The sequence below is a fragment of the Tauraco erythrolophus genome, chromosome 2, assembly GCF_009769465.1.
Source record: "Tauraco erythrolophus isolate bTauEry1 chromosome 2, bTauEry1.pri, whole genome shotgun sequence".
Classification (NCBI taxonomy): Eukaryota; Metazoa; Chordata; class Aves; order Musophagiformes; family Musophagidae; genus Tauraco; species Tauraco erythrolophus.
Window position 1 is genome coordinate 5518223 of NC_141466.1, and position 71702 is coordinate 5589924.

A 71702-nucleotide genomic window follows, 5' to 3' on the forward strand; every position below is an offset into this window, starting at 1 on the left:
GAACTGGTGGAGGCTGAGTTGACCTTGGGGTGAAAAGAAGCTGTAAGTCCTGACTTTCCACCTCACCTTGGCCTTGGGTCAAGCCATAGAGCCCAAGGGGAGCCCTCCAGCTCTTGCACCCCGGGACCACCCAGGGCATTGCTGGGCAGAGATGGATGCCCTGACCCACGTGACCACCGCCCTGGGAACTGTCTCAGTTTACAAACGGACAGATGTCAGGGTAAAGCAGCAGGGCCAGTGTTTGTCAGCATACAAAATACATGGAGAGGAGGAAAGAAACACAGATTCTGCTGAAGGCGGGATGGTGGGCACCTGCTGCGCAGCAGTGTGCTGCCGCTCTCCTGGCATGACAAAACCACCCAAGCAAGCTGGAGAGGGACTTTTTACAAGGGCGTGTAGCGAAAGGACAAGGGACAATGGATTAAAACTGAAAGAGGGCAGATTTAGATTAGACATAAGGAAGGAATTTTTTACAATGAGGATGGTGAGGCACTGGAACAGGTTGCCCAGAGGAACTGTGGATGCCCCATCCCTGGAAGTGTTCAAGGCCAGGTTGGATGAGGCTTTGAGCAACCTGATCTAGTGGACGGTGTCCCTGTCCATGGCAGGGGGTTTGGAACTAGATGATCTTTGAGGTCCCTCCCAACCCAAACCGTTCTATGATTCTATTATTCTATGACTGGTGTGAACCTCTGGCTGGTTCACCCAGGCTGTGCCCACCAGCCTCCACCTGAGAGTCACCTGATGCCCTTCGTCTTGGTAATTAACTCTTTTTAAAGAGGCAACACTGTAATCTCCTGTAGTCACAAATGGGAAACCCCATCTTTGCAAGTGACCTTGTAAAGGGCCATTTAGACTCTCCCCAGACAGAGCAGCCTCCAGAGAGAAAAATTCCTGTTTAGACCTATTAGAGCTATTTAATTCTCACTTGCCTGGCACTTGTTATTCTGATAGCCAATATACTTCTAAGTTCTCTTACTTGTGTCCCTATGTAAATCTTGGTACAAATATGTGAATTACAGTTTCTTAAATTAACACTTTCCTCTTGAAAGTTTTCAGTGACCTGATGGAGGAAAACAATATCATACGGTTTTCTCTTATTCAATATAGGAAATAAATAATCTCTTTTGATTGTGTTTGCTGTTTGTTTAGCCCTTGTACAACACAGCAATTGGGTAGAATCACAAATAAAGATCATCACATTTTCCAGACTGGGAGACTGAAGGTTCTTTTCCTCAGCTGAGCTGGAGCAGCTCAGTAGCCAGAGCGTGGCAGCGGAGCTGAGTGGATGGCGCAGACACGTAGGAGTAGAGAACCTTTTACGTTGCCACATAATGACAAAACTTGATGGTTGAACTCTAACCCAACACCCTGTGTGTCATCCATTTGTTCTTTTGACATCTGACTTGTTTACAGCATGAACGCTTCTCTCCCACATGCAGCGATCGATACTCTGCCAAGTCCAGCACCAGATGCCAGGAGATAGGGTGGTTTACATGTTTTGAACAGAGGGTAGGTAAAAAGTTTTACCTGATCTGAAACTTTTTCAAGGGTTTGACTTTGCTTATTTTTCCTGTGGATCGGATGGGTACACAGGGGCTACTGAAGGTTAATGACACTGGAGAGCTTTTATACTGTAGGTTACCTCCCTAGGTCAATTTTTGTCTCAAGTGAAAAGTTTCTGGCAGTTCAGAACTGACAGTCGATGGACTGTGTAAAATGATTAGATCTTTTCAAAGGAATTCCACTTTATCGAAACAGAAAATGAACATTCGTAGAAGGATGCATTTAGGAATATTTTGGACATCTTCCCAAGCCTGGGTTGCACTCACATTGAGGGAAAATCAGAGGTTGGCAAATTTAAAGGCAATAAAGAATTTTTTGTCACCAAATTAATCTCAGCTGTAGTAAATATCTCCTCTGGAGATAATAAAGTTCTAAACAAATAGGGAAAAAGTGTTCAGTAAACATCCTGCTTCTGTATGTAACATTTCCTTTAAATATTAATGTAATGGAAACTATTGTTCTTATGTGATACAAGTAAATAACATCACTTTTTCCTGAATGTAGCTTACACCCACAAATCCTACAACAGTTGCTTGAAGAAGAAGAAAAACAACTAGTGTCATTCTATGTTAATTAATCAAAAGCAAAGTTTCTTAAATAAACCTGATTCCATGCTTTGCTGATGCCAATTACTAGCCTGGTTGATAAAAGCAATTATGTAGACTTCTGTGAGGGATTTGTTTCAGTGTTGTACAATATTTGGGCAGAAAAATCTAGCAGCTCTTGCTGGCAAAAAATCCATGCCCATTAAACTGAGAACTGCTGCCCTGGCAGAATTACTAAGAGGTTGGCAATAAGAAATCTTCAGCACATGACTTCTCTAGTTGTTTTCTGCAGAGATCAGTGCCAGATTTGATCTCATTCTACATTTTCATCTGTGGCCAGGAAGAAAATATGAAGTCACGACTGATAAAAACCAAAGATGACAGAAAGACTGGGAAAACAGTGAAAACAGAGGAGGCAGAGGAGTCAGATGGTGTAAAATAGATGGATTAGCAAACTAGACCCACTGAAACAAATGCACTTTAATACAACCAAATACAAGGTGGGGTATGATATCCTGAAAACAACAAATAGGGTAGGGCAAAGAGCAGTGGGCAAACAGGTTGAGTTCACAGCTCCTTACAGGGGTAAAAGGGAATGATGCAACTCATGGATACACAAACAAACTGGGAGAAGAGGTGATTCTTGCCCCTGTATTTCTCATTGCTAAGATTGTTTTCCATCCTAATAATTCTAAGTCTTTTTACCAGGAGTTCCCAGTTCTCACTGAGATCATAATTTTATCTGTATTATGAATATTTTTCCACTGCAAAGAGGGCGTTTATCCCTTGATGATGGCAATAAGTCGTTGCAGAAATAGATAACAGCCAGCTAGACAAACTTCTCACTTAACTTCCTTGTTCATGCCACAGTGGTTTATTCTCATCTCCCTTGATAACCTTAAAAACCTCAGAGAAAACTAGCAGGTCACCTATTTCCCCCAGTTTATAACATTAATTATTGCATAAGCCAGATAAAAATTCCCTGGTACATAGAATCACAGAATGGTTTGGGTTGGAAGGGACCTCAAAGATCATCTAGTTCCAACCCCCCTGCCATGGGCAGGGAAGCCTTCCACTACACCAGGTTGCCCAAAGCCTCATCCAGCCTGGCCTTGAACACTTCCAGGGATGGGGCATCCACAGCTTCTCTGGGCAACCTTTTCCAGCGCCTCACCACCCTCAGAGTGAAGAATTTCTTCCTTATATCCAATCTAAATCTGCCCTCTTTCAGTTTAAAGCCATTGCCCCTTGTCCTGTCACTACACGCCCTTGTAAAAAGTCCCTCTCCAGCTTTCCTGTAGGCCCCCTTTAAGTACTGGAAGTACTTTAAGTACATCTCAACTGTGTTATGATTCAAAGAAGCTAAACATACAGATCTACAGCCAACTGCAAGCGGTGCACAGAGAATTGTGACCTAGCACTTTTCCTTGGCATTTGACAACTTTTCAGGTCTTTTGCTCTGTCAGAAGGAGAAATCAATGATGGAGACAGGTAGTTCTTTGATGCAATTCCATTGACTACAAAGGAAACCCTTGATTTCTCAAATGTATTATCAATGCAAGTGGAGGATACTTGGCCACAATGCCAAGTACCTTGCCATTAACACTTACTCTGAACAGCCCTGCCCTCATATAACTGCTCTTGCTCTAATTTTCTACACTGGGAACATATTGAGCCTGAACTGGAAATTATTTGGGAATTCAAGTACATCTCTGGAACACTGGTAAAATAATAAAGAAAATGGTAATGAAGTGGGCTTAGTATTTAGCTGGTTCCATGAGCTCCCTTTGGACAAGTTTCATTTTGACTCCTCTATATTCCATGGAGTACCTGAAAGAAAACAAGACAAAGTGACTTCAGGAAAATGAAAGAGGAGTCTCGAAAGGTGAGAGTCAGGTGATCCCAAAGTTATATTGTTAGTGGTGAGTGAATACATCCTCAGTGCAGACAGAAATATTAAGTATTGTTATTTACATATTGGCCTTTCACCACAGGACGTCAGTGCCTACTATAATCATCAGTGAATTTAGTCTCGTAACTACTGAGGAGAGTGAGGTGAGTGTTATTTCTCCAATTTCACGCAGAACGAATATATAAATGGAGGAAGTGAGAGGTTAATTCCCCCAGATATGTAAGGCATTTAAATGCCTGACACCCATTGATTTCAGGAGGCATTAGTCGCCATAAGTTTGCAGTGTCTGTTATTTGCCCAGCATCAGACTGGTTAGTCAGGAAGCTATGAAGCAAAAGGCAATCTGTGTATTGCCCTGATTTTCTAACTTTCTTCAAGAGGAAACATCATCTTAGAAACGGGTTGCGAGACACGTCAGACGTGTCACCTTTACAGTGTAAACATCTACATCTAGACTAATCATCTGGATGCTCCCTGTAGTCAAGGGAGGGAAAGACAATAGAGATGAATTCCACCTTGGATGTCTGCACTACAAAAGCGGAATACCAAAATGCAGCCTACACCAGCTGTGGTCATCCACTTAGCCTCGCCTCTCGTGTTTGCTATCCTGAGATTCACTGGAAAAAATTACAAAACATATCCAGGGGATTTCCACGCAGTCCTTGATGCTATCTTTAGAGTGTTCTAATGCAGTTTCAGAATAAAGAACTTGTTTGTACTTTTTCTTGCGTCTACTTGTATCTGCTTCACCCAGCTCAAAACAAGAGAGTTTATAGATCAAACACTTACTGGCTCCACATGCCTATAAAGTTTTCATCTCCTGGTTTTGCTGACCTCTGTGATGTCCTGTGATTATTTTCCATTCATTATAGGCTTTGCTGGGTTAATTTTGTCTGCTGCTGATGTTTTCATCATTGCAGTATTAAACCAGAGATTTATTCAATCTTTTATACATTAGCCTGTATTTTTAAAGAGCTTATTGCTTTTTAACTGGGCAAAAATGAGGGACGATCAAAATGATCTAACTATATATTCCTTAGAACTGAAAATATTTAGTTACACTCTGAAATATAACAGAAAGAGCATGTTAATAAAAAAAGGCAAGGCACCAACACAGCTGCAGCAGCTACACTGCAGACGTTGTTATTACAGGCTGAACCTTCATTGCAGAGAATTAAAAAAAAAAGATAAAACCTACCTGTGACTGCTGTATTTCCTGCTGGACTTCAATGAGAGCTTAATTCAAAGTTATTTCCAAAGAGAAAGCATTGTTGACTCAGAAGAGTAAATACTGTGAAATTTGGAAGGCCAGCCCCTTGCAGAGCATGGCCAGACTTCTGCATTTCTACAGACGAAGCCATCTGCAAGATGAAGAAGGCAAGCATAAAGGAGAAGCATTGGGCGCTGGAAATTTTCAGCAAGCTGCACTTGTGACCCTCACCTTCTCCAAAGCCTTGGGGAGCCCAGGAATGCACCTGCCCCAGGAGCTGGCTCACCAGTGGGAGCAAACCGAGGTGCACCCAGAGGGTGGGGAGACAGCAAGGCAGAAGCCTCATTGCGGCATAAAATGAAACCACATATTCCTTGGGGAGTTGGTTGAAGCTGACAGTGCTGTGCCATCTACAGCACATGTAGACACTTCTATAAGTGAACTTATAGATGCACAGTGGAAAGTATAACGAAGCTCTACTCATTAAAGACCAGCTTGTTCTTGGTCACAGCTGTTGGCAGGTTTCTCTTCTGGGAGGGGAGACTGAGCTTGGGTCAGAGAATGGACGCGTGACAGTGAGGTAAGTCAAGACTGTAGATGACGTTGTGGCTGCAGTCAACTTACAATGTGTAGATGCATGAAAAACCCAAATCCTCAGAAAAAATCTTGCCACTCTGAGGAGGACAGAGTGTATAGCAGAGCCCAAAGTGGAAATCTGGTGTAGCCCCAGTCCAGGGGAGATGAGCAAAGCTTAAAGGTCTGATGTAACAGCAAACTCTCTGAACTGAAAGTCGGTTAAATGATGAAACCCCAGCGATACGAAATTCTGCTTTAATAGGTCTTCCTTGCCCAAAAGAAAAAGTGAGGAAGAAAATTCTGGTGATGAATATGCTAAATTTGACATTCACGTAGACTCAGGTTTGGCTGGGCCTGATGGGGCCTGAGCTACACCTCTGGTCTGAGTAATGCATTTTGAACTTTAATGGTGCACGCTACTGGTATGACTCAAACGCACAGGAGTGCCGGCAGGCACCGGAGGCTTTCCTGTCTCCAAGCACCTGACCTGGCACCAGCCTTCAAAGAGAACAGCTCTGCCAGGGGTCATCATTCATCGCTCTATCACCACCACCCAAACTTCCCTTTTTTAAAAAAAGTCTCTGGAAATGATGACTTTTTTCTTTTAGGCAAATGTGGGCTGGTCTAGACGTGCACATGATTGTGAAAAAGCCGTACGACATCATCCTTTTCTGCTAGACTGTGCATCAATAATACATAAATCAAAAATAATGTGATCTCTTCCCTCTCTTAGAAATAACTCTTGTTCTCATTGCAGGTAATAAGTTCCAGGTTAAATAAGCTATAACCTATCACGCTGAAATATCAGTTTGGCTACTTTTCTTGCCTTTTAAGTGGTTATGCGTTAAGGACCACAGCAAAGGCTAAGACACCTAATTCCCGTTAAATTGTAACCAGCAAGCGGTGCAAGAAGTGCACATATTTAAATGAGATCTTAACAACGAAGTCTGCTTAGATAGTCATGCCTTTGTGGCAGGAGGATGGCAACAGAAGCAGTTTAAGGTGCATCTTTTCACTCCAGAACTTACAATCATAGAATCATAGAATCGTCTGGTTGGAAGAGACCTTCAAGATCATCGAGTCCAACCGTTCACCCTGCACTGTCAGGGTCCCTAAACCATGTTCCTCAACACCAAATCCACATGGTATTTAAATGCCTCCAGGGATGGGGACTCCACCACCTCCCTGGGCAGCCTGTTCCAATACTTCACAACTCTCTCTGTAAAGAAATTCTTCCTAATATCTAACCTAAATTTCCCCTGGTGCAATTTGAGGCCATTCCCTCTCGTCCTGCCATTCATAATGTGGGAGAAGAGACTGACCCTCATCTCCCTACAACTTCCTTTCAGGTAATTGTAGAGAGCAAGAAGGTCCCCCCTGAGCCTCCTCTTGTCCAGACTAAACAGTCCCAGCTCCCTCAGCTGCTCCTCATAGGACAAGTTCTCTAAACCCTTCACTAGTTTTGTTGCTCTTCTAAAAGGAAGTAAGAGACTGAGCTGGCCAAATCCCCGTTCTGCTTATCCTACAGCACACCTGGAGAAAAATTGCTGAAGTCAATTGAATTATTAAAGGTTTGTACCAATATAAATGTTACTGGACTTTGCAGCAAGACATTGACCAGGCGTCACTGCAGCGCTCACTCTTCTGCCACCGACGTCAGGCAACAGGAAACAAAATGAGTCTTGCAACAATGGATGTTTGCAAGTGGGGATTCTGACCGGGTGATCTCACGGTACGTCGTACTTCACGCCGTGACCAAACTCTACCCCGCAGTACGCAGTGGTGTCTCCGAGAGCGGTCGGTAAGAAAAGGATCGGTTTCAAAGCACGACCCGCCACACAGAGCTGAGTTCCTTGGAGTAGGTCCCCAGCTTTGCTTTACATTGTAAATGAGAAGGGGATTTTGACCCCTTCTTGTGATGTGCCACCAAACAGTCACTTTTTAAAAAAAAAAAAAACAAAACAGTGCTGGCTGGGAACTGGACTAACTCATGATGTGCATTCATATGAGCTCATATGAATCCCTTGACATGGAGCCATAACCAGAGAACAAGACCTAAGATTTTCCTCCCCAGTAATTCACCAGGGGAAATCTGACTTCCTGCCCAACACCACGGATGTGTACTAGAGCTTAACCCAAAAAAAAGGGGTGGGGAGGAGAGAAAAAAGCCGAATCAATAACAAAAAGAATCATTGCTGTCAGAGATTGGGGGTGGTGGGAGCGGGGAGAGGTTACGTACGTGATATTATTCACTTTAGTGAGGCTGGAGGAGGGGGCAGTCTGGATAGCATGCCGTAGGCTGTCTTTCAATATTAGACACAGGGAGTTTTTTGAAAATTAACATTAGTACAAAAAGAAGTCACCATAAAACTCCCAAGCAAAATTACCTGCTCTTATTTTAGGTTTCTGTTTGACAGACATTAAATACATTTTTTTTTAATGTATGTGTGTATATATATATATATGCATATATATATATATACAGGCTTTTTTTCAGTAGATGTTTATCCTGACAAATGGAAATGCAATCACAGCAGGCTGACTAGGTTTCTGACAGCAACTGTTTGGTGTAGAAGGGCTATGAGATCCCTTTGCAGGGGGGCAGCTGCCAGACCACGGCGGGACTGACCGAGTGGGCTCAGCCTCAGGTCGAGAAGTGATAATGCTCATAAAGGAGCAGGGCTGGACTGTGAAGTACATCCAAATGTGTCCTACTAAATGGAACAGCTAGAGGAATAACTTGTGTAAGGGCTAGTGGCAGTCTTCTCCAAAATAAACATGGATGATCAAGGATGTGACCAGCAGCTCAAGGGAGGTGATTCTGCCCCTCTATACTGCCCTCGTGAGATCCCACATGGAATACTGTGTTCAGCTCTGGAGTTCCCAACACAAGAAGGACATGGAGCTGCTGGAGAGGGTCCAGAGGAGGCCACGAAGATGATCCGAGGGCTGGAGCACCTCTCCCATGAAACCAGGCTGAGAGAGTTGGGGCTGTTCAGCCTGGAGAAGAGAAGGCTCCGGGGTGATCTTATTGCAGCCTTCCAGTACCTAAAGGGGGCTACAGGAAAGCTGAAGAGGAAATTTTTACAAGCTCATGTAGTGATAGGACATGGGGCAATGGCTTTAAACTGAAAGAGGGCAGATTTCCATTGGATATAAGGAAGAAATTTTTTACAATGATCTTTAAGGTGTCTTCCAACCCAAACCATTCCATTGTTCTATGATCCTATGAAAATCACCATTCTATGATTCTATGAAAGGGGAGTTAACAAAGTATCAGCTCAATTAAACCACTTCCAAGCATTCTGTTTTTCTTCCCGTGCAGCTAGGACAACCCTTCCGAACCAGGCAAGGGCTGATGCTATCAGTGTTTATCACCGATGTGGAGAAAGCACCAGCACAGAAATGACTGAACAAGTTCACGTCAGCACGTTGAATCTGCTCCCATCAGCGACGGGTTTGCTGCACTGCGTGTGAAATGTGAGCACCTGAGAAACACAGCACTCGATGTAAAAGCACCGGTACTTCTAACTCTGGATTTTAAAGGGCCTTGGCGGTTTATATATGAACTGAAATTGTAACTGTTCAGAGTTGTGGTTTTCTAGGTCAGTATGCAGGATAAAATCATGCAGTCGCTGCTCCCTCGTGGCTCTCACCTGAGCAAAACATGCGTCATGTCACCACGCTGAACCACTTATTCTGCAAAGATTTGAGTGCACAAGCTAATGTCATGCACATGACCCCGAGTGCACAAAGTTCTGGTGAGAGTGAATTTTTGGACATTTATATCCATAACACCTATATCCAACATCTAGACGCTACTGAAATCTTCACAGGCTCCCTCAAATACTGCCTGAAGTCCTTCAGCCCCATGGAATCCCTGGATTCCACTGGAAAATTAATGGATTTTACTCTGCCAGTAAAATCCCCAGGTCCTGAGGGTCCCTCTGGTGAGTCTGTGTCCCCATCCCCATGCTGCAGAGGCCTTCCTGGTGCCAAAGTCCAGCAGGACCCTCAAAGCATCATCCTGGGCATCTGAAACTGCCAGGTCTGACAAAGCAGCTTAGAAGTCCCTGCTGTGACTGTTTGGAAGAGGAGCTTAGAGTCAAGTATCCCAATCCTAGATAGGTGAGATGCCTTAGCATATCACAAGAGCTTTGGTCTTATGTTTTTTCTTTGTGTACCCTGATGACTAAACTGCCTTTTCTGCCATTTCTATCACCGTTGGTGTAAAGGCCATCACTGCCAGATATAAGTGATTCAACTGACTTTTGGTACAGAAAGGTGCCAATCTACAGCTCCAGGTTTTGTAGGCAAAAGTTTTTGGTTTTCTTTTTGAAGTAACTTTATCCACTACTGGGGAATGGGGTGTTATAGGTTAGGAGTGTCTGTAGCACGTGCAGGGACATAAGGGTGGCAGACAGCTGGCAAAATGGCTATCATCACTCTCGATTCAATCAATCATATAAAAAGCAGGTATGAAGCCAGTCCTACATCTACACTAACTCGAACAAAAGTCTGAGGACAGACTTTTTTAGTAGGGCTTGTTGTGGTAAGACGAGATAATGGTTTTAAACTAAAGGAGAGTAGATTCAGACTAGATTGAAGGAAGAAATTCTTACGATGAGAGTGGTGAAACACTAGAACAGGTTTCCCAAAGAGGTGGTAGATGCCCTATCCCTGGAAACATTCAAGGTCAGGCTGGACAAGGCTCTGAGCGACCTGATCTAGTTGAAGGTCTCATTGCAGGGGGGTTGGACTAGATGACCTTTAGGGGTCCCTTCTGACCCAAACTATTCTATGATTCTATGATTCTATGATTCTATGATTCTGTGATTCTATGATTCTATTAAATGTTTTTCATTTCCATTTATTGCATTCCTACTTGCTCCAGGCTGTTGGTGGGTCATCTGGAATCTGCACACCAAGTTGCATGGCAAGCAACTCATGAACAGGTGGTCAAGTAAGACATCCTTCCTTAAACAACCACTTCTCGATAACAGCCTCAGAGAGGCACAGTTCGTCCCCGAGGTCTGTCCTCAGCGAAGGAGTAGTAGCCCTGCAGGATGCAGGTCCCCTACATCTGCAAGTAGCTCTTCTGCTGCGCTGCTAGAGGAGGACTGTGCAAGATGGGGATGAGGCTGAACAAATGCAGGAAGAAAGGATGGGCAGACAGCTCACGAGCCATAAATATGGTGCCTTTCCCTTCTGTGCAAATGTAGAACATCACAGCCTGCAGGGCTGCAGACTGTAAGAGCAGGGACTCTCCATTCTTGCTTTCCCTGCAAACTGCTGACCACACTGAGTCCTGCTGGGGGCTCCTGGGACACACGCTTAGGTCAGTAGCTTGATTTAAGTGTTTTGATCAAACACATTACTTCCTGTTTGGTGCTTACAGACCTGCTTAAGTGGTCTAGTTCTTCAGACCACACTGAAAGCTTGCTCAGCAGAGAGCTGAAGTATCAAAAGACAAATCTACGTTCTCACTACACTGAAAATGTAATAAGCACTTTCTTCTTTTCTATATCATAAGTTATGTATTAATATAGCAGTTAGATCCCTTAGCAATCCAGAAACATAGATAATATTCAGATCATCATATAATCATCTGAACGTATCTCTTCCCCAAACAAAATGAATGTGTAAGCACAGCCTCCGCAGCAATCATTTCCTGCACTGTATTATCATAGAATCACAGAATGGTTTGGGTTGGAAGGGACCTCAAAGATCATCTAGCTCCAAACCACCATACCATGGGCAGGGACACTCTCCACTACACCAGGTTGCCCAAAGCCTCATCCAACCTGGCCTTGAACACTTCCAGGGATGGGGCAGACACAACTTCTCTGGGCAACCTGTTCCAGTGCCTCACCACCCTCAGAGTGAAAAATTTCTTCCTTATCTCTAATCTAAATCTCCCCGCTTTCAGTTTAAAGCCATTGCCCCTGGTCTTATTGCTACATGCCCTTGTAAAAAGTCCCTCTCCAGCTTTCCTGTAGGCCCCCTTTAAGTACCGGAAGGCTGCTATAAAATCATCCCGGAGCCTTCTCTTCTCCAAGCTGAACAACCCCTACTCTCTCAGCCTGTCTCCATAGCATAGCATAGCTGTCTCCAGCCCTCAGATCATCTTCGTGGCCTCCTTTGGACCTGCTCCAGTAGCTCCCATGTCCTTCTTGTGCTGGGGACTCCAGAGCTCAACACATTATTCCAGGTGGGGTCTCACAAGAGCAGAGCAGAGGGGCAGAATCACCTCCCTCGACCTGCTGGCCACGCTCCTTTTGATGCAGCCCATGATATGGTTGGCTTTCTGGGCTGCCAGCGCACATTGCCGACTCATGTTGAGCTTCTCATCCACCAGCACTCCCAAGTCCTTTTCCTCAGGACTGCTCTCAATTCATTCTCCACCCAGCCTGTACTTATGCTTGGGATTGCCCTGACCCACGTGCAGGACCTTGCACTTGGCCTTGTTGAACTTCATGAGGTTCTCACAGGCCCATCTCTCCAGCCTGTCAAGGTCCCTCTGGATGACATCCCTTCCCTCCAGTGTGTCCACACCACACAGCTTGGTGTCATCTGCAAACTTGCTGAGGGTGCACTCGATCCCACTGTCCATGTCACCAACAAAGATGTTAAATAGCACTGGCCCCAGTATTGACCCCTGAGGAACACCACTCTTCGCTGGCCTCCACTTGGACATTGAACCGTTGACCACAACTCTTTGAGTGCGACCATCCAGCCAATTCCTTATCCACTGAGTGGTCCATCCATCAAATCCATGTCTTTCCAGTTTAGAGACAAGGATGTGGTGTGGGACAGTATCAAATGCTTTGGATAAGTCCAGGTAGACGATGTCAGTTGCTCTTCCCCTATCCATCAATGCTGTATCCTCATCATAGAAGGCCAATTATAAGGAATTCCTGTGATGCAAGTAATCCTTAAGCCAATTGTTTCACATGAGTTTTGCCTTTCTGCTAAGGAAAGAATCTCTGGCTATGAAACATTTGTGACTTAGCAAAGACTTCCAGAATTGGTCGTAAAAAGGGAGAATCCAGATAAAAGTTCCCTCTTGCAGAACAGGAAGGAAAAAAATACATGAACTTGAAGAGGTGTCTGGGCAAAGAGCAGAAAGCATCAGAGGGTCAAAATCCCCTAAGGACATTAGGGAAATACCAGAGTATATAAAAAAAAAAAAGGTTCTGCTAGCTTTAATGTTCCCACACAAGTAAATCACAAGAGGCAGGCTGGGCACTCATTTACATAGGAGCTTCGGAATGAGACAAGCCTCATATGACTTCAGGGTTCTGAGTAATGGGGCCAGAAAGCAGCAGAGAAACATCAGTGGGATCTGGGGCACTTCATCTGAAATCCTTCCTTTCTGTAGAAGTCGCAGTTATACAGCAACTGGAATTAACCTCCTGACCCTGAAGGTGTCATGATGGAGGCTCTGCCTTTTCACCATGCAGAGGCTGACGGCTGCCTAGGCTGCATGTCGTGAGCTGCCTCCATCTCCTGGTGGAGACATCCCTCTGAGTCTTTGCCCACTCCTTCAGCACCGAGGCGTCTGCCCAGTGCAGAAGTTCGATGAATCTGGTGGGCATGTGAGTTGCATGAGTTGTAAAGAAAGGGGAAGGAGGGTACAAATAAACAGAGAGTCAGATTTAGAAAAAGAGCCGTACGCGGTATAGATGGGGTTGGTAGATCCAGCAGGCTCTGCTCTGGGGGGGAGCAGGCTGACTTCTAGGTGGTGTGCTCTGAAAGGAGGGGTGCATGGGTCCAGAGGGAGCTGGGCTAAACTGTGAGGAGAGCAGTGGGCATGAGGAAGGTGGGCAGGCATCCAGGAACACAGGCTGGAGAGCTGAGTGAATTACAAGGACTAGCTAACCTGTGGCAAAAGTACTCAGGAGCTTAACATGTAGATGGTCTCAACAGGGACAGCACTGAAGCATATACTGAGGTGTGCCCCTGAACAGCCAGAAGGGATTAAAGAGTTAATCAGGATAGACAGAGGAGATCTGGAGAGGTCAGCCTCTTAGGAAGGGGTCCTCTTTCGTGACTGTGCAGGGACATTTGCAGCCTGAACTCATTTTTTTCCTTCAGGTCATGGGCAACACCAAGAAGCCATAATAGTGTACAGTATCGCCTGTCTAGGCAGTGGTCTGAAACACCTGAGCACCAGCACAGGCATACTCATGCCCCACTGATGGAGCGTTGAAGTGCTGAAATCCCCTGGCTGTGGGGCTGGGTTAGCTTGAGCTTGGGGTGAAAAGAAACCACCACTTTCAAGCACTTTTTCAAGTAGCAGTTGGCAACTTGCTTTTCAGGAGCTATAGAGCCACCCAGATGCCAAGACCAAAAGGTGAGGGGCTTCCCTGCTGCCCTTGGGGAGGGGAGGTGGTAGGGCTGGCCTGTGCCTTCAGGGCTGCATGCACAGCTGGGCAGAGGTGGGGACGACATGCTGCCATCACCATCTCCCAAGGTGGCACTCAAGCAACATCAGCTGGGAATCCCTGGTGTAACTGATGGATGAATGAAGGAAGCAAAGTCAAGTCAGTCTAAGCTTAGCTTCTCTTGCAGCCTGGTCCTGACCATCCTTACCTTCCCACACCCATCGCTCTGGGGACTGAAGACACTCTGCACCCACAGAAGCCAACTCCTTACACTGACCACATGGGCATCCCATGGTACCAATTGCTCCTCCTGAGAGGATGATGACGTAAGGTGGGAGTATGCAGACACTTACAGCAAGTTACCACATCCTCAAAGCACTTGGCTACATCATCTGAACCAGGGAGCACTTGGTAACAGGTTGAATGGTGGTCTGGAAGAAATGCTTTCTTCAGTGCATGTCCCATGCTCAGCTGTGCGCTCTCTCATCAATATAAAATAGCAAATTCAATCCTTCAATAATTTATTTCTTTATATCAGAGAATGTTTTTCAATTATACATTTAAGTTTGTAACTTTCAACACAAGAGTAAATATACGTTAATAAAAAAAAAAATCCTAGCTGTGCAAATTTCAAGTTGCATTGTTTCAAATAATATAAATACTTTAATAAAACATATGTTCACATTAAGGTTCACAAAATATATAAAATTTAACAGAAATAAGTCATGAGTTATTTTTTTTTTTCCTTTTTTAAAACTGTTTTTTAATAACTAGAAAAAGATCCTAAACTTGAGAAGCAACTTAGAGGGGGTATCACCTCCAAAATCATAGCAGCAAAACAGATGCTGAAAACTTAAAGGGTGTGAAAGGAGGAGAGGGAAGCAGGTACCTGGCACACGGAAAAGGCAAGGTCATTAAAGGATGTATTGCTGATGGAGAAGTGGGTGCATGAACCCCAGGAGTAAAACCTCGACCCTAAGGCGCTCCGTTACCGAGGTCCAAGCTGTTTGCACAGTACCAGAATCACGTCAAGGGTAACAGAAAGAGCTGTGACCCAAATGAGGAGGAAGGGTATGAACTGCAGCACACACATTCCCGACAGTTACAATGCAAGAGAAGAGGGTTGCTCTGGTTTCAGAACCGAAGCCGAAAACAAAGGGCTTGGGTTTTTTTTTTGTCTGTTGGAGGCAATTCCTTCCAGATGAGTGGGGAACGGCAGGATGCAGTTTTCCCATCACACGTGTATCCTCGTGAAAGTTGCTTCTGTAATCATCTGTCTTTCTGGCTGTCTTGGGATTTGGGCCAGGATCTAAATGCTGGTCACGTTGAGCATGACAAAGGAGCAGACCACTGCTGGTCTTGTTTCCGGCTGCAGTTTGCCGAGGGCTCTGCAAACACAGGACCGCTCACCGTTGACACCCTCGACGCCCACAGCAGCTCCCACCTCGACGAGCTCTGTAAGAACACCAGCAAGGATGCCAGCAGCCCAAAGCGAGTTTCTTCAGACATCAACTGCAAGTGGCACCAGCTTGTCCTGGGGGATCCCTCTGAGGAAAGGCTCGCCTCTGGCTGATGTACGCAAACACAAAGGGCTCCCGCACCTCCGACAGCAGCCGCGGCTGCTCGCCCAGGAGCAGGGGAGGTATTGAGAAAGAGGCAGAACTGGGAAGTTCTTTGGACTCAAATGCTTCACACTTCCTCCTGGGAAGTCCGAGAATTAAATATGGCACGGTGGGAGCTTAGTCATGAACAACAGCTCTGTGCAGAAGGCAACCTGCTCTTCTCAGCCATCCTTGTATGCAGTGTTTAGAGGAAGCAGACGTTTGTTCCCATTCTTGGGAATAAACACGAACACGAGCAGACAGCTTATATTTCCCCCTGCCTTCCCGCTCCCAGGACTGTTAAGTGTTGTGGACATAGCACCGTTTCAGTGAAGGAAGTCGCCGGTATGGCTTTCTTGCTCCGTACCGACTCCTCCCCTCCGCTAGCCATAGATCTGCTTGAACTGGTAGCACTCATTGCAGTACCCGTTGCACTTGGCATTGCCATAGTGATCGCAGGCAGGGGCTCGGCAGCGCTGCTTCGGGGGCTCCTCCGCAGCCGGGTCCCTGGCGCTTCCCGACGGCGCCAGCTGACCGAGGCGCTGGCACTCCTGGCACAAGTCATCGCTTCCGCAGGCCAGGTTGTTCCTACACGAAGCCACGGGACACTGTCTCTTCTGGCTACTCAAGGCTGCTCGCTGCAAATCCCTGTGCTGTCCTGTTCTCTTGAAAAAACGTTAAAACACACAGTCAGTCGCCGTGCTGGCAGCACAAGTGGCTTTTCATTTACTTTCAACTCTGCTCATGGTTTGTACAGGTAATCACTGGGGCTTGCTGCAGACACATGCTTCTTTGGAAAAGTATGATACCGAGAGCCAAGTTGGGCTTTACCAAAGAAAATCACTAATTCTGTCCTTTCTTAGAAAAAAATGTTTTTTATCTTTGGTAACTCTCAATTTTAAAAGGGACAAACCAAACCAAATTTAAAAAAAAATCTGGAACAAAAAATATCTGTAATGGGCTCAGTGAAAAAGGCGACATGAAGCAGACTAAATCCCTTGGTGCAGTTGCATAGCTCTAAGGGTAAGAATGAAAATCTCTCCCTGACCAACAGGCAAATCAACTGTTGGTCCAACTGCTTCCACTGAAATTGCTGGTGAAATCCCTGCTGAGGTAAAGCCAAACACGACCATGATAATCCTAAACTGAGAACAACTTGGGCTTGGCAGTGTTAGATTCACAGTTGGACTCGATGATCTTAAGGGTCTTTCCAACCTAAATGATTCTATGACTTTTAGGAGTGTCAAGACACTCTACACTTCTCTTTCCATGATACTTAGGATGCAGGTATTTGAGGATCTTCTAGTACGCACCCAGAGTAGTTCTCACAAGAGAAAAACATGCGGCGCTAAACAAGAGGAAGATCTTTAGAAGTTCACACTTACTTCTGGCTGTCTCACCAGTTGTTCTTCTGTCCTCCTGGCTTCCTGAAATCGCTGGTTCTGGGCTTTAATGAAGCAGTTCTGGCAGTACCCCTCAAGCATGGTGGTGCCCAGGGTACCGCAGTCGCGCCGCTGGCAGGACACGCTGTTACGGAAGGCGGCAGCAGAGGTCCCTGTCTGACTTGCTGCTGGGGACTTCCTCTGAGATCTCCTCTGGTGGCGTAGCAAAGGGCTGTCTGTAATGCAAAGCAAGGACAAGAGGAGTTTGAATGTGCCCAATAGATCTGACGACCCAAAGCAACTACAAAGAGCTCCCCAGTTTAAAAAGAAAAAAATGAAAATAAAATAAAAAGAATCTGCTAGCCTCAAACATGGGCTTTGGACAATCCTGAGACCCCTCAGCTGATGCACTTTCCTCCATGTTACACAAGTAAGGGAGCTAATACAGCCTGATTTTCATACCAGAAGTTGTTGAAACAGCTGATTTGGGAAAAATTTGCCCTCGGTGGGAAAACTACATCCCACTGAAGTCAAGAGCAATTTCACCTTCGGGCTTCAGCATGTCATTCGTGATTTACCCCAACACTTCCCTCGGCCTCCCCCATTTCAGGTGCATCGAGTAATGGAAGTACAGTGGCACAGAGCTTAACGGGAAAAAGCGCCTTATGCTTTTTAGTCTCATGAAGCAATCTTATATATTCCACAATCAGAAGGAAAAAAATTTCACCGCAAACAACCCTGGAAAATAAGCTATTAGAAGTTCCCTAATTTGAAAGTGTGTGGAAAGCACAGCACTGGCAGACTTGCCAGCAATGAGACAGTCTTAAGAAATAAGCTCTGGAGTCCCCAACACAAGAAGGACATGGAGTTACTGGAGTGAGTCCAGAGGAGGCCACGAAGATGATCCGAGGGCTGGAGCACCTCTGCTATGAAGACAGGCTGAGAGAGTTGGGGCTGTTCAGCCTGGAGAAGAGAAGGCTCCGGGGTGATCTTATTGCAGCCTTCCAGTACTTAAAGGGGGCTACAGGAAAGCTGGAGAGGGACTTTTTGCAAAGGTATATGGTGATAGGACAAGGGGCAATGGATTTAAACTGAAAGAGAGGAGATTTAGATTGGATATAAGGAAGAAATTTTTCACTCTGAGGGTGGTGAGGCACTGGAACAGGTTGCCCAGAGAAGCTGTGGATGCGCCATCCTTGGAAGTGTTCAAGGCCAGGTTGGATGAAGCTTTGAGCAACCTGGAGTAGTGGAGGGTGTTCCTGCCCATGGCAGGGGGTTTGGAACTAGATGATCTTTGAGGTCCCTTCCAACCCAAACCATTCTGTGATTCTATGATTCTATGAATAAGCAATAATTCTCTCCTACATGTGCCTTTCACCCTCTACACCTAAGGGCTCTTTGCCTGCGTAACAGAGTGGTTGCATGAAAGATGAAGACTTCTTGCTGTGATTTATTCACAGACTATCACCTTTTTGAAGGCTGCCTTGAAACACACATGCACACAGGTGCGTGCATGCCCATGGTACCACCCAGAAAGATTTCAAGGTAGACCATAACAACACACTCCCAAGTTATTCCGAAATACAAGCTCATTATCTATGGTCAACTTCTACTTGCTCTGCTTATCCAGGTGACTTCAGTGGTTACTTCAGAGCGTTGTACCTGTTACATCCAGAATGGATATGGATCTTTGAACACATCCCAAGCTTTTTAAAAGCCTTACTAACATAACTAGTTTTCAGCAGCATCAATACAATAGCATTTCCCTCGCCGACCCCTACAACTTGTCTAGTCGTGCAGAAAATTCATACTGAACCATGACTGCACCGGATGGTGGGGAGGGATCAGAAACTACCCCCTCCTGAGCTAGTTTTGCTTCCATGAAAGCCGATGGGAAGTTTTACAAGAGATTTCACAGATTTCCCACTCTATTACCGCACACTCTTTTACAGGATAATGATGGCCAAAAGAAGCACCTTCTCACACCGCTGCTTCTGCTCTGTGCCCTTTCCGTCACCCCCTGCCCTTTTAGCACCCGGCACGTGTGGAGCTTCATAGCTCAAGGAGGCCTATCTGAAGCCAAAGCTGCCCCCACATCCACTCACCGTGGTTTTCCCTGTACTCGAAGAAACACAGCGTGCAAAAGCCCTCGTTCTGCGGTGTCCCAAAAAACTTGCATCCGGGTTTCCTGCAGAGGTGACCTCCCCTCTTCTCGTCGGGTGGCAGCACCGCCGGCGAGGGCTCCTCGCCATGGCTGTTGGGAGCCTGATGGCAGGAGTGCTGGAGGAGGCTCTGCGTGATCTGGGACGGGTCGGACGTTGATCTCTGGTGGCAGGTGGGCAGGAAAGCAGGGCTGCCGTTTGAGGAGCGCTCCGTAGTCCTTTTGAAGCAAGTGCTGCATATGCCGTTGAAGGTCCTGTTGGCCTTCTGACGGCACACCTTGCACGTGGCATAGTCTAAATGTCTCCGGTCATCCAAGTTGTTGCAAGCACCGAGCTGTCTGGAGTTGTAGCAGCGTTCGCAAAGCCCATTGTGTTGTACGTTCAAGGTAAAGGGGCAGTCTGGTGTCCTGCATTTCATGGCAGTGGTCTCGCTGTATAGGAAAAGGCTCGGAGCAGTCGGAGGTGCGGAGCGAGGCCCTGTTACAGGCTCTTCGGACGTCCACGCCCCAGGTTCACCGATGTCTCCACGGGAGGAGCCTGACCCAGCTGCCTTCAGTTTCTCAGGTGCTGCTTTGGAGGTCTGCTTTCTCCCTTTGCTTGCCTGGGACCTCCGCTCAAAGCACTCGTGGCAGTAGGGCTGGGTGTTCACAGACATGTAGAAAGGGCAGTTTGGCGTTTCACATTTCACCTGTAAGAGGGAGAGCTGGGAAAAAGACAGTTCCTGTCTGGTCCTGGAGCAGATCTCTCTCCTAGCAGGTTCAGCGTTCTCCTGCCACTTCTTGTACTCATGCTGTACCAGTTGAAAGTAATCTTCCACAAGGTTTATTTCTTTGGGTAGGTTGCCTTCATCTAACCTGACAGCCAAAAAAGGAAGATCACATCAGTGGTTGAAAAGGGCAGATGGTGGGGGTGGAGGCAAATACAAGCAACGGGGGGAGGAAATGTAGATTTAATGCACATCCATATTACTCAGCTAGAAGATCCAGGATGTTAAACTGTTGCTGTAAATGGAAATAACTTTAAAAGCAGGTGTTAAGTGATGTCAAATGGAGACTTTCACATCTAAAGAAACGTTCTCACACAACGCTAAACAGAAGTATTCTTAAAAGGATTTTCAAGGTGAGGGCTTTCTGCCTGAGAGCTTTTTGCAGGAAGAACATGGATAACCTCTCAGAAGTGAAAAGAAATATCCCTCCAATCTTGAATTCCTCTGAAGCCCAGTGCTCAGCTGAGCTGTTGTTAGAGTGGAAGACCTTTCTCTTCACCAGTCTATGCTAGGAACATGCCTTTCTTACAGTGAGCTCAGCTCTCCATGATACAGTTTATCATGAAATCTGCTCTTGGTTTCGTCCTGTTGGGTCTGTATCTACCAGCGGAACTCTTCAAACAAACTATGGGCTTCAATGCAGTGTGTGTAATGCTAGTATTCATCACACCATCCCTACCCTGTCCCTGACAGTAGGGCTTCACCATGCCACAGCTGGGAGGATGAGCTAGTATGACTGCTAATACTCAAGAACGCAGTCGTGCAGTGGGACTAGGGAAGCTGGATTGCTACTCTTTACGTATGCATATATCCTTTGGGTAGGAGGATTTCAGTTTTCAAGGCTCCCAAACCACCACTCCCTGTGTGGTAATGGAAGTAGAGACAGAGGACACAGGGAGTCACTCCCCTCCCACACTCGTGAAGGGGCTGGGCGGACACCACTGCCAGCGTCCCTTAAATGTGAGAAGCTGATGGGTGCCACCAGCTGCCCCCTGCACCTTACTGACGCCCAACTGTCCGTAGGACGAGCACAGACACCGGTTCCTCCACCGGCCACAGCTTCCTGCCTACTGCCACACTGCAACAACCCAGGGAGGCACAGCATCAGCGCTGAGAACGTACCGCCAAGTACTTTGCTTAGGGCAGCCAAAATTACACCAACTGCCCTTTATGCAATGTGCCCTTAGATAAAGTGCAAGAGTTTGGTCTAACTAGTTCCTGGGTTTAACTACTTTTCAGTCACCCTCTTACGAAATCTAAAAGTCAGTGAAACAAATCCCTTGGGCTTACTGTTCTAAAATATTAGTTTCAGTCTGCTAAGCCTGAAGATGTTTTTGCCTTCAAATTTGAGACCGACTCAGGCTCATACCACTTCAAAGCATGTCAGCAGTAATGCCATTATTTCACACTGTAGAGGGTAAACGCAGGTGCTGCCGTGGAAGGAAAGAAAGATCAAAGGAACACACTGGGATGCCCAGCTTCTCCCACCACCATACACAAGATAACTTTGAGGGAACAGGAATGACACTCACTTTGCAGCATTAATTAGATGAGTTGTACCATGATCCCAGCCTTGCACTGGAATTTCTATCACTATCAAGTAGTCCTTTAGCAGCTGCTCTTTCTCCCTCTCCTCCGTGTCTGTCAGAAAGTGCACGCTCAAGTCCTCAAATCTGCCTCTTTCACTGGTGACCAGAGGGACAGCCCGGATTTCTGTGGGGAAAAGACAGATGAGTGTATATATATAATTTTTATTTTTATTTTTTTACCAGGCAGGAGTAACCACAAAATGCCACGCACGGAGATGTCACCACTGCTGCTGAATTTTGAAGAAAGAGGAGAATGGCTGGCAAGAGCAACTGGTTTCTAAACAGTGTCACTGGGGGAGGATGCAGACACATCTGCACCACAAATCTAGCCCCATATCATGACAGTTTTATGTCCTCATAGCCACTTTCTGCTGAGTGTGGGCAGCATTGTAGATCTTAGTTTGTTTTACCTTTCCATGGGATGATGCCCTAACCTGAACCTAGAGAACTGCTATCCATTCAGAAGAGATGCATTAGAAACAGCAAAGCATGTATATCATCATCCCTGCCAGGCAGTGAGTTGTACTCTACTTTCAACTCTTTTGAAGACAACCTTTAGTTTCTGTTCAGATTTACAGTCTAAACTGTTTCTGCTCACATTTTAAGCACCTATTCCAAAGGAATCTTTTACATTTATTTTAACTTTTGAAATGCAAACCTAAACCGGATTACAGTTTAAATGCTTTATCAGCGTGATGATATTGAAGAAGCTACATCAATACCAAACAAGGCACTTGAAAAATACCTGGCCCGCTGTCCTTCAGAGTCACTAGTGGTGTAAAATGCATATTGTCGTAGCCGAGCACAATTGGGTATCTGTAGCATTCTTCAGCTGGCCAAAGGAGAGGCAAGTAAATACCACCAACATTCAGAGGAGCAAAACTGGAGCCCGACTCTAAACTTCTCACCACTTTATCTGCATAAGGAAGAAAAAGAAAACAGCAATAAGTATGTGCATAGGCAAGAGAAAACATTCTGGGTGTTTTAGAACAATGGCTGAAAACACCCTGTTCTCAAATGCATTTACCTGAAAATAACAATTATCAAATTAATACAGCAATTAACACAGCACACAGTAACACAGAGAGATGACTGTCTGGGCAACTCACCTGCAAGGACAATGACTGGCCTTCTGAGGATGTTAGCAAGGATGAAGATGTGGATTTCTTCCAGTGCATTATACGGAAGCCTGTTTCGAGCCCCAGATGTTTCTGGGGAGGTCATTTCAATGAGGTATTCCCACTCCTCCTCCCAGTTCTGAAGGAAAGAAACATCCATCAGCAACAGTTCAAAGACACGGAGGTCAGGAACCAACTGCAGCACATCAGCACTCAAAATAACCATATTTTCCCATTTCCTCCATAGGAAGACTATTTCTGCTCTCCACCAACGGTGGAATCCGTGAAGCCAAAAAGCAAACGAAATCAGCAAGGCAACGCTGCCACGCACTCAGAAAGCAGCACGATTCCCTCAGGCCACCTTACCCGGGTGTCATAGTGCAGTCCCGTTTCTACAAATTCCTGGGATTTAATAGCCTCCCGCTGCCAGCGGAGCTTGAAGTTCCGTGTGTCAATCTCCCTGAGAGCGCTAAACAATGTTCTTCTTAAGACGAGGTCGATGTCTTCAATACCCCACATGTACTGGGATGCAGCGTGCATGAGGCAATTTCCATCGCCTGCAGAGAAAAGAAAGAGAACATCATTTTTAAATGGCTACTTAAACAAAACCCCACAAGCGCGTGGGATGTAGAATCACGCTGTGCATATCCATATGCCCTGTGCACTTCTCTCTAAGCCTCAGATAGAAGAGTTTTAACAGGAAGGCCACAGCTATGGGCTCTCTGCTCAGAGACAGAAAGGGAGAAAGTCCCCTCTCTACTGGTTTTCTCCCTTCACCGGTTGGTGTTAAGCCATCATTCGGCCCTGGTGGGAAGCCTGCCCCTTATCTATTACTTAACTTTGACTGATATCATGAACTAAATTTGGGGGTCAACTGCAAACATTAAATACAGTTGAAATAGCTTTTAAACACAAAGTCAATTTAAAATTACGAAAGAACACGTAGAACTCCCTCACCAGTGTTTATACAAATATACACCTGATGGCACAGAGATAATGGAAACTACTAAGAAAACACCAAGCCTCACACCTCCTAATGAGCACTGCACTGAAAGGCTTGGCACTTGGCTGTGCTTGATGGAGGAATTGTAACAAAATAAAAAAAGAGGCAGAAAGGGAAGAGTAGGTGATTTGTGTGAAGCAATTGTAGGAACACCTTTTACCTCCCTTTCAGAACAGATAGCTGTTAAAAGTTTTATTTAGAGGGGTGTTTTTCTAAAATACAAAATTAAACCTAAATAAATGAAAAACATAATGATTTGATCTTCATTCAGACATGCTCCTTGCATTGAAAAACTCCTCTTCGCTCTACAGGTGGGAAGGAAAGCCATGTTCTGCAATTTCAGAGGGGAGGAAACTGAGAATCAGGGGAGTTAACTAACTTAATTAAAAGGTGCGACAAAGTATGCCTATGGCTGGGTTTCAAATTCTATCTCTAGCCATCTTCTTCAAAAGGGGATGTCTCCCGTCAAAGGGAGACATCAACAATCATTCCTGTCACACCCTTAGATTCAAAACTAGGTTCAGTGTTTACTACGATGGTAAACAGATTCACCAAATGCTAAGAAACCACAGCCATTTCCTTGGAAGAGAGAGCATCAACCGTAGTAAGGCTGCTAGATTTTTCTCATGTGAAAAAAAACCCTCATCCAAAGAGCACTCACAAAAGGCTTAAAGCTGGTTTGCCACATGTCTTATGAGCTCAAGTACACCTATTTGTGAACACTTTCACTACTTTTTCTAAGAAACTGCAGAGAAAAAGCTACAACAGACCCCAGAACCTGAAAAAAAAGATATCATTTGAAATCTACTTCACATTTCATAAATTGCTATGGACTCAGAGCATATCAGGTTCCTGCAACTGCCTTCTGCTCTCTGAATGCTGTCTTGCAAAGCTTACTTCAAGTCTACAGGCTGCTTACTTGAGCTCAAAAATCAGGGAACAACAGATAAGACAGAAAAACTGACTGGGTTTCCGTCTGACCAAGAAAGATGACATATTAATCCCGTTAAAATTTTCCCTTTGCAAAATCTAGAGCAAAGATAAGATTATTTTTTTGTTCTCTCTCTCTGAGAGCTCACTTTCAGTTCTTTATTGAGAAGCGCTGCCCAAAATTCCTTACACAGCACTTGGAATTCCCCCGCGCCGTTTGACTAGCAGTTGGGCAACAGTTGTACTTTTTGTTCTGCGGCGAGCAGCGAAGCCTCCCTTGGACTTTCCCAGGGGGTGTGGCTGGGTGAGCTGGAATGAATGCCGATTCATTATACAAGTGAAATCTCTACAGCCAATAGATGATGGAAATTTTAAATTATTCTTTTTAAAAAAGAAAAAAAAACAGTTTCGATTTTTATACCTCCTACTGCTTTCCTTCTATCCTCCACTCGCATGTCTGCAAAGAAACGTGTGGTGATTCAAAAGGGCTTTTTTTAATTTAAACAAAACCGCACCACTCCATAAACTCATGTACATATTAGGTAAAATATACATCAAAAGATCACATAGGAAATACTTTCTCTGTTTGCAACAATTACAACCTTCATCAGAAAAAAAACCAGAATTTTCTGAAGAAAGCTCACTGTTGGCTGAAAGAACTAATATGTTCTCCTACATCTATGGGTTAAGCAGCTAAATGCTTTAAAAAAATATTCTTCATGTCACATAGGAGAAAAAAAAAACCAACAATTTATTTTCTGGGATAATACAGGGTTTCTCCAGGCTTCTGTTCCTTCTTTCAGGGATTCTCTCCTTCAGAACAGTCTACCTTCTCTCTCCTGCAAAGGTCCCAGGCTGTGACTACTTTGCATAAACCACAGGTTGCCAAAGCCACTCCTTCTACACATGCACTTAATGACCTCAAAGCACTCAACTGAGGCTGAGTTCACCGGCTGCGCGTGGTATGGGGCACCACAAACCAAGCCCTTGTTTTGCCTTCCCTCAAGCTGCCCTAATATCTCAGCATCCTATACACTGGTACATCAGCTCACGGATGGGATCCAAGCCCCCAGTCCTCAAATCGTTGCCATTTGTAACACTGGTCGACAGTCACAAGGCAATGCAAGCAGCCACGGTTATTGAATACAGTGCTGCCAGCAACAAGGGCCTGTCCAGGCAATGTTAACCCCTGCAGGACTGGCATTAACAGGAGATGGGGGATTCCAAAACCGTTGCTCTTTGCCCTGGGCAAAAATTGCACATGTTGTCCATTTTCCTAGTAAATCTGTTAAGAGTGCACCACCTGGGGTGAAGTTTTGAAGATGTAACACTTGGAGTGATGTTATCTTCCCAATACCCACACAGCATCTCCTGCCCTAGCTGCAACTCCAGACCTTCTGGAAGTTCAAGATTACACAATCTCTATGAACAGCCTAATTACAGTCATGAGAATTTTACTCATGTGCAAAAGCCCACCAAAAGCAGTGCCTTTACGGCAGTTACAGAGACACACATTAGGATCAGGCTCTTCTAGGTCACCGCAGTGACATCTATGTGGTGGTTCTGTTTTTATGGTTTTTACATAGCACATCTGTGTGTAATCAGACTGAGAAGTACAGTAGAAGTTGGGAAGGGAAAAATGTGGACGAGGAAGATAAGGGCAATGTGTATATAAACAGATATGAAAAGAGGCATCCATAGAACATAACGGAAAGACTTCAATGAGGCTGCAGGTCCACCACACCCAGTGTTTCTATAACCAGTGTCATCTGCTCCTTGAGCAAAGAATATGCATTTTCCATGTTCTTGGAGTTCTCACTGTCCGAGTCTACCTTCCCAGTTTGGGGCAATCTGTGCTGTGGGGAATCCTGAGTCCAAGTTTGCAGCTGTGTGACCATAAGTCATAGCCATTACCAAATCTTTCCTCCACTGACTGTGAAATGCCCAGAGACTCTTACAGTCACGTGCAAAAAAGTTTCCTGCTCAAGACTCTGGACACACGTACCCTATTCAGGAAATCTCTGCACGGCTGCTGTACCTTTTAATTTGTAGCGTTTGATGCAATACACACAAAGTAACCCTAAAGCCAAGTCCTAAAACCAGCACCGACCCTTCAAAGAAAAGAGCACTGCCAACTTTATGTTGCATGAAGATGGGTATCGTTCACACACATGGGAGTTACCGGTGAGCTCTGAGGGAGGGCAAAAGCTGGCAAACCCCAGCAGACAGCTGAAGATGAAGGAGCTGGCCGGGGGCGGGGTCAGGTTCCCAGAGGCTCCACGTCCAGGATGCTCCCGCCGGCACCGGTGTTAAAGTTGGATCAGGGAGTGAACCTTGCCTGCCAGCTACAGCGCCAGGGCTTATGGCACAATATCAACTTCTGCTATATATACACGAGAATGCATCCCCATCACTCAAAGCATCTGAAGTCTCCTCTTGCCTGGCATTAAGGACCGTTTGGCACTTCCGATCAGGCAGCCGACACATAGCGGAGTCGGATTCATGGAAAGGCGACAGGTTGCACGTCAAGGTTCCCTCCTGGTATTTCACTCTGACGTGCCACAGGTTACTGACATTACAAAAACATCTGTGAAATTTTCAGGCTATTCGTAATGTCGTGATACAGGCTCAGGACAGTACATCATGTGGAAAGAATTTTAGTTTACAAAACTGGGATTAAAAGGCACCACTTTTTCAAAGCCGTGCGCTTCTGTTTCAGTAACGTGAACTCAGATGCTATTAATAAAGGCGCCACATTCGTATTACCCATTTTAATGTGAACTCAAATACCTGCTCATAACTTACCGTTAGTCTTCAAAGGGACAAGTCTCCGAACTTCCATGCACCAGTTGAGCTTCCTCTGGCGCTCCAGCGAAGTCTGGGTGGCCTGGTCAGTCAGGGCCTTCTGAAGAGTTTCCCGAAACTGAGGGCAAAACTGGCACATTCGGAACATTTCTATGGTGTATCTGTGCATAGTCCTGAAGTGGTGAATTATTCCACTGGGGGATTTGACCAGATCTTCAGGTGTCCTCTCTCTAATCTTCATGGCTTTCAGCATATTGCTCTGATACAAAGCTTGAGGAAGGATGTGTTGGCCAGCCATGTTTCTAGAGGACATCTGAAATGAAAAAAAACATCCTTTTATTGGCATGTTAGTGTCCTTGCATCACAGTGCTATCCCTTCTGCAGAGACTGAGAAGGCACTTTCAGGGGTGGAATTCTGGCTGCAGTTATGCCTAAAAGGGGCACAGAGTGGATGCAGTCCACTGAGCCTTACACAGATGGTGGATTTGAAAGCTCCTATCTATTAGCCTCTCCGCATTACTCAGATATAGGCATTGACTGGCTTATTCCAATCATTTCCTGCTATCATTTACTGAGTTATTAAAGAGAATTTATTCATAACTAAGGAAGGAAACTGCATCATCATTCCGAAAAAAAAAAAAAAGAAAAAAAAAGCATTTAAATCAAAGTAAGGATAAAAGAAGGCAAGATCAAGGAAAGGGAAAACTATCTTGGAAACTTGACTAATTGATAATTGCACAGTGTAATCCCATATGAACTTGCTGAACTTTCAGCACGTTTCAAGCTCTTGTTTTGATGACATGCCAAAAAAAAGCAGATAATGACCATTTCGGATTTCCGCAGCCTGTACATTCTGAGAAGTGATGCTTGGTACAGCAATAAAAGAGCCCCAAGAATTACATGTCATGCCAGTATCTGTCCCATACTTACGGTGGTTGAAGATGGCAAATGAGGAATTTGTAGCAGAGCAAGTACTCAAGGACAGACTTACGTTACTCTTCTTGAGGCTCCTTTTATTTTGTGAGCGGTAGAGCTACTGCACAGAGGTGCTTGTGCTGCATGTGGGGGTGCAGACTGCAGTGCTGCTATTACTCAGCGGTAAGTCGACATAGCTGAAAAAGCATTTCCACTTGGCTCAAAAACCCCAATATTTTTCCACAGCGGGACATGTAATATTTGCTGTCCTGCATCCCTTTCTTCACTATCTCTGGCCTTATGGGTTACAGCAGGAAGAACAAAAAAAAAAAAACCCAACCATAACCTCAAACTGCCTACACTCACTGAAATACTTATTCAGAGCACAGTAACTTTGTGGCTAGCTAGAGCCAAACGTGGGGACCACATCCCTCAAAACTCCCGTGCGCTACAGTAACACCACCACCAATCTATTTTCACATGGGGAGACACCCTGTGATGTCCAGGTGCATTATTGCTCAAAAACAAAGCAAAAATTCTATGAAGACAAATAAAGGTATATATGCTTAACATATTTAGACTACAGCTAGTCATATTAGGACACCCAGCCATTACGATTATGAATCTAGGGACAAACATCAAGCCCGAAGTATATATCAAGGTCTGCATATATACCTTGCCAAGTACAGGGAGATAAGAAGCAACTGAAAACTGGTTTATGCAACTATCAGGAAGTTTTCTCATGGAGATGGGAGTCTGGAGGGCCAGAGAGAGGAAGAAGGACTTCAACCTGACAGGCTGACTGGGAAGTGACTCCCAGATCTGTGGAGGCAGAAGACCCCTCTTGCACAGAGGGATCACACAGCCTTCCCAGCAGAGAACCAGCTGCTCTCTATGCTTCACCCAGACACTTCCACTGGCAACATCCACCTCCGGCTGCCCAGCCAGAGCACCCGAAAGGACCCTGCCAGGATAAAAGGGGACCTCAAACTCCTGCTACCATGAGCTGCCCTGTATAATCTCTCTGAGAACTCATTGATGGCAGTGATTCAGTGGACATCCTGTCAAGTCCTCAATAGAGGCAGGTGAAACACAAGATGATGCAAAGATTTCTGCTCAGTCAGGGCAAGGTCATTCACCCAGTGTTTCCTCCGCTCCTGTAAAAGCACTAGGGACCTCAGAGCTGTCACACCTTGCAACATACAGAAAAGCTTTCATTTAGCTAATAAAGATGGTATATTCTTATCATTCCTCCACCAACATATAGCCTTAAAATGGAAATAACACACTTTCTCATGCACTCCCCCCCCCCAGTATAGTTTTACATGTGCTACTTATGTAATCCTATATTTAAATGTATGGGTGATTTAAGAAATTGATACGAACAACCCCCTACTAACCTGTTTCATAAACACAGCCATACTTTGCTCCGAGATTACCAAAATACTGAATCTCTTACGTATGTAGGTAAAGCCATTGAGTCAAAGGGATTTTTTTACATAAAGACTAATCACATGATTAAGCACTACTGGCATAGACCCTTGAAATGGTTATTTCCAGCTTTAAGTAACAAAAAGTACTGAGTTTACAAAAGCATTCACTGAAACTATATTATTCAATGTTATATTCTACAGGCATATTTTCCCCTCCACGCATGGAAATTACTGTCTATGCTATTTACGGTCATTAAACAGCAATGAAGGCAAAAGCTGAGCAACCCTTATTTTCAAAAACAATGCAATGAAAGAAACAGAACTCAATAGCCACCTCAGCTAAGGATTTGAAGAACAGAAAACTCAGCTACAATTACACTAGTTTATACTGTACTGTGTTTTACTATATGCTATACTACTTTAACCTTTTGGCACGTAATGACTATGAATTCTCAGAAAAGAACAGCTGTAAACAAAGATTAAATAGCTCTGTTAGGCAGCATCCTTTCTGAACACATAATACTGAGGACGCTGGGCTCGGGAAAGCTCAATACTCTTTCGAGATCTGCCACTGGCTTCATAGTTTTTTTTTTTGTCCTCTAGCTGAAAAAGAGCAAAAATAAACTCTTTTCTGTAAAGTGCTAAGCCAATGCTAAACCAAACACGCTTACTACACCTTCAGCGCCTGTGGATTTCTGCCTCTGGGTCTTAGAGTCTGAGTGCTCGGTACAAAAATAAGCATATTATCGCTCTTCACCGAAGAAGAAGATGAGGACTGAGGGTGTTTTATGCACCACGGGACCGGTTTAGACGCGTTAGTTCCCTGACTTCCCGGTCTGCTGGAAGCATGTGAACGCAAGGTGGAACGGAGAGCCGCTACTACCACCTGCCCGATTTACTGGGGAAGGAGCTGGGAGCAGGCGACTTTTCCAGCAGCGGCGAACGCTCCCACCAAGCCCAGTAAACCCAGCGCCGCTCGGTTTCCCCGCCGTACGTGCTGCCCGAGAGCCCGCGGACCCCCGCGGGGGCCGGGGTCCCGCCGAGCCCGGGCCAGCGCCAGGCACCAGAGGGCACAATCACCCCGCCGGCCAAAGACGTCCGATGCCAACGGGGAACCACCACGCACGCAGCCCCCCTCGGAGCGGGAACTGCTCGGCCAGCCGGGCGGAAAACAACCGAACACCGCGGCCGAACCCGCCCGGTACCCCGAGGAGCCCTCCTGCAAGCGGGGCGGGGGGAGATGAAGTCGGTTTGGGGGGTCTGGCCCCGCCATGCCGTGCCCTTGCCCGCTTCCCCGCCCCGTGCCCGGAGCGGCGCTCACCTCTCCGCCGGCGGGCTCCTTCTCCGCTCGATCCTGCCGGTAACTCCTGCTCAGCAGCGGGGCTGGGGCGGTGGGACGCAGCCGAGCTCGGGAGCCATCAAGCCCCGCCGAGCCGGGGCTCCCTTCACTCCGCCGCCCCCTCCCCGCCGGAGCTGCTGCTGCTGCCGCCGCCGCCGTTGCGGAATGAAAGGCTGAGCCGAGCCGCTTGCTTGTTTTTTTTTTTTCCCCTTTCTGTTTCAGCGCCCGGGCGAAAAAAAAAAAAAAAAGAAAAAAAAAAAAGAAAAAACACACAACAACAACAAAAAACCCCACCGGGGATTTCCACCGGCAGCGCCGGGGACTTTCCGACATGTGACAACGGCGGCCGCCGCCGCCGCCCGCCTCAGCCGCCGCCGCTAGGGGGCGCCGCCGCGCCCCGCCGCCTCTCCGCCTGCCGTGACACAGCGGCGGGCTCGTCGGGACCGGGCTGTCATTTCCGCCTTCCTTATTCCGCTCCCCATCCCGCAGAGGGGGTGCCCATCCCGTCCCGCAGGCCCCGCGGGCCGGCTCGGTGCGGGGGAGGGCGGCCCGAGCCGCAGCCCGAGTCGCTGGGGCCGCAGCGGCTCTGTGCCCCGGTGCAGGGCATCGCCCTGGCGCCACCACGGCGGGTGTAAAAAGCCCCTCGGGCACCGGGGAGTTTTGCTGGGGAACCGGCAGCTGCAGCCGGTCCTGCCCTGCCCTGCCGTGCCCGGGGCTCGGGGCAGCACCGCTGCTCCCGGGCTGCACCCCGACACCCTCTGAGCGCCAGTGGCGGCGGCAGCAAGAGGCTCCCGCTTCCCCAGGAGGCTGTAGCTCGTCTTCGTCCACACGGAGAAGCGTGACGAGGGGCCCGCTGGACCCCTCGCCACGCAGAGAGGTCTCGGGGTGTAGGTGCTGCCCTGCTTGGGGCTGACATCCCAACGGGATGGAAAGGGAACCCGTCCTGTTTGACACTGTTCATCTTCTGGACTGTTTTCAAACCCAGGCAAGTTGGTGTTTTTATAGAATCATAGAACCATAGAATGGTTTGGGTTGGAAGGGACCTCAAAGATCATCTAGTTCCAACCCCCCTGCCATGGGCAGGGACACCCTCCACTACACCAGGTTGCCCAAAGCCTCATCCAACCTGTCCTTGAACACTTCCAGGGATGGGGCATCCACAACTTCTCTGGGCAACCTGTTCCAGTGCCCCACCACCCTCAGAGTAAAAAATTTCTTCCTTATATTCAGTCTAAATCTGCCCTCTTTCAGTTTAAAGCCGTTACCCCTTGTCCGATGACTACATGCTTTTGCAAAAAGTCCCTCTCCAGCTTTCCTGTTTAGGTACTGGAAGGCTGCTATAAGATCATCCAGGAACCTTCTCTTCTCCAGGCTGAACAGCCCCAACTCTCTCAGCCTGGCTTCTTAGACAAGGTGCTCCAGCCCTCGGATCATCTTCGTGGCCTCCTCTGGACCTGTTCCAACAGCTCCATGTCCTTCTTCTGTTGGCCACCCCAGAGCTGAATGCAGTATTCCAGGTGGGGTCTCACAAGAGCAGAGTGGAGGGGCAGGTTTTGGTTTTGTTTTGTTGTTGTTTTTTTTTCTTTCATTTAGGTTGCATCTGCTTCACAGTTTTGGCTTTGTATTTTAAGTGACCACAAGCGAATTCATTTCTTTAGTTACAGGTTAGACTGATAACGTCATCCCATAACTCCATGTGCTGGTATTTTAGGGAGGAGATGTTAATATGCTTTAATCCAGCCCTGCTAAAGGTAAAGTTGTCGTAGGCAAGAGGCAGAGCTTCAGGCTAAAGTTACCAAGTCAGGGAGATCCAAGTGCCTGAGCATGTTCGTAATCTCTTGGCCAGGCCTAGCAGTTTGTAGGAAACATTAAATCATAGAATCATAGAATCGTTAGGGCTGGAAGGGACCTTCAAAGGTCATCTAGTCCAACCCCCCTGCAAGGAACAGGGATATCTCCAACTAGATCAGGTTGCTCAGGGCCTCATCCAACCTGGCCTTGAAAATTTAACAACTATAATCAATCAATTCACATTTTTAAACAATATCCTAAAATCTGTGCAATGGAAAAACTCAGTGAATAAAATGCAATACTTAAGGCCTGTAAGTAAGACTTCTGGATGGGATTTATGCTGGAAAAAGGGCAGTTCATTAAGAAATGAAATACAGTGCAACAGAGTTTCTTGCAGTCTTCAAAGTCTTTATCTTCACATGCTGAGCTCCTGCCCGATCCCGAGCATCCTCTGCTCCCACTGACTCGATGAGGAGCTAGGATTGCTCCACACTTTGAAATCAGGTCTTAAATCTTGACCTCCTTCAGAGAACAGGTGGATTTTGGAAGAGTTCAGCCTTGAGCTCCCTCACCTTGCCTCCAGAAGCAGCAGTTGGCTCAGCACACGCTGTCCTGTTGCAGGCTGTGGTTCTGGGGCAGCACACGCTTTCCCGGGGTCCGGCTCTGCGCAGCCTGACGTCCTTTCTCTGCCTTTGTTAAAGAAGAAATTAGGGATGTACCTGGAAGAAGAATCCCTTCCAATGTTTGTTTTTGTTTTTGTTTTTTTTTTTTTTATCCTCTCCTCGCAGAGATTTCTTTAAAAAAAGATTTTTGTTTATTTCTTTAGTACAATTCTTTTCTTCTTTTTTTTTTTTCTTTTTTATTTTTCCTTTTTTCCCCTAGATTCTCTGCTACCTTGGAAAGCAGTAGATGGGTAGGAAGGCTCCTAACATAAAGACTGGTGGCCTGATGGATGGCTGAGATCCAGGGGACTGGATGCCTGAGGGAACTGGGCCTGAGCATGTACTTGCATAACTACCACAGCATCTGTGGTGTGATTTACCCAGTGTATGTTTCCTTCAGCATCTTGCCATTCCCTGCTCCTGGACATTCTTCTCTGTCCCGTTATGTGAGCTGAGGTATTGGATTACTGAAATGATCGAATTAGAAAATGGAGATAGCTATATGTGTATATATATATGTTTATTTTTACTGAAAGCATTTCTCTCATGTGATGTGAAGGCCAGCCACTCACTGAGTTTTACAGAGAGTGTTTGAAGTGGTGGAGAGTTTCACCATGGAGTGGGAATGAGGAGCTAAGGTAGGACGTAGGAAAAACCAGGCTGACTTACACTCTGCTTTGTATGTGAAACTGCAGCAAATAAATGAACAAGTGGTCCTAGCTCCTTCTGGTTTTCGCTTACAGGAGGAAGGAAAGGAAAATAAGTGTGAGTAAGGAGACTAATAGTTCTGCAGGTGTTACCTGTGAGCCTGTGAGGGAGATGCTGAGCCCCAGGAAAACCCAAAAAGGCAACAGCTTCTTCTTGTTTTTCTGAACAGTGAGCACATCTGAATATTTGTTAATTATTATATACATGTGGCTTGATTCTTGCTTGCAGATGGCTAAGGCTCATGTTAATCATACAACTCTGAGCAGGAATCAATTTGATCTGAGTTTGCACAGCACAAAATGAAGTTCTGTCTTGTCAACCAGGTCTCCTAGGCAATGTAGGAATACATTTAAAAACATCAACAACATCAATAATTGTAGAATGCATGAATATATATTCCTCTTTTCTGATTTACTCCGATTTCTTATAATTATAGCCCATAGTTTATCCCACCATTTATGATATAACATTTATATTTGACAGAATATAAACATATGTACATATATATATGGGCAAGGAAAATATTTTTTGAAGTGTGTGTGTGTAAACACACACATACAGACACACATATACCTATATGTATATTGATACACATATTTTTCTGTACATATATATATCTATAGCTTTTGAGGGAAGAGGGAAGTTCTCCTTGCTGTTGAGGACAGGATAAGAAATACTTTAAATTTTAACTTCCTAGACTCAGGCTAGGCGTAAGGCTAAAAAATCCCACCCTTGGAAGTGGTGAATTTTGTATAAGCCTGGAGCAGGCTGCCTAGGGAAGCTGCAGAATATTCATCTTCAGAGGGTATTTAAGTAATCAGTTTCATATACGTCAATCAATAACAATTCTTTACCGGGCTTGAGAAGCTCCAGATCTCTAAATTATTTTGATTATTTCACTTTTTTTTACTGTTTGAGAAGGAGGAGCTCATGCTCACTGAGTTAAACTGAGACCTCGGAGTGTTCAGAACACCATCACCAAGCGTTTCAGAGGTTGCCTGAGGTAAGACTCATTGTCAAGAGAGTAGTCATATAATATTTTATCATAGGATGATGACGATGATAATATATATGGATAGTAACAGTCAGACTTTAATAGCTCCATCATTTGCCAGGTCTTTTAATATTGGATGATTCTGTAAGAAATGTGATTCATCTAGAAGGGAGGAAAAGGATCATAACAGGGAAATCCCTTCTATTGCAATAGCAGTTCTTGAGGTCACACTTGAGTTCAGCACTTCTGTCTTCCAGGAGGCGTTTCATTGCTTCTTTTCCTGCTGGAGCAGTGATGAGAAGAGCTTGTCAGTGCAGAAGAGAAAGAGGGAGGAAAATCCCTTAAACCTCTATCAGACAGAAAACTGATGCTTACTACTGAATCAAGTAGTGATGGTAAAAAAAAGAAATTACCCAAACTCATCTCTGCCACTTAGATAGCAAGACCTGTACTGGTTTTGTGAATTTTCCATTATACTCATCTGAATACAGTAAGAGAAACCCCGGATTCCCAGGGAGACTTTAACCAGGGTATTGTGGCAAGGGACTGCACTGGGAGTAGGGGTTCTTATCTATGCCACTGGGCCAAGCCTCCCTCTGCTTTTCTTCTGCTTTTTCTCTCCTTTTTTTTTTTTTTATTTTATTTTTATTCTTCTTTTCTTCTTTTCAATGCCTGTGATACAAATGTCAGAAGTAAAGGGCTGGAACTGGAGTGGGTTCCAAAGAAGTTAAAAGTTCAAATCCTGCCTTAGCCCCTTTTGTTGAGCTATAGGTTAAACATTAAGACTAATATTCTCCCATTAAGGCTGGTGAAACATTAAGATAAATGACCTATGGAGGCAAACATTGGGCATTTTTAAGAACAGAGTGCCTTTCCAGCACTGTTTTTTTGACAGTCTGTGAAAAGTGTGAAAAGGTTACAGTGGTAATAACAGTATCTTTCCAACTTGATTTTTATCTGTCATCCATTCCTCTGATATCTGTACATACTGGAGCGAGCCTCAGGGCCCCCTGAGAACTGCAGATGTATAGCTATATATATGTGCCTTTGAGAGAGCAGTAAAGCCCACCGTTACGGACCCTCTGCAATGCACAGTGCAGAGAATTCCAGTAAGCCCCACCGAGAAGTAAGCAGAAGACCAACATTATTTTTGCATAAGAGAGTAAAGTGCTTTCAGTGGATTTCGAAGCAGGTTCAAACAGGGCTTGTGACTAAATTTAAGAAGATAAGAACAGCCAAATAAGAAGATAAGTAAGCCAAATCAAAGGCCCATGGAGCTCAGTGCCCTGTTTCTCACCGTGGTTAAGAAGATGCCTAGGAAAGACTGCAGAAACGGGTTGGGTTGTTCCTGATGATACTTTCCCAGCCTGCACTTTGCCAGTTTTCCTGTGGGATTTGGGGTTGTGGCTCAGTTTCTCAGTTGTACACTAAGTGTAAGGATGCTTCTTTTCTCACACTTTTCTGTATCTTGCTTGTTTAGTTTTGACTACGAACTCTCTAGGATAGAGCCTTTCTTGTTTTGTGTTTGCTGTGCCTTAACACCTAGACACGTTATTCACCATGCATATTTACAGCATGGGCTCTGCTTCAAGAAAGTTTCCATCCAAGTTTAGCAGACTTCACCTAACTGTGAACTGTGGCTGCCGTTTGTTTTGGGTTGGGGTTTGTAAGCATGAAGCACTGCGTACATAATGCTGTGGAGGGATGGGTTCTGCATAGGGGTGGTGGTCTTCTCTTTCCCAAACTGTAGTAGTCACCATGCCTTAATTCACAGAGCAAATGGCTGGGTTTAGGTAGTGCAAGCCCACTCATTTTAGTCTTTACCTTGATCTTTAGGCTGGGACAACTTCTGTGCTGCCTAAATGTACAGTGCACAGCAGCAGCGGGGGACCTTAAAGCAGAGTCTAGGTTTTGGAGCTGTTTGCTTCAGCCAGCACTTCGGCATCCGTGAGTCAGCAGCTGGTTAACAAATGGATAGCTAAAGACAATGCAATCTGAAGTCCAGTGGGGACTGCTATTGTTTTCCTTCTATATTCCTGTCTGATGAGATGACATAAGCAGCTATTCTAACTTTAGGTATGAGATAAGCATTTAGCACAGAGCTATACCCTCTGGGAGTGGATGGGAAGGGTCAGGGAATGGAGCTAGTGAATGCCTGCTCACGCAATTAGAGCCCTTACTCCTCTCTCCTCTATTCCCTGAACAATTTCAATGCATAATGCAGTCAGTCAAACTTTCTTAGATAGAACAGCCTGCAGTTCAGCAGACTTGCCAGTCTTTTAGTTGTTTAGCATCGTGTGCTAAAGAGCTAAGAGCTCCTTTCTCAGTGAACTCTAGTCTCACTGGAAGTTTTTATTTTCTTCAAAAATATATGCGGTTTTTATAGTCTGAATGGTAAAAAAATCAGCACAACCTGTTCTCATTTCTTTTAGATATTTCCAATAACGTATTTTCTTACTTATGTTTCCATTTATTAAGCCAACGTTACGCTCTTTAAAATCACTAAAGCTGTTTCAAACTGTGTTTAATTTCCATGTGCTTGGTGAATATGTGAATGAATGACTCTGTATCATTCCTTACTAATATGGGAGAACTGCTGACATTGTTTTCTCTCAAGATGGAAATATCTGTCCTCCTCAGCAGCTGTCAGCAACGTGAAGACTGCTCAGTGAACAAAAAGTCACCATGTGAAGGTAATCTTTAGTCATGAATCATAAAGCATGAAGCCTGTCAATCTTTTCCCTGTATAATTTTTGTAATTTCCCCCAATTCATCAAAATGTGGAGAAATAGCCAAGAAATACCCATTTCTACAATGCATGGTGAATGTTTCTGACCAGCTTTTTATGTTCATAATTGTCTTGTCTGACCTCCTCAATGACACGGGCTATTGAGCTTCATCTGTACTTTCTATATCAGCCCCATAACTTCTGCTAGATGCGCAGCATCTCTTTCGGGAAGAGACTATTTTGATTTTGTCAGAGAGAATAGAATTGTATAAGGGGTTTGGTACCCTCCGTGCTTACTGTAAATACTATTTTAGAATATCTAGTGTACGTGTGGGATTTAATCTCATTAGGCACACCCCCAGCCAAACAGTTTCACTGGGATTTTACCTCAAAAGCATTCAGTATTGAATAGGTTTCAGAATCTTGTATGTTAAGAGGTTAACTACATTTTGGATCTGTTCAAAGCTCGCAGCCAGTTTCAATGACAATGAGGAAGTCAATTCACTCCTGGACATTCAAAAGCAAAGGAAAAGCATTTCCTTTGCATAGAGCAAATTCTGTGCATGGGGAATAACATTTGTATGAGTGGCCAGAAATTCAAGCCAGCTTTCCAAGTGGAGAGAAAATCTATTTTCCCTGTATTAGCAGTGCCAGAATTTCCCCAAGAAAAATTCCTCCAAAGAAGGATGTTTGTTTACGTATGGGAATTTACCAGCAGTCGCTGAATTAAATAACAGAGTCCATAGATTGTTTCCTAAAAACTAACGATCATGTCCCACCAGGGAAATGGTGATTTCGCTTTGTAAACACGGGTTTAGTCAATGTCCGTGAGGTGACTCTAATCATGTGTTTTAGCTCAAAAAGTATATTGTTTTCTTCTGATTCATACTGATTTCAGGGAGAAGGGACTCCCCATTTTTGCAGTGACAGCACTAGTTGGTAACACTAACATAATAATTTATTCCTGTCTTCACAGAGAGCGTTTTGTAAGATTTCTGCCATGTACAAGCGGAGAATGTGTTTTCATGTCACATGCCCCCACTTCTGTAATTTTTGCAGCTGCAGAACACAGCTCACAAGCTGCTTACTATAAATTACCATTCACTCATTCAGGTGGGGAGAAGTAAAAGTAGTCCCAGATAGATTTGGGAATAGTAGGGAAAGAAGTCGTGTAGCATGTCTAGGAGATGCTGTAGAAATCTGTTCATCTCTGGTCTACGTGGAGCACCCTCAGTAACTGTGTTTGCATCCTCCTGGTCTTAGAGCATTAAAATCGAGCACTGTCTGATCTGAATCACCTGCAGCAGGCAAATGAATCTCTCTGTGCATTGCCCTTCTTCGTATGGAGTGGGAGTCCCTTTTCATGGCAGAGTGACATAACCCAGACTGTGTGGGACAGGCAACTTCTGAGGGACTGCAGATTTATGATTTTTGTTATGTTTCTGTAATAGTTTTTTGTCCAAAAGCGTATTGCATGCTTTCTAATTGGACTGATGAATTTGCCGTGCTCTTTAGAGGAAGCATTTCTTCATTTGGTAGAGAAGTTTCAGAGTTTTCCATTGCAAATCTTTTTCTTTTTCTTTTTTTTTTTTTCAGATGGATGAGCTGCTGAAGTGCTAGTCAGCTCCTCATCATTGTCATCAAAGTATGTTTACATTTCAAGTCCTCTCTGTACAGAAGAATAGATGTTGTGTGTAAGAAAACTAAGAAGATGCTTTCTCATGACAGCTGAAGATAGATTGAAGGAAATATCTCACTGTGAACAAGGTAAAGGCTGCAAGCCCAGCACCAGGTATTTAAGTACATTATGTACAGCTTTATCCTGTCTGGGTCATGTCTAGCTTGTGGAGCAGTAGTCAAATAACCTAAGTCCAGCGCACAGCTGGTCCTGATCTCCTCGGCCTCCTTGTTCTGCTGTTCTGCCATTTTTTCCCTTTTATGGTTATGCACATTTCCCAAACTCATTCATTTTAAAAAAAGACCAAAGGGAAGCACAAACTAAATGGCTAATTCTCAAATAGCTTGTCGTGACGTTTCGTGAGAACATGAGGCAGAAACAAGGAGCTCATAGTCAGTAACTATTCCATGGGATTTATTACTGCAGTAAAGGTCTGAGCTGGCCTGACATGTTTCAATGAGGGCATTGTATCTGCCTACATAGGTTTCTGCTTGCGATTTCAGCAGGTTTATGGCATCCTGTCATTTCCTGGCCTAAAAAAGTCATTTAGGTGTGCACTGAGGAACAGCTATGATATTCACCTGAAGAAATGGCTGCATTTCAGGTGTGGTTCCAGGGAGTATCAAAGAGATTGCCCTGTGTCACATCATCTGCTGGGAAACCCAGAACAGCATATGCTGGGTATGCTTGTGAATAATAGTTCTTCTATCAGGCAAGTAATCCGTGGGCTGTATGCTCTGGTAAGCATATACAGCTATGTACATGTGTATGCACAGGTGATACAGAAGTGAAACAGAGAAAACTAAATCTTAAGATGACAGAGGCAGCAACAACACGGATAAAGGCAGTGGTGTGATATCTACAGAATACAGAGTGGGTGGTCTTCACAGATTCCCCACGAATTTTTTCTCTTTGACACTCTCAGCAATAGCTTTTCAGCTCTTCTAAGTCCTCTGAATCTTTGAGCCTCTCTGTTCTTACAGGCACAATGCCAGGCTACTGTGCAGCTAGTCTGCAGGCTGCAGCTGTGAGAGCACTCATCCCCGCTGCTCAGATCTGCCTGCACTGCACTCCCTGGGCTCCTGCCTCTCCTCTGAGGGTAGCCAGGACAGCATAAGCTCAACTCTGTCTCCCCCAACGGTGCCCTTAACCAGTCATCCCCCTACCTGAGCAGGGAAGCGTCTCTTTTGGAGTATTCAGCAGGTCTAACAGCATCATGGTCAGTTATAATCATGATTCAGAATCCACGTCCTGAGAGGGGCTTTATCTGGTCCACTTCAGTGGGATGGAGAATAAACTGGAGTGATAAACTTCAGGCTTTTCTTGTGTCCTAGAGATAGGATCTCAGTGTCCGTGTGGCTCGCTGCGTACGCTCTGATATGGTCACTCTCATCTAGCCCCTACGAGTACACTCAGCCTACGTGTGTCTGTGTTCTAGAAGTCCTCCATCCGAAATAGCAGCCATTAGTTATTCCTGGTCATTCCAGGAACACCGTTCCAGGAGTCCCAATGCTCCCGTGACTATTTACTCTTCTGGCTGGAGATACTTTACATTGGCTGTGGGAGCAGATATCTATCTGATCTCTGTTCTCTTTCTACGGTACATTGAATCCCTAGAGATGCGGGGAGGAAGTAATCTCTGCGCTCTCTGCCTTGTGGTAGATTCGTGTGGAGATTGCAGAAGGAAGATGGTTCTACTCCCTTGGCTGCTTGGTTTGTGTGCCGTAATCGGGCATTGATTAAACCAGGATTATCTCCGACTAATCAGAGAGATTAGTTCCTCTATAGATAGGACAGGTGACACCAGAATGTGAAGAGTTTACACCAGACCGAAGCAGAGCAGCGTTTTTACTTCAAAGTGGGAGTCTGCAAACTCTGGAGAAGCTTCCTGGCAGCAGAGCTATCCCAAGCAGAGAGGGCCACTTCTTCTAATGAAGTCCTGCACGATTCTAACGAAGCTCTGCAGTAGTTCACCTACTTCCACTGAACTATGCTTAAAAAACCCACAACGCTGTTGTAGTCTGTAGCTGATTTAACGTCTGAATTGCTCATCGAAGGTAAATCCCCTAATTGAAGATTCACCGTTGCAGGAGCGTTTTCACAGGTTAGAGGCACCTACGCACGCTGACCCGTTTCTTGCCTTAGTTCAATACTCAGCGTATCTGCTCGATGTTAAGCCATCAGTGTTATTATTTAGAGAAAGCTGATATCACATCTCTCAAGAATGAAATTAGAACATGTGTTTCAATCTTATGTCTTAATTATAAGCAGAACCAGGCAAAACCAGTTTACTAATAAAGTGCTCAGCATCGCTGACGTTAAAACTCAGTTTCTTGGTTTCTCCATGTTTGTCAAACCACATATTTTTTGGATGAAGTGTCTGATATTGATCTCCACAGGGAATTTGGTGACAGGGGTGAGAAAGAAGGACAGCCTGACTTAACATATCTCATCCTTTTCTAGGAAAAAGACTAGGGGAAAAAAATACACCGTTTTGTCTGTGTAAAATAGTCCACCAACTTTTTCTTTAAAATGCCTGATGACCCATTCTTAGGAGCAGAAACCTGACTTACGGCAACAGAAAGACTTATGCATCAGGGATGTGCTATTTGCAACTCGAAGAAGTGCCAAGTGTCAGTTTAAACCTATTGGTAGTCAACTGCTCTTTGCATTTGTGGGTAGAGACTTTTTCAAGTCAAACCACAGGAAAGTATTTCAGGGTGAACACAAGTGGAAGTGCCAATTCCCCCTGTTACCCAGTGGCCCAGGGGAGGTCTCACATACAGAAGGTGATTGGCACAGTTTAAATTCTGCCTCTGCTGCAGAAAGCTTGATGAGGACAGAGGCAAACCTGGATTTCCTTTACCCTCCTTGGTGAAGTAAGGATATCTCCAAGCTATGCTGAAGCACAGAGTATGCAGGAGTAGTCTTTCAGTCCCTCTTGCTCAGACTGTGGCACTTTAATAGCAATTTATTTTCTGGGTAGGAGAGAGAGCACCGAGAAGTTAGGTTTCATCATAATCTAACGATGAGTAATCTTATCGAGGTTATTTCAATTAATAGTTGAGTATTTCTAAATAGAATAGAGGAGTCTCAACATGCAAAGTCGGGAACACCTTACCCTGGCCCGTACCATCTGGTGATATTAGCTGTGGAAGAAGAGCCTAGGTCTCCTCACATACCAAAACATTAACCAAAAGCTCCTTAGTTAAAAGGCAGGAAGCTGTAGCACTGCCTCCCTGTTCTTCATTTCATGCCCTTTGTTTTTTTATGTTTCCAATGCTGTAAATGGAAATGAAAGGTTTTCTAATGAGTAAAAATGCAGGCGGATATAATTTTTTAAGTTCATAAAAGGAACAGAAAAATCTCCATTTTCCTCCAGATCAAACCACTTCTTTTATTGATTTTTCAGTTCTTCTGCTAAACCAAACTGGCTTTATCCAGAGCTGCAGCAAGTTGCAAGTGTGTGTTCCTCACAGCGTGATAGAGCATATGCCATCCCCTCACAGATCCAGTGTTGCCCACAGGGTCCAACCGTGCAGTGTGATCCTGAGAACGTTTGCTGAAGCTCAGACCTGTAGGGCAAGGCTGGGCCTCCTACAATTCCTGCCCCACACTAGTCCAAATCAAGATGGGAGGCAATGTGAATGGAACAAGGGACCTTCTCCATATCTCGTGCTTTTAGTGGCCTTTGTCTTGCCAGCAAGCATCGTAGAAGAAGGGAATATCTGCATCTTGGGAAGCGCCTGCTGTTACTTGAGTGACAGCTGAGACTTGGTGGTGATTGCTGGTAACTAGAGTTGAAGAAGACTGAATTTCAGAGCTGGGGAGACAGAACAGTTTCTGTGGGAGACAGGAAAACAGATACTGAGAAGCTATGTAAGGAACAGATTCAATCCATCAATTCGTTCATCAATGGTACTGGAATAGAAACCAACTGGGACTGGGGAAAACGGTGATGGAAGAAACGCCAACTCTTCGTAGGAGCTAAAACATGGAATGAGAAAAGGAAACAACTGGAGGAAAAAAGATCAAGTAAAGGAAGGAACTGGGAAGGATAGGGATAGGAGGAGCCCAGGAAGAAGGCTATGACAAGCAGTGGGAAAACAGAGAACGGAAGGTGAAGGCTATCAGCAAAATGTCCGATATTATGAATTTTGAGGAAATGAAGACTTAGCCAGGTGGGCTAGAAAAAAGGACTGGAACTTGGTAAAGCAAAGGGACGGAAACTAGGTGGCGAAGCTTGAGGAATGGAGACCGAAAGTCGAAGAGAATAAAATTAAAGGAAAGAAATAGGTGGCAGCTGAGCAGGGAGGAGCGAGGAATGAAGAGGAGAAAATGAGAGGCAGTGGGCAGAGACACGTGTGCCCTGCTGCACAATCTGTGCTTGAGCATGGACTGGTGTTCAGACTCCTGGAGTTTTGCCATTTCTACACCAGGGATTATCCATTACCTTTGTCCCGCAATTCCTGTTGCTTCCCCTGACGTTAAAGAACTCCCAAGTGCTATACATGAGAACACCCCTCTCCTTCACAGTATGTCAGACATTTATCCTGAAGGAGTCAGGGGTGTGAGGCAGAGCGAAGAGGACATCCTCGGTGTGTCCAGGACCCCTGCCTTGCCCTCCCATTCTGAAGCTGCTGGCTGAAGGAAGGGATCGCTCCGAGAGCGAGCGCAGCCGAGTGCCGAAGGCGGTCGCCTGGGAAACAGTGCTTCATCCTCTTCTTTGCCACAAAATTTCTGTGCGGTGCCGGGCAAATTTTTGAAACCTACCTCGTCAGGGGTGATGACCGACTGGGCGCTCCTCGTATTACGCACGTGTGGGTGGAGATTTCGGGTCTGACGCGAAGGAGTGCTGAGTTCTCACAGCTGTAGCTGAGGTAATGCCTGCTGTGCTTTGGAGACGGAAAGCGGAGTATTGAACAAACTGAGAAATCAGGTCCCAGGGAGTACACAGAAGTGATGGAAACTTTTGACCTTAATCACTTGGTGCTTCAGTTCCCTGTGTGTAAAATGTGGATTGTACCACCCCCTCACGTTGCAGGGCTTACGAACGAAGATTAGCTAACACTCAAAGATACTCAGATGCTTTAGCGATGAGGCAAGAGCCTCTGAGTAATTTTATGTTCAGAGTGTTTTTGAGCAGTAGGTAAAGCGTGAGGCGAGGCGCTGAGCAAAGGGGAGGACGCGAAAGCCCAAAGAGCGGCTCACCAAATGACTGGCTTTGCAGCCTGCGCGGGCAAAGAGCTGGCAGCCGGGTGGAAAAAGTTGTTGTGAGAGCACGAAAGGACTCTCTCCTAAAGCACAGAGGTAGATAAAACTAAAATAGAGCTGCAAAGGTAACTTCAATTCCGGGATTTCCTGCCCTGAGTGTTTGGTTTGTAAATGTCTGATGAACGTTTTTGTGCGCCAAGTAAATGTGTTAGCAAGCTGTTGGGTGAAAAAAACGTTTCTCTCTGTATCACAGAACAAGCGAAGTTTGCCTGGTCATGGTGTAGTGTGCTGTGTTGGTGAATAAGAGTCATTGATGCAGTAATCTTAATTGATACATTGGCATTCATAGCAGGAGGATTTTAGAAAAGCGGGCGAGTGTTGCAGCCGTTTTACAGATCTATCCTATCAAGATCTGAAATGAGCATTGCAGAGTTGGGAATAAACCCTAGACCTCTGCATCTTGCTCTTTTCCCTAAAGATCAAACAAGGCATGCATTTTGTTCTAGCTCAATTTTGCATACTGGGTTAGAAACACTGCATGAATAAACACAGGTCTGCAGTTTACCTTGGAGTCCAATGGTTGTCTTGCCATTTAACATAACTAGGGAAAAATCTGGGACAAATAATTATTTGGAAACACTGAGCATGTTAGAGGAGAAATCCAGGCCTGACATTTAAGGGTGTCTTAATGAACCTTGATTTTACAAAAACCTCTGGGATCTGGACAGGTCTGACTTGATGGAATCGAAAGAGCTTCTAGTATCAACAGCTCAAAGCCAGGGACACGGATGAGGAGTCTGGCTTTGGAATTAAAGTCAGTTTCCTAGAACTGACATTCACCTATACCTTAATGAGCAAAGGGGTGCTCCTTTCCATTGCACTGAGAGTATGTGGAATCCCCTCTCATAACTGATAATGAAACTGTAACTGATACTTCTAAAGTCACACATTTGGTGGTTTGTTTTTTAAAAATTTCTGTGAGTCACAGGAATCTGTGAGCCCAGTTGGGAGCAAGGGGAGAAAAAGAAACCCTCTACAATGTAGGTCGCTAATTATCAAAAAGTCAGTGGAGAAAATAAAAAGCCCCAAACCAAGTATAGGTCCTTACTCTAGTCACTATTTTGGGTGCAGAGACATTTGATTTCTGAGCAAAAGAGAACCCACAACTTTGTTTTCTTCCCCACCATGAAAATAAAATCGGAGTGAAATTCATTCCAAATGTCATTACAGTCTGTAGATTCAGAGCAATGAGTCTGATACCATGTGGGACATTTATCAGTAACATTTCAAAACTCAGTATACAGAATTTTCCTGGTGACTGTCTTTGATAGTGGCTTCTCTTGGTCTCAGATACAAGTTGTCTCTTTTACATACTCTGTATTCGTAGCAGGAAGGGCAATGTCTTATCTCCTGTGTGTTTTTTAACTTTTTTGTTAAATATTACTTTTTTGTAATATTTAACAAAGTGGCTTTAAACTAAGACTGGAGCTTTCTTTAATTACACTGTGGAAGTAATAAGTAAAAGGACAATATAAAAGTATCTCCAGCCTTTCCAAGGCAATCCCAAGAAAGCTGTCGTTAAACAAAGAAATTGTGCTGATTCTTACCTTCTCTTCTGCTGCAGCTCTAACTACAGCTGAAATTGTGGGCCTGACATCAACTACTGCAGAATGTTTAATACTAGCTGTGAGCAGAAAATGCTGCAGGCCTTGACCTGTCATTTTTCTTCACCACAGTCACAGCATGTAGCTCATTTATCTGCTGTATTTGCTGTTGTGGGTATTAGAATTTGCTCGCAACAAGCACTGTCAATCAAGATTGAGACTCATGGCATGAAGGAGGCAACGGGTACGAGCAGCTCCTGAGAGGTACGTTGAGATCTGGAAGAGAACACAGAAACAGTAACACAATTTAAGGAGGTCTTAAGTTCTAAGATTCATCTCAAGCTATTAAGGACCTTATTAATGAGTTTTTATGACTGACATGCTTTTAAGGAGCCTCTAGCTTATCAGGTTGAACTTCTGGAAGACGATCTTTCCGGCATACCTCTTCTCCTGCAATAAGATTTTTTTTTGAGAAGGATTCAGCAGCAAGACTTTTGATTTTAATTCTTTATGGTGTTGTCTCCAATCCATTTGAACATCTGAGTTATTATCTGGAAGAACATGTCTGGTTTTGATTGTGGCCTGATGCATGCAAACACAAGAACTTATGCGCTTAAGTTTCTACTTTATTTTTTAAAGAACAGTGAAAAAATGGAGAGGCGTTTCAGTGTAGTTCATATTTTATCTGAGAAGCTGTCGGAAAAAACAGACCAAAAATAGGGTGCACAAGCCTTTCTTCCAGTTTGAAATAGAAAATTCAGTTTTCAGAAATGAAGAGGCATATTTGTAGGTTGGAGAAAACATCTTTCACTGGGAGATTTAAAGGGCACAAAACTTTGGACTGAAAGAAGTTCGGCTTGGTTTTTGATAGGCATTTTCTAAAGGAGACAGGACTAGGTGCTAATGGTAGAAAAAGGCAAAACAACCCCAGTGGCTGGAAGTAAAAGCTAGACAAGTTCAAATGAGAAGTTAGATGTTCATAGCTAAGGTTGTTGGAACAAATACCAGATGAAGCCAAGATCTCTTGAATGTCAAATCAAACCAGGACACCTCTCTGGATGATAAGCACCAGCCAAGCACCACTAAGTGCAACTAACTATGTTCAGTGGAGAGGTGACTAGGAGACATGTAACTGGGATCAGCAAACGATCTGATTGCCCCTCTCGACCTATGACTCTGAGGCTGTAGGTTATCACTTTGTTGAAGAACACATAAACCTCCCACTGCTTAGGTAAACGGGTCACAAACCCAACCACACACCACCTTCTTTGGGGAAATAGGGCTGGAAGATATTTTCAGAAATAGCTAAATGTTTTAGAAGTCCAGGTCCCACCTAAAGAAGTGGCCTTTGTCTCATCTGCCCTGAAAAGTCTGGATTATTGCTAATATGAGCTGACAGTGTGTCCTTGTGGCAAAGCCAGCCACCAGCATCCTGGGCCGCATCAGGAGCGTCAGCAGCAGGTGGAGGGAGGTCATCCTTCCCTTCTGCTCACCACTGGAGAGACACATCTGGAGTGTAGGGTCCAGTTCTGGGCTCCCCAGTACAAGTGAGACATGGACTTGCTAGGGCAAGAACAGTGAAAGGCCACAAAGTTGATGAAGGAACTGGAGCATCTGTCATATGAGGATAGACTGGGAGAGCTGGGACTGCTCGGCCTGGAGAAGAGAAGGCTGAGGGGGATCTCATCAATGTGTACAAATACTCGGATATAAGGAAGTGAAGAAGAGGGAGCCAGGCTCTGCTCAGTGGTGCCCAGTGACAGGAAGAGAAGCAACGGGCACAGACTGAAACACAGGAAACTCCACTTAAACGTAAGAAAATATTTTACTGTGAGGGTGATCAAACACTGGAAGATGTTGCCCAGAGAGGCTGTTGAGTCTCAACCCTTGGAGATACCCAAAACCTGACTGGACATAGTGCTGAGCACCCTGCTCAAGTTGACCTACCTCTGAACTGGGTGACTTCCACCAGATGATATCCAGAGGTGCCTTCCTACCTCAGCAACTCTGTGAACATGGTAAGGAGGCAAATTCAGCCAATATATTACAACCTGACAGGTTTATTTGTCTGGATGAACCTTGGCTTATGATAATCACACACAAATATCACTCTCCATACTGGTCTTGCTGGATGCAGATGCTGGCAAATAAGTACATTGTCTCATACTAAAATATTATTGGTATTCATTGGGCATTGTATTTGTACTAATACATAAATAAACACAAAGGTATTTATAAATATATATAAAATATTGTTTCATACTAACACAACTTGCTCCAATTCAACAGTTGGTAATTAATAAAAAGTATTTACTACAGCTATGTGTCAGAACTGTTACCAGCACAACGATGTTGGCAGAAAACAACCTGGAGAAGAGAAGGCTCCAGGGTGATCTTATTGCAGCCTTCCAGTACCTGAAGGGGTCCTACAAGAAAGCTGGAAAGGGACTTTTTACAAGGGTGTGTAGTGATAGGACAAGGGGCAATGGCTTTAAACTGAAAGAGGGGAGATTTAGATTAGACATAAGGAAGAAATTTTTCACTCAGAGGGTGGTGAGGCAGTGGAACAGGTTGCCCAGAGGAATTGTGGCTGCCCCATCCCTGGCAGTGTTCAAGGCCAGGGTGGTGAAGCTTTGAGCAACCTGGTCTAGTGGAAGGTGTCCTTGCCCATAGCAGGGATGTTGGAACTAGATGATCTTTAAGGTCCCTTCCAACCAAAACCATTCTATGATTCTATGAAAATCACCTCTTTTATCAGTATGATTAAAAAAAAAAAAAAGTACCAAAGTCCCAAGTATTTATGTAAAAAATCCGGTGTAAAGTCCAAAATGATATAGATATTTTTGAACCATTTCATCTTCATATGCAGGTAGTAGTACAGCTAGGGGCAAGCAGCCATCTACTTCCAGAGGAGACACATCTACACAGCTGTGAAGGTGCTCTGTGCTTCTATGCTGCAGGAAATGACAAAAATTGTATCGATGGAAGTTAACTCTTTCTTGATTAACTGTGCCTGAAGCAAGAATTGTGCAACTCCAGTAAAAAATCACACCCCTCATGTACAAAGTTACTTGCCAAAAAATCTGGGATTGTCTGAGGAGTGAAGTGACTCTTTTTGCCTCTTTTTTTTTTTTTTTTTTTAAGTTCAGATGCCAACTTTAGTAACTGAGAGGTCTTTGGAGTGTGGGTATTTCAAACATATCCTGAAATTGGATTAGCTGAGGTCAAATAGACCTCTGTGTGTGTAGACATGGGATAGAAAGTCTCTTTACCAATATACGCAGTCTCTGAAACACATCCAGAGTGAAATACTGTCCTGTTAATCCACTCAAAAAGGAGGAGGTGTAGCTCTTCCATATAGGGACTGTATCCACAAAGCAGTTAACGGGTCATAAAGCTGAGCTCGTTTTCAAGAAAACCAAAAATTGCCTAATCAGGTAATAATCACTTTTGTACAACTATGTCTTAACTGAATGAAGCATACACAAAAATAGCAATACCTTCCTAAGGAAGCATATTTTTTAATATAATGTAACTAGTAATTGTTTTTTAAATGGCTGCCTTTGCCACTCAGATCTTCAAAATTACTGTTTAATCTGAGATGTTTTATTTTTTGTGTGCAGGGCACCCAAAAGAACTTCAAGGAAGCGCACTCATGCAGCACTGCAGAAGAACCTGGTCTGTTTAAGTACCTTTCAAAAAGACATGACCAAACAAAGGCAAGTGAAGCAACCAGTCAGTATCAAAAGAAGCATGGCCAGCAGGTCAGGGGAGGTGATTCTGCCCCTCTACTCTGCTCTTGTGAGACCCCACCTGGAATACTGCGTTCAGCTCTGGAGTCCCCAGCACAAGGAGGACATGGAGCTGCTGGAGCAAGTCCAGAGGAGGCCACGAAGATGATCCAAGGGCTAGAGCACCTCTGCTATGAAGCCAGGCTGAGAGAGTTGGGGCTGTTCAGCCTGGAGAAGAGAAGGCTCCAGGGTGATCTTATTGCAGCCTTCCAGTACTTAAAGGGGGCCTACAGGAAAGCTGGAGAGGGACTTTTTACAAGGGTGTGTAGTGACAGGACAAGGAACAATGGCTTTAAACTGAAAGAGAGGAGATTTAGATTAGATATAAGGAAGAAATTTTTCACTCAGAGGGTGGTGAGGCAGTGGAACAGGTTGCCCAGAGAAGTTGTGGATGCCCCATCCCTGGAAGTGTTCAAGGCCAGGTTGGATGAGGCTTTGAGCAACCTGGTGTAGTGGAGGGTGTCCCTGCCCATGGCAGGGGGGTTGGAACTAGATGATCTTTGAGGTCCCTTCCAACCCAAACCATTCTATGATTCTGTGATTCTATGATTCTATGATTCTATGAATGGTTTGCCCCACCAAGACAGGAGCATACTTCTGGGTGCACGTTTTGGCAAGCATTACTCCTGGGTTGTTGAAGCTTTGAGCTCTATGGTTTTCAAACACAACTGTTTAATGCTGCTGCAGGCTGTTGGCATTTCCCCATCTAGGAGCTAAGACAGAGGGTAGTTTCACCTTGTGAGGGTTGCCTCTGGCCAAGAGCACAAACAAGGCTGCCACGGCTGGAGGGAGAACATGAGTGATCCTCCTGCCGTTATTTTATCAGTGGGAAAGAGTCTGATGCTGTCACATGCTGCTGAAGGGGCTTGCAAGGTTGCACGGTAACGCGGGTTGGTGATGCTGCCTGCATCATGGTAGTACCGTGCTCGATTGCAAAGTTGCTGTCATTGTGGCTTTAAGCAACAGTGCTTTCCTCCTAGCACGTTGCATGTGTACAGAATTAAAAGAGTTAAGCACGAGATGCTGATCTAAGAAAGAAGGTCAAACCGCTTTCATCCTTTGCCATTGCCTCCCTTCATTTCCACAGCATATTGGCATGAAAAAGCGTTTATGACTTTCTCTGGAAATAACAGATCTGCCGCTATAGACCTTAAATCTCTCTTAATCTCGTCGATTCTTTTCATACCTGTCAGTGGCCACAACAGACCAGTTGTTGCTTAGGGACGACTGTTGACATCCAACTCGTTTTCTTCACCTTAGTTACGTGACCAATATCACCCCAAAAGGGATTTATCTGTTCCTGTCGCTGGCGTGGCCACTTCAAGAGATGGCAGATTGAAGTCATTGGTACGTTGTGTTTCTGTCTTCTGCTACGTGTTCAGTGGAAAGGCCCGTCCTTGCTGCTCTGGTCTGCAGTAAAACCGTGTGCTAAAGATACCTGCATGTGGAATGAAAAGCCCCTGTGGAAATCAAAAGCCACGATATTCTTAGAAATCGATGGCCTCTGGAAGTGGTGAGTGTAGTGGTCAGTCATCTCAGCCCACTTTGTGTCCCAGATGTGGGTGGATGGGCCCACGCTCGTTAACATTTATATAGGTGTAGGCTAATTTAGCATGCTTGACTGCTTGCTTTTGAGCAATATCTTCTTTTCTTTCTTTTTTTTTTTTTTTTTTTGTCGGAGGGGAATGCCAGACTTGACTAACAAAGACAAGAGCAGACTAAGTGTTTCCTTAACAGGAAGCCACTAGCTCTCTGCTTAGCAAGTTGGGAGGGAAAGCCTTTAAAACTGTGCAAACCTTCTTATGCGAATTTCAGTTACACACAAGTTAAACTTTTGAAAGAATGTCTTAGGGAAAACCTATTCAATTGGAAATTGAGCCCCTCAGTCCCTTCCAAAAGGTGGCCTCTCAGGGATTATAAATGCACAGTACACAAAACTGCATGTGGCACCACACAGAAATCTAAAGGTGAGGGAGCTTTCAGGTCTCCCAGGATGTAGTTCCACAGTTTCCATCCCATCTGGTTTTAGCTGAGGATAACATCTTTTCTAAGAAAAGCATTAGGAGAGCTTTGAAGCAAAAATAGAGCACTGGAAGGCAAAGTAATGCAGTCCCTCTGGAGGAACATGACAGTTTCTCATATGAAGGCATCTACTACAGTTGTAGTCAGAAAATTAGTGTTTGAGTGGCTATTTGAAACACCTATGTATACAATTGCCATTATTAGAAAATATCCCAGAGTCCTGTCAGAGATCAAGGATGCTTTCTAACTGCTTTTCTCACATACATCAAGGAGACCATTTTTATCTCCAGACTGTTCTGCCTTGGACTTGGGACCTGTACGCGTAATTTCTTTGTGACCTCAGTGTCATGTAAAGATAAGCACACATGCAGGGACTGAGGCCTTCCTCAGTGGCAAGATACCATCAGAGGGTAAAGCAGAAAGAGTGATAAGTGAGAGATGGGCCATTGTTCACAGGTTGTCTTCTCCAACCCTCATGGTAAAAAGGACTCTCATGAACATGAGGCAGTTCAGGTGAATTAAGAGCCACTGCAGCTGCCTTAATGGTCTTCCTAGAACAACAAGTGTCGGTACCAAGCTCTCTTCCCTGGACCTCTGCCTCTCTCTTGCCAAGAGGCACAAAAAGTGGTTACAATCGTTTCTGTTGGACTGTGTGGGACAGTCTGCAGAGGGACAAGTGTCTTAATTGGGTTGTTATGTGAGGTTGCCTTGAAACTTCACTGTCTGGCACTAGTCCCTTCCAACCCAAACCATTCTATGACTATGATTCTATACATCCCAGAACTGAAGAATATCATGTGCCTGGCCTGACGGCTGTCAGAGAGACAAGCCTGAGATTCTGCTTTTATATAGGCCAGCATCTAATTGTCCTAAAAGGAGGGGATACGACAGTTGAGTATCAGGAAAGCAGAGAGTTATTCAGGCATGTTCCCTCCCTTCACCTCCCACCCGGCTACTGTCAGGGAAGCGGGTAGTAGCTTATACTACCAGAGGATGCCTTTGCATTTGAGTGAGCTACCTGCAGCTGAGCATGTCTCAGAGCAGGCACAAAGCCCTAGGGAGGTGTTGCTGCTTAAGCGAATGCTTCAGGGCAAGAAGTGCACCCTGTCCCTTAAGCTCTGGGCCCAGTTTCCTCAGCTCAACACCCTCACAGACAGAAGGGACAGTGTTTTATCATAGATTCATAGATTCATAGATTTCTAGGTTGGAAAAGACCTTAGAGATCATCGAGTCCAACCATCCCTAATCCCCATTAAACCATATCCTCATGGTGACATGGCCATGCATCTTCATGAGGACTGCCTGCCCACTAGCCGGCTCTTGGTGTACAAGACCTGACTTATACTCTTGCTTCTGCTCTGGTATCTCTCTGATTCAGTTTCCTCATCCGTTGAATGTGAATACAGATGCTGCTCTCCTTTGTGAAGTCTGTTGAGCGATGGTACGTAGTGACAGCTGTAACCCTTGTTAGATAAGGAGAGAGAAGGTCTGAGTTGCTTTAGCTGCCTTCGCTTTGCTCATCTTCTTGAGCAAGCAACCACTTTTATCCGTGTGGCTGACGTCTGAGAGAAGTGACCATTCTCTAGGGAACTGAAAGTCCTTCTTGGCATGCCCAAGCATTTTATTCCCTAACAGATAAGCACAGTGCTTGTTACGGAGAAATACCCTGGCCAAATCAACTGTCTCTAGTTGTCCATAGCCTTAGGTTGTCCCATGGCCACACATCAGCAGATGAAGTGCTCTGGACCCTGCTGGAGGGTGGGAGATGGTGAAGGAAACTCCCAGATGCTGCAGAGGGTAAGGTGGCAGCAGCGGAAGCAATGATTCAGGAGGCGGCACTGTTTTCTCTGAGTCATTGCTGGTCCTTTACCTCTGCCTGATGTTAGAGAAACTTATTGCTGCAGAGTTACTATCTTTCTCATGATATTTAAAACTGGGAGTTTGACACTTTTTAGCATTAGCGGAGGCTGCAGCACTTTTTGCAGTAGCAGGTTGAGATGAGTCTTTACTGGGTCATGAGAGACAAGATAAGGAGCCTGGCACTCAGAGGAGACGTGTCCTACCCCTGCCCTGAGGCAGGACCCCACACACCTCAGCTGATCCTGACAGATGGCCCTATTACCTGTTCTTAAGCACCTGCAATGATAAGGGTTTCACACTCTCTCTTGGCAATCTGGTCCAGTGTCTCCTTAGCTTTACTGACTGGAGGTGTCTCCTCGTGTTTATCTTTCAGCTCCCCAACTTGTGCACTCTGCATTTGGAGCCAAGTAGTGTGAGTATAAGCATCATTTGGCACCAAACACTCCCACTTTGTAGGAAGGAAGTGAAGGATTCTTTTTCCCTTTAAAGAAATGTGGGGGAAATAGCTATTTATGATGCAAATGCCTAGTTTCAGACTTTGCTTTCCATCTTCACAAGGAAAACCCAACCTAGAAAACCCACCACTGCAGACTGGATGTTGCAAGTACCCCTGATCTGCAGGTAGCACCATAGGCAGCACCATGCCATAAGCCCCACATCACCGGCGCATGCTGTCGCTGCTGCCAGTCCAAGGCCTACGAGCCCAGGTTCCGTTTTGCTTTGGCATTTCGTGTGCCTACAGTGAAGCTGTGGGCCCCCATGATGGAGGTGGGTTAGAGCGCACGTAGGTGTGGGTGACTGAGTCACTCTGCAGGTGGTGTGAGGGCAACAGTCCCCTCTGGTTATCTTGTCGTCACCCACCCATCCCCGAGCATTCTCTCACCATGCCCTGGGTGACATACACCATGGAAATCTGGCATGTTTCTTGATTTGGTTGTGTGCCAAACGAGTAATTCCTAGTGGATGTCACTGGTTTCACTCGGGCTGGGTGGTGGGGTTCGGCACACCCCATGGTATGTTGGCTGGGTGATTGCGGTGGGAGCTGACACCAGGCAGGGTTTGAGGCACGGCTGAGGGAGCACAGCAAGGCAGGGAGAGGCATGAAGCAACCCGGAAAGTCACATTCCTGCCATGACGGTGCCAGCCAAACTTTTTAGGACTCGTCTTTCCACCGGAACAAACATAAATGAGATTAATGTCTCTTTTGAAAGTCTTCAGAGAACTCCAAATCAGGTCCTATAATCCTTCTTGTCACAGAGACTTATATTTTTTTCACTTTTATCAACCAGATAATTAAGCTGTATCCCCAATAAATTGGAACAGCTCAATTGAAGTCAATAGAACAGCTATGTTATTTTATGTCTGAACCAGTGTGTGGGTTCAGACCCCAAATTGAAAATTAATTTATTATCTGCATGGATATAAATTCATGGCACAGGTCCTCACCTTCCCACACCCTCCCATCCTGCTAAAGATGCCACCAGGCTGCTTTGGCTTGTTTCGGTGTGGATGTGCCAGTGGTTTTGGGTGGTGTGAATTGTACTCAGCAGCCACTGCCCGCATGGCAATTCCCTTATTAATTTTCTCTTTCAAAGGTGGCAACCTTACCTCCTCCTTACCCAGCAAAATTCAGTGCTCAAGTACCAACTTCGAATATATGCATATATCATATATTCGCTTGTATATTAATTCATTCTTGTGTCTCTGCTTAACTTGTCAAGAATTTTGCATTAGCCAGACTCTTTGTAATTATGTAATGGAGGAAAAACCAAAGGAAAACCACTTGAAACATTCATGCTGCACATTTACCAATACTCCTTAGTGCATCTAGTTCTTGTGTATCAAGTATGTGGCAATTTCACAAGAATCCACTGCTGCTTTACTGAAAGTGATTTTTAGCTATATGACCAGGGAAAGCCGCTATTACTTTTCATTTCCCAACAACAACCGATTTAGTTCGAAATTCATGTTTTGTAATAGCTGAAACGAAGACATTTGCTACCAGACAATCCTGGTGACTTTTTACCATAAGACTAGCAGCACCAGGCAGATGGAAGTGGATCATTTCCACTAAGAGAGGTCGTCAGCTCTGTTGCAAAAGTGGCTACTGATTCTGGCTGGACACATAATGACGAATTTTTCGTGAACAGTTTTTGCGAGTCTGTCGGTTTGCTTATTTTTACTTTACACTGACTTTCTACCTTTTCTACTGTCTGGGCGAAAGCTCCATAGTTTTCCAAGTGCAACAGTTTTCTGCCCAGCTCTGCTTCTAGCAGTCACCTAGAAGTGTTTTACTTTTAAGGGTGGGTAGTCCTGCCCATAGAGACGTCAGCTCTAAAAAGGAAAGCGATTTTTCCCTTTTTTTTGGTTATGCCATTTCTGACCTAGCAAGCCTAGGTGTTCCTGAGGACATTGCCAAGCTACACCAGAAGGCTGGTTGGGCTGGCGGCGGCGGAGGCCAGCGGCTGATCTCACAGGCGTTGTTTTTAGAGGCGTGCGGCTCCGCTGACGTCCTTCGGCTTCCTGTCGGGCGGCGAGGCTGCGCTCGGCGTTCTCGGCGCCCTCTCAGACTTTGCCCTCCGCCTCTCCTTCTGTTTCATCAGCCCTTCCCCTGCCTGCCGATAACGTTTGGTCACCATGATGGCGGGGAGGTCCCCTCTGCCGCAGCCCTTTGGGTGGCAGCAGCGTGGGCGAGGTAGGTGTGCGAGGGAGGGAGAAGGAGCAAGTTTCGGGCAGCCGCTGGTAGCGTGTGAGACACGCAGTGGGTGTTTCTTCCCCCCCCTCCCACCAACACCACTGAACCTTCAGGTTACAAGTGGGTTGAATCCTTTCAGGTTGTAGGCGCATTGTAAAAATAAACACGGAGCCCTGAGGTGGGTGGGTTGCCAGTGAGGGGGCAGCAGCATGGCTAAATCAGATCGTTCCTCTTTCTGGTAAACACCGAGAGTAAAATCAACTGTTCCTACTGCCAGGCGGCAAGGCTTTGCCTCCTCTTGGCGTCTGTTGGTGTTGGTGCTGTGTGGCATGTCTGGGACGACCACACCAAGGAAAGGTCCTGCCCAGGCTGAAGTTTCTGAGTGCGTTTGAAGGTCCTGAGCGCTGTTTTCTGGTGCCAGACCAGAATAATAACAGTGGGCTAGGGAGGAACTTCTCTGAGAATTACTGAGACCAGAATCAAGGGGCATGCCTGTCCACCCTTTTATTTTTGAGGTGTTAGCTAGGGCGGGTGTTTCAGATGTTATTCAGAGGAAACCAGGACAGGCAATGCTTCTCCCTGTGTTCCAGGTCTGTCCTTTTCTGAACCATGTTTCAGTAATAAACTCATGTAGCATTCCCCAGAATGGACATTTCATAATATAAGGTGAGGAGCATGCTGACTGAAGCATTCTGCTGTCTATAATTCAGAAGCAATGCTGTGTTTTGTCAGTGGAAGCAAGAGAATCAAATATATCTTTCACCCTTCTGCAAGAACTCTTATTTCTTACTGCCAACTGAAGTCATAAAATTATAAAATGGTTAGGGTTGGAAGGGACCTCAAAGATCATCTAGTTCCAACCCCTCTGCCATGGGCAGGGACACCCTCCCCTGCGCCAGGTTGCCCAAAGCCTCATCCAACCTGGCCTTGAACACTTCCAGGGATGGGGCATCCACAACTTCTCTAGGCAACCTGTTCCAGTGTCTCACCAGTCAATATATTGCTGCAAGTACTTCGATTTTGCTAAACTTCGCTGCAAAGATAGCAGTCGTGTTGAGACTGCTTGCAGGGATAGTTTAAAGAGAACATTTGCTTTTTCCAGTGGTTTCTAGACTTGAAGAACTGAAGAAAGTAGGAAACCTCCAATTCAGTGCAAATGTAAGAATGTTTTTAAAAGACAGGGCTACTGGGCCCTGGACAGGCTGGCAGCATGGACTGACAACAACCTAATGAAATTCAACAAAAGCAGATGTGAAGTTGTGTGCCTGGGAAGGAAAAGCCCCTTGCAGTGACATGGAAAGGGGACTGACTGGCTGGGGAGCAGCCCTGCCGAAGAGGAGTGAGGACAGGCAGCAAGGTGAACGTGAGCCAGCAACGTGCCCTCACAGCGAAGGAGGCCAACAGCACCCTGGGCTGTGCTAACAGGAGAAGAGGCAGCAGATGGAGGGGAGGGATTATCCTTCTCCATTCAGTGCTCATCAGACAACATCTAGAATATCATATCCAGTTTCGTACACCCCTCTCTCCTGCCCAAGTTCAGGAAAGTTGGAGCATGTTCAGCAGAGGGCCACAAAGATGGCCAGGGCTGGAGCGCTTGCCCTGTGAGGGGAGGCTGAGGGATCAGGTTTCCTTCAGCCTGGTGCAGAGATGTCTTTGGAAGGACCTAACAACAGCCCCCCAGCACATAGAGCTCAGCAGGAAGACGATGCCAGGATCTTCACAGCACTACACATTAGGAGCACAAGAGGCAAGGGGCTGGAGTTGAAACAAAAGGCTCAGGCTGGATATAAGGAGACATGACATGTCCCCATGAGGACAGTCAAGCACTGGACCAGGTCACCCAGTGAGCTTGTGCAGTCTCTGTCCTTGGAGGTTTTCAAGACTGACCAGATAGAGCCCTGAGCGAACCGGTCTGAGCTTACAGCCGTGCTTGCTTTGAGCAGGAGGTTGCAGTAGAGAGCTCTCGACGTCCCTCCCAGCCTGATACCCTGTGATCCTACATCTAGGGATCCCAGACTCTGAGTGTCATGAAAAGTGGTCTGATTTCTCTAACCGTGGTCAGGCAGTGGGCTTATATGAGTGTTGGCTTGGCAGCTGGTATTTTAAGATGAACTCAGAGGAGGTGAGTGCTGGGCAGAGGGGATGGTGCACCCACTGCCTGAGGAGCTTCTCATGCTAAAGTAGGGCTCAATCAAGTGGGAGTGCCTGAGCCTCATGGGATGCCTTGTAGGCTCAGAGGTAGGAACAGAAACCCAGCTTTGCCCAGCAAGATACAGCCAGCAGGACACCCCTGGTAAGTGAGCTGCTGACGCACAGAGACAAAGCATATAACATTGGCCAATTTTGGTGGTTTTAATCTCCCCAGAATACAAAATTAATATTACACCACAGCATTAAAATAACTGCAGTTATTTGGGGTGTTTCACTTCCCAAGCTAAAATTAGTTGTGTGCAAATTCAGCTCCGAGGCTTGGGCACCCATGCTGCCTGTGGGGCAGTTGCTGTGCTGAACAGTGCTGCTGGATCATACTTCTTCCTTCCTTCCTTCCTTCCTTCCTTCCTTCCTTCCTTCCTTCCTTCCTTCCTTCCTTCCTTCCTTCCTTCCTTCCTTCCTTCCTTCCTTCCTTCCTTCCTTCCTTCCTTCCTTCCTTCCTTCCTTCCTTCCTTCCTTCCTTCCTTCCTTCCTTCCTTTCTTCCTTCCTTCCTTCCTTCCTTCCTTCCTTCCTCGTGGCTCAGAAGCTTGGTGTGGGTCCGTCCCGTCCCCGCAGATCCCAGTGCTGAGCAGCCGCCGGCAGCCAAGAAAAGTCACCATGTTTGTGTTTGGGGTTTTTCCTTTTTTTATGAACGCAGGAATTACCACAATTGAATGAATAATTCATTCATGAAAATGATGCATGAAAAAGAAAAGCGCTCCTCTGCTATTCTTGGAAATTGTTAACCCAATTGCTTTTTTTTTTTGCCTTTGCTGTGGTGGGGGCCGGCAGCGGCCGGCGCTGAGAGCTGGCGAGTTGGCGCTCGGTGAAAGTTGGCAAGGCAGGGGGAGGAAAGGTGCACGTCTTCTGGGGATGCGCTCTGACCTGCTGTCACCGATGGCTTTTGTGGGCGTTCTCAGAAAGTCCTGCCTGGCGCTGGGCTGACTCACCGGCAGCTGACTGAAGGCAGGCAGGAGGCCAACAGCCCCGGCACAACTGGAAAGTACAGAGCGAGGCCAGCGTGCGCCAGAGAAGGGAGAAGATGACATGCAAGGATGTGTCTGTCTGCCTGTCTTGTCTGCCTGTCACAAGGCTAGAAAAACCTGTGACTCTCTGTGTTCCTTGTGGGATACAGGGGAGCTCGATGCTGTGAACCCACCTTTGTTCTTGCAAGAAGGCATGTTACATGGTGCTATAGCAAAAAAAGGGAGTTATCACAGGCTTTCTGTGGACTGCTTGGCAAACCTAACCTTCTAAGACACACGTGATGTTAAATCCTTTCACAGGCACAGCCTGCTTTGAGGATCCTTGAGGACTAGGGTCGGGTTTACTCTATCAAACCTACTTACTTCCTTATAAAGCTCCTCTTGCCACTTTCTGGCAGGCAAGTGATGGAGACCAAAGGGATAATGCATATGGTCATATAGGGGTGGGGGTGTAAATACAGCCCAAGTCTCGTTTTGTGGCACCTCCTTCACTGGGGGCTCTGAAGAGCACATTAGGGTAGCCAGTTCTGTGTGTTAGCCCTGGGGCTCGTGAAGCCTTATTTCCTACAGAGCTGTGTCTTCAAACCTTGTGACAGCAAGCTCTGACTGGAGAGCTTCCTGTGATGGGCTTGCTCATAAGATGCCCCTTCTCAGCAAACTTGCTGGTGCCTGAGGAGGGTTATCCTCCTGCCACAGCATCCCTCCGCCCCCTGGGCTGCTTACCCTGACAAACTGCTTCTCCTCACAGATTTGGCAAAACTTAATTTTCTTCAGAACTCCTGGCCCTGAGAGTTGCAGTTGGCATTGGCCAACAGGCTCTGGGCAAGCTGACAGGGTGTTTCTGAGTGAGGGGGCAGGCAGGAAGGCAGGAAGGACAGGCAGACAGACAGGCACATACACTGTGAGTCCTGGCACTTTTTAAAGAAGCTGAGATGAACAGCTGCTGGGAGTGACCCCGGGTGGGAGCTTGTTGCTGCCCCCAGGACCCTGCTCGGCAGAGCTGGAGTTGGCAGACCACCCGCAGCACAGCCTGGGGCTTGCTCTAATGGGCCTTGCCGTGGTGCTGCCTGGACATCCCGGGGCCGTGTCTGACACTGGTTTCCTTCTTCAGGCCTGATCCTGACCCTCACCTGCATGCTGACATCCCATCCTCATCCCCAGGGAGGTGCCCAATGCTGAATCCTGGCCAGTTCCTTCCTGGCCCCAGATGCCCGAGGCATGTTAACCAGGAGTGAAGGGTCACAGGGGTGCTTGAGACGTGGGAGCTATGGCTTGTCCCCAGCTGCAGCCAAGCCCTGGTATTTCAGAAAGCACCGACCCTCCAACCCCGGCTCTCACTGACACCGATGCTATTCATCACAGACAGGAAAAAAGCCTTCCTGATTTCCAGCCTTTGGGGAAGCACTGAGGCATGGGCTCAGCATGATATAACACAGAGCAAACAGTGATTCCGTTTTGATTCAAAGCCTCTGGCAAAGGGCATGGACAGCTTGGCTTTCTCTCTTTTTAAATTGGAAGGGCAGTTCTCCACCAGTGTTACACCCCAGGGAGATGTGAACGCTTTTCCCCTTTCCTGCAGGATCAAAAGCGGGAAGGTTTTGTGAGGGGAGTCCATTGAAAAGCCTGCAAACTCCACTTTGCTTTTCTCCACAGGACAAATATCATCCAGCCAGCACACCGTGACTCAGATTGCATGCTCAATGCTGCAGGCAGCTCTCTGGGGTTTGGGGTGCAGTTGTTCCCGCTGCTGGTGGGCAAGACAAAGAGGCTTGCTGGAGCACTGCAGCTCTTCTTGCTGGTACGGACCCCAAGAGCCCCATGAGAGCTGCTCCGGGGCCAAGCCTACAAGGAGAGGTTTACATACTGACAGTGCAGGCTGGGTTGGTTAAATCATCACTTAAGTAACTCTCCTAATATGGGCAGGACCTAAAACTCTGGAGTTTAAAGAGGGAACTGACACTAGTGTTTAGGGATGAAAATAATGAAGCGTTCCTTTTTTCAGTAAGAGTGACTGATCTCCAACTGCAAAGAGGGAGTTTTTCAGAATGCAGCCACATATTTTCTGTGGTTTGTAGCGCCCGACAACCATTCACGCTACAGAAACTGTCAAGTAAGTGTTTTGTGTGATGAATGCAAGAGAAAATTGAAAAGCAACCCTCTAGAAACAGCTGACCTCTGCAAACGTTCAGTACTTCATAAAATCGAGGGCTGGTAACGCCGGAGCAGGAGTGGCAGAGCTTGCAGTAGGTGAGGGTGGAGAGCAGGGGAGGTGTGTGGTAGGAGCAGGACCTCACAAGGATCAAGCAGGAACCAACTAGTTTGCATTTGCTTGGGGTAACTGGAATGTCTTTCTTTTGCTGTGGGTGTTTTGTTTATTTTTTAGTCTTCCTTCATCTGAGAACAAGGTGTTCAATAATTCAATTACTGAATTCAGTAATTCCTTTCACCTAACCCAAAGCCCGAGGGAACTCGGTAGCAGACAGGTCTGTGACACTGAACTCTGCAATGTTCAGAAAAAGACACTAGCAACAAGTTTTGGGGAAATACAAAGCCTGATCTTCTCAGAGCTACTGGCACAAACCTTTTAGGGCACCTCTACCCCCATGACCGGGACAGCAGCACGCAAAGCCACAGCACCATGGTGCTTAGCTACAGACATGCATGTGGCATGGTGCCACGTCACAGGGCATTTCCAGGGCAGCTTGGAATCCTTTTGCTAGCCTGGCACTGTGCCAGGGATGATACGATAATCTCTATGTCTTGGCAGGGAGAATTGATTTGGGCAGGGAGCAATCCCAGGAGCACCAGTACAACCATACCAGTACCCAGAGCTGCAGTTCCCCTGCCAGCCCAGGCGACGGGTGAAGCCAGCACAGATTTTGCTGCACTAAACATCTGAAACATTGAAACGCCTTCTTGTGCCTGCAGATGTCTTGAACGCTGGGGCTGTGCATCAAGGTTATGTTTTCTGTGTCAGAGGTTTTCGGGCAAAGATGGTAAAAATGCAGCTTTTGGTTTCCTTGTGATGTGTTATCTTGTGACGGAATGAATGAAAATATACAAATGCATGAAGAATAAGAAAGAAAAAAAGTTCTGAAGATCTCTATAATTCAAAAAGCCAGAAAGAAGCCCTGATACTAATTTATATTTGTCAGACTACTCAATGGGTAAGATTAGGTTTTAAAAAAAGTTAAATTCAGACTCCTTCTTAATAAGTATGCAACTGATTAAAGGGGAAGTGCTAAAACACTTCTGATACAGGATGTGGACTGGAGTTCCTCATCTGCATTGAGTCCTATGGATTACAAAGGCATGACGGTCTGTTCATCAAAAGCAAAACCCTAAGCAGTGAGTGAGGAGAAGCCAAAGGTACAAACAGAGGAAACTCCCTCACCCTGATTCCACAGTTCCTGTTCAAGTGGTGCCTGAACTGCAGGAGGAAGCTTAAATGTATTGCTACACTTCCATCTGCTCCTCCATTTCCTCCTGTGTCTCTTGTCCTATGAAGCAAGCGTAAAACCATCAGACTAAAATGGAGGGGTGCCATCCAGAGGAACCTCGACAGGCTGGAGAGGTGGGCCCATGCCAACCTCATGAAGTTCAACCAGGCCAAGTGCAAGGTCCTACATCTGGGCCGTGGCAATCCCAGGCACAAATACAGACTGGGCGGGGAATGGATCGAGAGCAGCCCTGAGGAGAAGGACTTGGGAGTGCTGGTGGACGAGAAGCTCAATATGAGCCGGCAATGTGCTCTTGCGGCCCAGAAGGCCAACCGCGTCCTGGGCTGCATCAAGAGGAGCGTGGCCAGCAGGTCGAGAGAGGTGATTCTTCCCCTCTACTCTGCCCTCCTGAGACCTCACCTGGAGTATTGCGTCCAGTTCTGGAGCCCCCAACATAAGAAGGACATGGACCAGTTGGAGAGGGTCCAGAGGAGGGCCACGAAGATGATAAGAGGGCTGGAGCACCTTTCCTATGAGGACAGGCTGAAAGAGTTGGGGCTGTTCAGCCTGGAGCAGAGGAGGCTTCGGGGTGACCTTATAGCGGTCTTCCAGTACCTCAAGGGGGCCTACAAGAAAGATGGGGAGAGGCTGTTCAGGAGGGCCTGTTGTGATAGGACAAGGGGTTATGGTTTTAAAATAGAGGGAGGTAGATTCAGGTTGGATATTAGGAAAAAATTTTTTACCATGAGAGTTGTAGAACACTGGAACAGGTTGCCCAGAGAGGTGGTGGATGCTCCATCCCTGGAGACATTCAAGGCCAGGTCGGACGAGGCCCTGAGCAACCTGATCTAGTTGGAGATGTCCCTGTTTGTTGCAGGGGGGTTGGACTAGATGACCTTTGAAGGTCCCTTCCAGCCCTAACCATTCTATGATTCTATGATTCTAAATATTCTTTCTTGCTCTGTTGCAAAGACAGTCAGCAAATCTAGCTGCTCTTAAGGAAATGTACAGTGTTAGCAGATAAGCTGCTGTGACCTAAATATGGTTTCTTCTTAAGAAGAAAAGAGATATGAAAGATATTGCGGGCACATTAGCTATGGAGAAGTCTTAGGGGAAGGTCAACGTTTTGTTTAAGCTGCTTATAGTTAATATATTCAGAGTTTTTGAAAGTCCCAAACCAACATAAAGGTGTGAAAGGCGAAAAAATACTCTTCTACTGGGCTGTGCATGTGCTTTAGCACTGGAGCAGAGAGGCCAGCTGGAGGCAGGAGGACAGTAAAGTCCTTGTCAGGTCTGTTTGTCTTTCCTGAGACCACCAGCAGTACTGTTACTGAGATGGCGATTCCCAGCTGCGTGTCAGTGTGATACTGCAAGTTTCATCCTGAAGAGAAACCTGGCAAGGTTCCTGGCTGCCATTCCTTTAGGAGAGCTGTGGTGTTGCCTTGACATTCAGTGAAGAAAATCTCTTCATCCCTTTAATTTATTTCTGTCATATTCTCGAGAGCTGCACCACAAATGACATTGCTTTGGCTGGTTTCATTAGCAGGGTACGAGAGTGTTGAAAACAGTTCATGCAAAGGTCCATCATATACCAAGAACCATAAAAAATTAAAAACCGGTCTTGAGTAGGGCCGTTTGCAGACACCTGGGTTTCTGTGTCCAATTTACCCACTGTTAGGAATGGAGATAATCATATGCCCGTGGCAAAGCTCCTGGAGATCTACTGACAAAACCAGTTACGTGACATTTGATATTGCTATTGCTATAATTGCTGTTAGCAGCACGTGGGCTTCATGCGCAGTGAAATGATGAAATGATTGCAAGGCAAATTGCTACAAGCCACATTTAAACCTAGTAGGAGGAAATGAAGAAAGGAGTCTGCGTCCACATAAGGAGAAGTGTCTGACAGCTGAGTCTTGGTGACACTTGGCATAGCAATTGAAGATGCCAGCACTGGCAGCTCTCTGCACTGCTTCTCCAGCAGACCCTGCTCTCACTCAGCAGAGCTGGTGGATCTGCATCCTACTTGTGCCTTTAGGCATCCTGGTTCAGTTTGATATTCTGGGGTACTGTCTTGGTTTTGGCTGGGACAGTTAGTTCTTTTTAGCAGCCAGAAGAGCTCTGTGTTTTGGATTTGGTCTGGGATTCGCTATGAGAAGAATGCTGAGGGTGCACAGATGTTTATAGTTGGCACTGAGGCATCAAGGACCTTCCAGCTTCCCGTGTTCTTGCCAGTGTGCAGGAGCACAACAGACTGGCAGGGAGCATGGCTGGGACAAAGGGTCCACAACTCCCCGTATAATTTGAACTTAGACTTAGAGTTGAGGGCTAAATTGGCCAGTGGAGTATTCCATATCATGCAGTGTCGTGCCCACTACATAGATGAGGGCTGACTGGAGAGAAGGGCTTTTTCTCTTCCAGGGGCTCTCACGCTTGGATTCTCGGAGTGCTCTCTCTCTCTCTCTCTCAATCTCTTTTCAGGCCTCTCGCTTGTCCGGGATTGCGGTGTCAGGACTTAATTGTTTCGGGATCGTTAGCTGGGATGGGACAGGCCTTGGTCACTGGGTGGTGAGCAATTACACTGTGCATCACTTGTTTGTATATATTATTATCATTATACATATATATATTCATATATTATTGTTGTTGTTGTTGTTATTATTATTATTAAATTGTTCTTATCTCAACCCACAGGCCTCCTTCCCTTTTCCCCTTTAATTCTCTTCCCCATCACCTGGGGCTGGGGAGGATGAGGGAGCAGCTGTGTGACGTTTAGTTGCCGGCCGGCCTGAACCATGACAGTTACCCAGAGAGTCACCATTTGACATATCAAGGTACCCAAAGTGCAGAGGACAGCAACTCTGTGGTAAGATTTTGGTGCATGGGCAAATGTCACATTCTGCCCACTCCCTCATAGGAATGGAAACCCTGGCTTTGGTTCCTGGTGGACCAAACAGGTCAATAGCATCTTCATCTATCCTGGCTGGATTTTCCAGAGCTCATTGGGCTTAATTATAAAAGGGACTTTAGTTAAATCAGCACAACTTCCCTGTATGGATGTGGCCAGAGTTTCTTATAGTACCAACCTAAAAAGGAAGCAGAAGTTCCCCCAGTCCCCATAGAGCCCTGGCCTCTGTATTATCCTTTCCCCGGAAAAAATATGTCTGTTTTCTTCCAAAAAGGACAAACTACATGTGGATTTCAAACTACATTTTCCCATCTCTGAGTTCATACAGTCACACTTTCTGAGAGTTTCAATCCCTTTTTTCTCAAGGGAGAAAGGATGGTTGAAAACCCAGATTTTATTTCAGCATTCTCACCATCAAATCGCATCAGATCCTGATAATGAATCTTGTCTGTGCTGAGATTTTCAAGATGGTCCCAAGACGCCAAAAAGAGTGCCACGACACAGTAATGAAGAGACCACTATTCCAAGTGTCTAAGTAATTACTTGATGGATAGCAGAGCACTGCTTCTCATTTCTGGCCGTGTGGAAATCATAGAATCACAGAATGGTTTGGGTCGGAAGGGACCTCAAAGACCATCTAGTTCCAACCTCCCTGCCATGGGCAGGGACACTCTCCACTACACCAGGTTGCCCAAAGCCTCATCCAACCTGGCCTTGAACACTTCCAGGGATGGGGCATCCACAACTTCTCTGGGCAACCTGTTCCAGTGCCTCACCACCCTCAGAGTGAAAAATTTCTTCCTTATATCTAATCTAAATCTACCCTCTTTCAGTTTAAAGCCATTACCCCTTGTCCTATCACTACACGCTCTTGGAAAAAGTCCCTCTCCAGCTTTCCTGTAGCCCCCTTTAAGTACTGGACGGCTGCTATAAGATCACCCTGGAGCCTTCTCTTCTCCAGGCTGAACAGCCCCAACTCTCTCAGCCTGTCTTCATAGCAGAGGTGCTCCAGCCCTCGGATCATCTTTGTGGCCTCCTCTGGACCCGCTCCCGCAGCTCCATGTTTTTCTTGTGTTGGGGACTCCAGAGCTGAACACAGTATTCCAGGTGGGGTCTCACAAGAGCAGAGTAGAGGGGCAGAATCACCTCCCTGGGCCTGCTGGAAAGGCATGCTGACCACTGTTACTGTGCATTCCCAGCCAAGCTCCCAAAGACAGGTATGCCAGGTGAAAGGCTAACGGCTCGCTTCCTGGGGCAGGGAAGGTAAATCAGGCCAGCAGTTGTTGGAGCACAAACAGAGCGTCCCCACCAATGGATGCTGCGGGGTGGTGGGAGTCAGGGAGAGGAGGACGGTGGTGTCTGGGTGAGAGGAGAGGGAGGGTGACAGAGGGCATGTGGTCCACGGCCAGAGCAGCAGCAGAGAGCTCTGAGACCTCAGAAAGGATCTGGGAGGACAAGAGTGCAGGAAAGGGGAAACAGGAACGCGAACAGAGACAGAGCGAGCAGAGATTTGCACTGTTCGTGGAATAAGAGCCGCACGGAGGATTCGGAGGGAAGCGTGTGGCAAAGGCACAGCAGCAGAAGAGGAAGGTGAACATTTGTTTTGGCTGCTTAGGCAACAAAGCTGTACCTATGGATGCTGGCAACACCACTACGCCCATTGGTCTTGGTAACAGACATTGGACAAGAGCTGACAATAAACAAAACATTTCTATCTATTCCAAGCCAATGGAACTGATTAACCTTATGGTTCAGAGGAAGTTGTGGTGGGGTATTCCATCTTTTTTTGGGACTATGGTTACAACACTGGCTCTGATGATCTTGCCTTCTGCCCATCTCTCGAATAGTATCCAGGGAAGTTTTATTGCCCTTAATTAATCGTGTTCCCCGAAATGGAAAGATTGCAAAATCACCATGAAAAAGGTCAAAATATTTCTGCTTAAATATTTCCTTGCTGAGAAATGATGGTTTAGCAAAATCAGTCCTTGCATTTGGGAATTTGTAATTTCCAGGAAAAAGTCCGTTTTTACATGGGAAACATCAAAGTAAAACTTGAAATATCATGTGAATTTCATTTTCTTTCTGTTTATGAAAAAATTTCTGCAAAGCTATGTGTACTCAGGGTTTAGAAACAGAGGTAGAGATACTCATCTTCTAGATCAGGGTAGTTTAAAAGTTTGCTTGGATCACTGTTGCAAACCTTTCACACACACTGATTTGTGGACGTTGGTCTTCAATGACTTGCCCAGACTTTGCTGACTGAATTCTGTGGGGGCACCATCAGGTCATGTTTCAGTTTCTTTTTCCTATTGCAGCTTTCAAATCCCCCTCAGCTTCAGCAAAGCTACAAAGCAGGTAAAAAAAATAAAAAGAAAAAAAAGATCAGAAAAAAAAATGCACTTTAACACTGACCCTAGGGAAAAAAAGTGAAAACCTAAAGTTTAGGAGGCCTGAATAGTTCACTGCCACCCATTTTCCCCAACTGGAGACAGTATGAAAAGTCACAAAATGGGAAAAGAAAAAACCAAAAAAGTTACATGTTTGTTGAAGAAATCCTGCATGTGAATTCTTCTCAGGCTCTCACTGGCAGAAAGGTGGGGGAGAAACAAGTGCTACCATTACCAACTGAAAATGGAGTTTTAAAAGCTTGAAAAATATATCTATAGAATCACACACGCTCTCACATACATGAAAGCACAGTCCTCTGCTATTTGCAAGCCCTCTCAGACAGACTTCACATTCATATCTGATTTTAAGGCAGCTTACTTGCTGAGGTGTAACAGTAGGACATCTTTTCATGAGCAAAATCGTTATTAATTTTTCTGTTTATTTAGAGAATGTCTTAGAGACTTTACAGAAAGTAGAAGTGGGTCCATAGCAGCCTGAGAAACCTCAAGCTTTGTAAATATCTTAATGTCTGACTGAGAATGATGAGTGAGAGGATTTATATTAGAATATCCTTGTTAAGGTAGCATGAAATCCTCCGGGAACTGGTTGTCTAAAATAGCGGAGTCAGGGCTAGAGATTTATAAATGTTTTCAAGGACAATATTTTCAATAGAGAAAAAAGCCTCATTGTGAAAAGCAACAAATACGTATTTTCATTCTCTGCTACCTCAATGTTTCTTGGCAGACTATCACAGCAAAAACAATTTTTATTTTGGGTCTTTTGTCTTGCTTTTAACTGCTTCCACTTTCTGTTTCCTTCCTTTTCGTTTCCTGGCCTTTGCAGGAATATTTGGGTGACTCGCTGTTAACCTGAATTCTCTTTGGGAGGGGATCTACTTCTCCACAATGAGTATTGGGTACATTTAGAGATTAATTCCCCTTTCTGAGTAAGAAATTCTCCATTCTAAACTCCCGTAAGTAGAGACTGTGTAACTGGAATTGATTCTCAAAATAGAAACTAGAAAGAGGAAGAATTGTGAAACGGAAATAACTTACAGCGGGAATCTTTATTTTTAGTCCTTCCAGGTAAGTCCAACCTCAGAGGGTTGATGATATTTAGGATTTTACCCACTTTTTTTCATTCTTGTACAGTAGCTAAAACTTGGATTCATTACAGGAGATGTTACTGTTGGACCAGTCCCACTTTAACCTATATGACCGCCTCTCCTGTCCTTCCTTGTTTTCTTGGAAGTTCTTGGCTTGCAAGATGTGATGGATTGACCCTGGCTGGACACCAGGTGCCCATCAAAGTCACTCTATCACTTCTCTCCTGAGCTGGACAGGGGAGAGAAAACATAACGAAAAGCTCGTGAGTTGAGATAAGGACAGAAAGAGATCACTCACCAATTACTGTCATGGGCAAAACAGACCCGGCTTGGGGAAAAAATTAATTTAATTTATTAGCAATCAAATTAGAGTGGGATAATAAGAAATAAAAACTAAATCTTAAAACACCTTCCCTACACCCCTAAAGCATGACTTTACTCCCAATTTCTCTAACTGCTCCCCTGCAGCAGCTCAGGGGGACGGGGAATGCAAATTGCGGTCAGTTCATCAGACATTGTTTCTGCTGCTCCTTCCTCCTCAGCAGCAGGACACCTCCCACTCCTCCCCTGCTCCAGCGTGGGGTCCCTCCCACAGGAGACAGTCCCCCATGAACTTCTCTGACCTGAGTCTTTCCCATGCTCCAGTGTGGGTCCCCCACAGGGTCACAAGTTCTGCCATCAAACCTGCTCCAGCGTGGGCTCCTCTCTCCACGAGGCCACAGATCCTGCCAGGAGCTTGCTCCAGCGCAGGGTCTCCATGGGGTCACAGTCTCCTTCAGGCATCCACCTGCTCTGGTGTGGGGTCCTCCATGAGCTGCAGGTGGATCTCTGCTCTGATGCCTGGAGCATCTTCTCCCCCTCCTTCTTCTCTGACCTTGGTGCCTGCAGAGTTGTTTCTTTCACATATTCTCACCCCTTTCTCTGGCTGCAGTTTTCTCTTGTGCAGCTTTTTTTTCCCCCTTCTTAACTGTGTCATCGCAGAGGCACTACCACCGTTGCTGATGGGCTTGGCCTTGGCCAGCGGCGGGTCTGACTTGGAGCCAGCTGGCATTGGCTCTGTTGGACATGGGGGAAGCTTCGAGCAGCTTCTCACAGAAGCCACCCCTGTAGCCCCCCTGCTACCAAACCTGGCCGCACACACCCAATACACAAGGCTATGGTGTAAATGTAGAAAAGAGACAGAAGTTAGGAATAAATTTGTGAATCGGTTGCCTTATGTGCTGTGTGTCACATGGCAGGAACACCAGCACAGCACGAAATTCAGCACCCAGTCTCTTTGCTCCCTGGTGAGACCATGGCTTTTTACTGTTTTGTATTGTCCTTCTGCGCTGGGTTTGTGTGGTGGGGTCTTGGTAGCAGGGGAGGAGTTGCAGAGATGGCCCCTGTAAGGGGCTGTGAGAAGCTTCCCTGGCTGCAAAACCAGCCAGACCAGTGCCTCTGAGAATACCCTATTTAAGAAGGGGACAAAGGAGCCCGAGCCAGGCGGAACCTGCACTGAAGAGAAGGGGGAGGCAGTGGAGGGCTGGCCTCCCAGGTGGGGGTTGCTCATACTGGGACACTGGAGATGGATGCAGCGACGTGGCTTGGAGAACCCTGAAGGTCCTCACTCCCAGGGCACCCAATGGGCAGAGTTTGTCTGTGGCAGAGAGAACACAGAAATCTGAGAGAAATGGCCACATAAACACCAGGGTCAGTGAG

The 71702-nt window shown here is 45.8% G+C and overlaps 1 protein-coding gene across 1 annotated transcript; it reads right to left on the reverse strand.

Annotated features, from left to right (window-relative positions):
- Positions 1-14879: 14879 nt before the first annotated feature.
- On the reverse strand, positions 14880-31309 carry TNFAIP3 (TNF alpha induced protein 3). The gene is made up of 9 exons (XM_086632046.1): positions 31222-31309; positions 27553-27865; positions 23181-23371; positions 22806-22953; positions 22442-22612; positions 21640-21820; positions 19285-20195; positions 17183-17415; positions 14880-16462 (listed from the first exon to the last, which is right to left on the reverse strand). The coding sequence occupies exons 2-9, from the start codon at positions 27863-27865 to the stop codon at positions 16181-16183; spliced, it is 2430 nt and encodes an 809-aa protein (XP_086488172.1). The 5' UTR covers positions 31222-31309; the 3' UTR covers positions 14880-16180.
- Positions 31310-71702: the final 40393 nt, after the last annotated feature.

Excerpts from the sequence above, each read along its gene's own strand:
- TNFAIP3 (XM_086632046.1), bottom strand. The coding sequence starts at position 27,865 with ATGTCCTCTAGAAACATGGCTGGCCAACACATCCTTCCTCAAGCTTTG. Across the intron at positions 20,196-21,639 it reads CATCTAATTAATGCTGCAAA|GTTAGATGAAGGCAACCTAC; the intron begins GTGAGTGTCATT and ends TTTGGCTGTCAG. Across the intron at positions 17,416-19,284 it reads CGAGTACAGGGAAAACCACG|ACAGCCCTTTGCTACGCCAC; the intron begins GTGAGTGGATGT and ends TTTGCATTACAG.